We start from the raw sequence: 72,089 nt of genomic DNA, 5'->3' as shown, positions 1-72,089 counted from the left end.
GGCTAGCATGAGCAGTTTGACCTCTGACTGCCTTCCTACAGAAGAACACATTCAAAAGTCCCAAATAAGCCAGAGATCCCTGTGCCGATTCGGCATCAGGGATGCATAACAGCTCTGTCCATTCCAGAGCCACCAGGAGGGTTTGGGCCTGGTCGGCTCTGATTGTCTGCAAACTCTGGGCAGGAGAGGTATCAGCGGAAAAGCATACAGGAGTCCGGAGTTCTACTCGAGGCAGAAGGTGTCCAAGTGAGAGACACCATAGAAACTCCTATAGGAAGATGTGCTGATAGTGTGTTATGAGTGGTGGCAAATAGACCGACCAAAATGATTACTTACCAGTAGAAGTAGTTTTGCAGCTTGAAGGATGTTCTGAGAATGTTCTGTGCATTATTCTGCCATCTAGTGTTTGGGTCCAGAATAATCCTTTTTTTTCTTGTTTTTGGCACTATCGGCCACCATTTGGTGCCAGGTACGTCCTCTGTGTGACGTCAGATGGCATCTCAGTGATCGTTGTGCGTGGTAGCCATCTTCAGATTCTTTTTTCTGTTTGTGTTCTTAGTTTGTAGTCCTTTAGATAATTATTGTAACTTGCTCTCCCTCTTGTTTGTGTTCCTTGTAGGGGAGGCCGGGTGGGTCGCATGTGTATCTAGAAAATTCTTCAAGCTGCAAAACTACTCCTACCGGTAAGTAACCATTTCGTTTTGCAGCGTGAATCTTTTTCTGGATTTACATGCTGAGCATCAGATTACGTAGCGGTTTCTCCCATCTTGGGGAGGCTGTGGTGAGAGGTAGACTTTGCGAACAGGTGTTGAAGTACTTTCTGTCCTATTTGTGCTTCCTTAAACAGTTAGGTTTGGTAAATGTGTATGGTGATGCCAATGTGGCAGCTGCACATATAGTGTCAATGGGCACATTGGTCATAAAAGCCTGGATTGCTCCCTTCTTTCTAGTGGAGTGAGCTGTTGGCTGTGCCGTTAATTTCTTGTTACGGTGGAATAGCATAGCTGGATGGTTTGGACTATCCACTGTGAGATTGTTGCCTTTGTGACAGACGCTCCTGTGTTAGTATGTACGTAGGCAACAAACAACTGTTCGGATTTGCGTGTTTGTTTTGTTTTTGTAGGTAATACAGTAGTGCTCTCCTTACATCCAGGGTATGGAGGGTTTTTTCTCTTTTAGTCTTTGGATTTTTGAAGAATACCGGAAGGGTAATATTTTGATCCAAGTGTTAATTGGATACGAACTTTGGCAGGAGCAGTGGTTTTGTTTTCAGAATAACCTTGCCCATGTGGATTTGCATGTCTGGTTTCTGTATGGTTAATGCTTGTAGCTCACTAACTCTCCGTGAGTATGCAATGACAATGAGAAATGCTGTTTTTAAAGCAAAGTTTGCGTTCTGCTTTATGCATGAGCTCAAAAGGTTTTGCCATCAGTTGTGTGAGCACTGTGTTTAGACTCCACATGGGCACTGGAGCGGTTCTAGGGGGAGCAATTATTTTAGATCCTCCCAGGAATTGTTTTAGGACAGGCCTTGTGAAGAAGCTTTTGCATGTCTTACCCCTGGTGTGTGCTACGATGGCAGCGAGGTGCACCTTTATGCTTGAGTAATGATGTGGCTGTCCAGGAGACGAGTTAGATATATGATCACTGTTTCTTGTGTGTTGATTGAGTTAGTTTGATTGTTAGCTGTGCACCAGGTGGTGAATCGCTTCCATTTTGCAGCATTGCATTTTCTTGTGGTTTGTTTCCTTGCCTCCTTTAGAATCTCCAGTATTAGTTGATGTAGGTTGAGGTGACAACATTCTACATATTCAGTTGCAAAGCCACTAGATGTAGAGTCGTTGGTTCTGGATGAAAGATTTGGCCCTGTTGAATTGTCAAAAGGTCTTTGTTTTGATTTTGATTATTTGTCCCAGACAGTTCTAGCAGATTTGAGTACCATGTCAGTCTTGGCCACTGGGGAGCAATGAGACTTTGGCGTGTTCCTGCATGTCTTGCCTTTTCCAGTACTTTTTGTATTAGGGGTTTGCTGGAAAAGCGTACGCAAATGTCCCTGACCAGTTGAGTGACAGTGCATTCCCTTTTGTCAGGTGGTGAAGAAACAGAGGCAAAGAACTGGCATTTCTTGTCCTGTATTGTTGCAAAAAGGTCTATCACTGGTGTTCCCCAGAGATTGAAGCTGTATTGTACTGTTTTGTGTTTCAGCTCCCATTCATGGGAGCAGTTCTGTCTGCTAAGTTGATCTGCAGTTGTGTAGTCTATTCCCGGTAGATGTGCTGCTTGCAGATTGATTGAGATACTGCCCATTGCCAGATTTCCTGTGCTAGTTTGCTCAGTGCAAATGATTTTGTACCTGGAGGTAGAACATGGTGGTGGGTGTGTCCGTTTGAATCAAGACAGTTCTCCCTTGAATGCGTTTCTGAAACGCTTTCAGTGCTAGGAAAACAGTTTATTTCCAAGCAGTTGATGTGTTTTATGGAATTTTGTTCATTCTACTGACCATGTACCTTAAGTTGTTTGAAGTGCGCTCCCCATACTTTAAGGGATGCATCTGTAGTGCGTCACAGGAGGAGCTGGGTTCTGGAAAGGTCTGCCTTGTGGTAGGTTGTTGGATGCCCACCATTGTAGCTCTGTGCGCAGCTTGTGTGCAACAACCACTAGATCCTCCCAACTCCCTGTGGCTTATGTAGGCAGGGATGAGTGGGATGCATGATGCCATTATGCCCATACACTTCATGACTCTCCTCACTGTCATAGATGGACCCTTCTGGTAGCGAGAGGTGTCTTGTTTTATCGCTTTTATCCTCTTTTGGGTCAGGTATGGCCGTGCGTTCTTTGAGTTTAGTCTCGCCCCTAGAAGGTTTTTCCTTTTCTGGCTTTGAGGAGGATTTCTTGTGGTTTGAGAAACCTAGTTTTTGCAGCGTGTGGATAGCTGTCCGAATGTGGCAGAGGCATTTTTGCTTTAGGTTTGTCCTTATGAGCCAGTCATCCAGGTAGGTGTAGATGTGCATTCCCCCCTACCTCAGGTGTGCCGCAGCTGCGGCTAGGCACTTGGTGAAGACACGTGGTACTGACTATTCCGAAGTAGAATACTTTGAACTGCTAGTGTGTCCCCTTGTGTAGGAACCATAGGTACTTTGTGGTTTTCTTTCATAGGCATGTGTAAGGCGTGTTTGAGTTCTATTTTTGCCATGTAATCTCCTATTTGCATTTGAGTGATTATCTCTTGGAGTAGACATTTTGAAATGTTGCGTTAAAATGAACTTTTTATGAACCTTAGGTGCAGGATTGGCCTTAGTGATCGGTCCTGTTTGGGGACTAGGAAATATGGTGAGTAATTTCCTTTGAAAAACTCTTGTTTTTACCCAACCGATGAACCAAACTTATTATAAAAAGACATAAAAGCAGATTAGAGCGCAAAGGTCAGCTGTATCCCTCGTCTTGCTCAGACATAAGTAGCCATCCTTCCGAGACGTCTGAAAATCGCCCTCGCTGTTCAGCAACCTGAAATCTGAGTAAGTGGACGGCCCATGATCAGTTCAACACAACTGTCGGTCATTGGGGTTTAACCTCCTTGTCAATTTACCAGAAACGTTTACCCTGAAAAATCCTACCCTCTACAGCAGTAAACATTCTACCACTGATCAGCATAGGTTAGAATCTGCTGAGCTGCATTGCTCTCCATTTTCCTCTCAACAGGTTTCAAGGGGAAATAAACGTAAAGTTTTATGTCAGGAAGCAATCTGGCTACTTTACTAGCTTTTGAGATACTTTTCAAAGCCCACATTTCCTAGGCAAGCCACTGCTTCTATGTTTAGCTTCCTGGCTCCTGTTAATTACCTAATGAAGGTAATAACCTCCTCTGGTGAAAAACACTACATATGCTTTTCAGAGGGTTCCCCACTCTGGAGGTCAAGTATCTCTTATGTTTACGACAATGATCAAGTAGAGCTTACCATGCTGTGTGATATTTGCTTAGACTCCAGCCTGGGCTGATTATGCTCTAGGTTCATCCTCCAATGGGCAAACTTTGTATTGCATTGTAGCATTTATATAGCTCTTACTACCCCTATGTGGGGCGCTGAAGTGCTTGCCTGCTTGAGTAGCATGGTACACCATGTAGGGTGTAGCTGGAAGGATGTTCGTTTTGATCCTCCGTGTAAAGGATTGCCGTGTGATGTTCGAGGTTCGATCATATTGTAATGGGATGCAGCACGTAGCAGTGTCTTGGACGATGTGCAGTTTGATGGTTTCAGTTCGCGGTTCGCTTTGAACCGCTTCCTTCATGGTATTTGATAGGACAGTCTTAGCTGGTTACTGCAGTAGGCTGTTCAATCTGAGATCTTGTATAAAGTCGTCATGCTCTGACATAATTGCTAGAGCAAAGTGGCGCAATCTGTAGTGACCCGCCTGCTTATTGTCCCATATACGAGTGTCTACGTGACAGGTGAAGAAGTAGTCTGATAGTAGATATTTGGGTCTTGCAGTAAATGGACTATTGAAGCCCTCCAGATGTGTCACGTATGGAAAGCCCTCATAGTAGATCTGCATTATGTGAATTTAACAGGTGAAAATGTATTTGTTGCAGACAGCTGATCATGATGCTGTTAGGATTGTGGGCCATAGCAGTGATTATATGGAAGAACATCAATTATAATGCCACAGCAAACCATAGGTCAGCCTTTTTTGCTTCCCTTCAAAGGCTTCCAATGCTGGATGGGAGTTTGACTTTGGCAGCTTGTACTGAGAAAGCACTGCCTCCTATCTATTGATGTAATGCGGTGCAAGCTTGGAATGCAGTGTTGTGTTTGGATTGTTGGAATCCATCTTGCCCTCTCTCCTGCGTCTCTTGGCGTGAGTTCCGGTGTCCAATGAGCTGCAGGAGGGGGAGTTCATTCGATACTTGGAGCCGACAGCGCCAACGCAGGAGGCCAGAGTTTGCCGATTGGACCAGCCAGACTGGCAGCCGTAGTCCAGGCTAGAGCGGGTCCTGCTGCCAGTGAAGGTAAACGCGCGCTCACTCACACATCACACACCGCCGGCCGCTTTCGCGCCCTCTGAGGGGAGGTGCTGGGGAAGAAGCCCTGGAGCAGAGCTGCCCGGTGCCGAGCCGCGATTGAACTGGAGGCCGGTAACGCCAGACTGACAACCGGCCATGGGAGCGAGGGCTTGAGGCAAACGCACGCTCGCTCGCGCAGATTTTGTTCACCTCTGCTTGGAGTTCTCACTCCCGGTCCCTTTTGGCCGCAACAGCGATTATAGATCCTGTTGTAGCCGCATGCGATTGAGCCGAGTGCTGCTTTGCGGCTCCCACGGCCCTGGGACCATTTTTTACAGCACCCTTACAGGCGCCGAAGAGACAGGCCGTGAGGGGACGTGGCGCATCGAAGGGCGCGCGGCGGCTGTTGACAGAGGCTGAATGTATAATACATCACAGTACAACCTACCTGCATGTATGTATGGGCTACGAGCATGGGACCTTGAGCCACCTGGAACTTTCAGGTAAATATTGAAGCAAGCTGCATGGCTATCTGTTGAAGTGGCAATTGGTTTGGAGGGCACAGGCCTAAGTGAGCAGGTCTGTAAGAAAAGCATCCAGTACCAGAAGCAACTGATAGCAACAGCTAGAGACTAATAGTGAAGGGAGCTTCTAGGTCGCAGACCGCAGGAGAAAGAAACGAGAGAGCGGTCTCCTTTAAGGGCCCAGTGAGCGCCGGATGCAGCTCGCTAATCAACAGCAAACCCTGCAGTCCTCCTTATCCCTCCTGCACTCCAGCGAGCTTGGCTCACTCGAAATCTCAACGCTGCCTGCACGGTCATCTAGTAGGCCCAAGACTGGGCACCTTGGCTTTCTGCAATAAAACTGAACTGAGCAAAGGATGTGATCAGGGAAGCAAAGGAGTGTAGCCCCTCAAAATAAAAAGAAACAGAAAAGCTAGAGACATCAAATGCTGACATCGATCGGATACTTGACCTGTCGCCAAGTGCAATCGGAAGCACAACAGCTAGTGCCTCCCACTTACATTCACAGGAAGCTGGTTCCATTGGCTACAAATCATCTGGTTCTGAACCAAAAATAACGACAAAATGTGCCTTTCTGTAAGATGCAGGGTCAACTGTCTTCAAGAAAATCAGGGGTTTACCTATTCCTCTGAGCCCTATAGTGACCATCTGCAAGGAAAGCTGAGGCAAGAACATGGAGATAGGCAAGCCACAAATCTATCAAGCTACAGACACCTATAAGTTTGACGACGCAGAACCTTCACATAAGGGAGGAGACCCTCATAACCACACTAAGCAGTTTAGGGGTCCCACCTCCAGTCTTGGCTGCAGGGACCATCCAAACTAAAGCTGCATTAGCACACCTAGTGACAAGTGACTTCGTAGCCAAAAATACATCCTCTCCCCAGGTCAGTCTAGACCCCACGCCCAAGTACACAGCCACCAATGAAGCCCGGCACAAAGGGCAGTACAACCGACATGACGGAACAGGGAGCGGACACTTCCGCTATTAAGTTGTTCGCATCACAAGAGCATCCGCCACATTGGGAGGAGGGCGGAAGAGACCTAGCACAGCCCTCAAACCATGGGCAGAGCTGGTCTATGCCTTTACCAGGTGAGGAAGATGCCCACGCAGTGGAGAGAGATTTCTCCTTTTTAGAATCAAAATAATGGGAAAATATACTTGCATCATATGGTAAAGATGTTCCCGACCATCCCAGGCCATCACCGGTCCCAAATGAGAGAAGCCACAGCTTTGGACATCTTACAAAGGTCAGCAGAGGCCATGACCTACCAAGTCAACAAAATGGATATACAAATCAGCCTTTTGAACAGTGTAAGTCGCTAACAGACGACAAAATTACAAACCTAAATAACCTGATTAGACGGGCCCAAGCAGATGTTAACCCCCCCCCTCACAACAAGGAGGCAACTGCTCACCAATAATTGAGAAACCAAGTACACTTCCAGAAAGGATGGCAAAATTTATGGTGGACCTAAAAGAAATTACAAATGTAAAGCCTCTCCCCTCAAATAAAAGAGAAGACTTCATATGCCCCGCAAATGAAGCCAAGGTGGAGGCAATTTTAGGGGCAAGATGGATTGTAGTCAGGGCCACGTCACAATCTCTGGAAACTACAGCAACCGGCAGTACAACGATTGATCTACAAAAACCCTCAACCGCAGGCAAAGCAGAGCCCACCTTACCATCTCATTCACATCAAGATATGGAAGATCCCAACGGCAAAAGACAAAGGAAGCAAAAAGGCTGCAATAAGACTCGTCGGAAAAGGGAGATTGGAGTCTCTACCCACTGTTTAACACTTACAAACTAGCAGACTCAACCGGGCAAAACGACCCAATAAGAACAGACGAGGCAATCACGGAAACCGAGAACTCCACAATCTCACCAGACAGCGCTAAACACTAGATTGGCTCTTTATCACCTAAGGAAAAGGAAGCTGCAGGGGTAGACCAGGTGCACTTGAGAAAAGGGAGGAAAACTGAGCCAATTACAAACACCCAATTGGCACTCCCAGACCCCACATCCTTGCCAAGGTAAGAGCCAAAGGTGCACCAGGCTTATAGAGCTGCCTGGTAGCATCAAATCACTCAATCAGGCCTAGGCCAGTAGTCCGCATAATGATCATCAGGGTAATTTTACTACACCGGTGCAGGCCAAAGGAGGCAAAGCACTAAACAGCTGTGGTGCAACCCAAAAGAGCCATAGAGCATTGAACAGGTCGACTCACATCCATGCACAAAGCAATGTAGGAGGCAATCCTTGGACAGGAACGGTCTTAAATCACTGTGTGCTAAGACCAGAGTCATTATCCGGGGCTGATAAGGCCCCCTCTCAGTTACAACCTTCATGATTTTCTATCCAGTGTACAAGTCCACAGGCAGTTGTGACATTAAATCGCAGGAACATCATGAAATTGATAGAAGCCATTGGCCTGTCTAATGTTGTAACTTCACAAGACATCACCTCGATAGAATTTATAGCACCAGGCCAGGGTCAAACAAATGAAGCCACGAAGGTCACCTGCCACTCGAGCGAGGTAATGCACAAGATCTTAATTCACTCGAAAACCTTCAACCAGTGGGGCATTACAATTCTCCCAGCAGGGAACCAGGATACCCACATGTTCTGCAGAAAACCTGAGCCATGGAGCGCCCGCGAGCAGGACAGAGAATGGTCTATTCGGTTTGGAGGAGTGCCCGGGATAAAACTCCTACTCCCGACTCGGAAGAGTTAAAAGCAAGAGATGGCCAGCACACACTTAACAGGGGTCTGGAACAGGCTGCACATGGTCATGGCTGGCGGGTTCATTAAACTCAACCTGGTTGCTACTCTGACAAAACAGTCAAAAAGGTACATGAAGCCTGCCCACCAAGGATCTGTTCCTGGAAAATCAATGGGCTATTAAACTGGGAGATGAAGCCATGATCTTACTTACGGTCATTTGAGATCATATTGTTACAAGGACATGGCTCGTGGAGCCACAGCATTTGAAAGGGTTTAAAACTCACCACACTCCAGCAATCACAATTAAATCAGGACGAGGCAGCAGAGGCCTAGCGATCTACAGATGAACAAATAATGAAATTACCTCATGGGACATTGCAAGCCCATCCCATTCTCTCCAGTCTGTGGAAAACGGAGATGCGACTTCAGGATTGGGATGTGGAAATACACATCCTGCAAGTCGAGAGACACCATCCAGTCTTCTTCTAGCATCGCTTGAAGAACCTGAGCAAGGGTGAGCATCTTGAATTTCTCCTGTTTCAGATAGAGATTCAAGATCCTGAGATCCAGGATTGGACGAAGTCTGCCATCCTTCTTGGGAATCAGGAAATACCGGGAGTAGCATCCCTGACCCCTTTCCTGCTCTGGGACCACCTCTATCGCACCCTTTCGTAACAGAGTCAGTACCTCCTCCTGCAGAAGTAACACATGTTCCTTGGTGCAAAAGCCTTGGCAAGGAGGGAATTCCCGAAAGGGAAGGGCATACCCATTTTCTACAAGATTGAGAACCCAAAGATTTGATTTAACAGATTCCCAATCCTGTAGAAAATGGGTAAGCCGACCCCCCACCAGACCAACATGATCCTGAATAGCTGATCTAGGGCTGCTTTTCTGAGGCAGGGGGGGTTGGAAGAAGTGGAGGAGGAAGAGGCCTGACGTGCACGAGGACGCGCTCTTTGCTTTCCCCTGTACATGGAATTTTGCTGCTGCTGCCAAGCTAACCTTCTAGTGGCAACAGCAGTGCCCATGATGCGCCACAGAGTCCGCAGTGTCCAGACCACTTTGTATAACCTAGCGATCCGCTGCCTGTGTATCAGAGATCACTTCCTCAAAATCCTTCCTGCTGGCATCAGGAACCAGGACACGCAAAGAATCCATAAGGGCATGCACATATCTCCCCATCAGACAAGTGGCATTAGTCGACTTCAATGCCATGCTTGCAGATGAAAAGGTCTTTTCAGCAACCTGATCTTGTTTCTTTGCTTCCTTTTCACAAGGAACCTGAGGAAAGGCACTTGCATTCTTCTTAGAACAGGCTGCTTGAATGACCAGGCTCTCAGGTGAAGGATGAGTAGTCAAAAAAGCAGGGTCTTCAGGTGCAACCCTGTACCTTCTCGCCACACTCTTAGAAACCGCAGGAGCAGACAATGGTTTCTTCCACACCTCCAAAATGCGCTCCGTAAAGGCATCATTAAATGGAAGCAAAGGTTTCACCACGGAATTTGGAGAATGCAAGACTTCAGTGAGGATATTGGATTTAAATTCCACCGTTGGCAAAGTTAATTGAAGAAGTTCAGCAGTGTTAGACCTGCCAGCCCTTTGGGTGGTCCCTCTTATTTATTTTTTTGTCCCCTGTCTGCCCTTCAATCTTTTCATTTTGATGCCCACTAAACTTTTTGGTGTTGTTCTAGGGGGTCAGGTGCTCCTTGACCCTATATAGTCCACATATGCCTAGAAATCCCTCCTTTTCTGAGGGAGAAGTTAGTTTCACAAAATGGTGGCTTATAACTGCCATAACTGTTACCTCAAGGAATAGACCCATAGAACATAGGAGAACTCCAGAACCTTCCAGCTGGTTCTGGAAGCCTGAGGTTAGCCTATAAAAGGGTCAGTACTAGGGCGGCCATTTTAGAGTCAGTGTCGGAGTGAGAGTGCAGTGAGGAGTTTAGGCTACTGGGCAGGGAGGTTAGTGCATTGTGGGGGTGTTTGACTACCCCTTGGGGCTGCTGATCCCTCATGATGGACATTATCCCCTGTTTGTGGATCTAGCCCTACTGCCCTCGACTGGTAGTAAATCCCCTCTACCCTCCTTCAACGCCCCCTGAAAGGACATCTGGTGTTAGGAAGCCAGGGCATACCAGTCGACAGGAGGAGTGGTGAGAACTATTTTTCCCTGAAGGGAACTGAGTCTAATCTTCTATCACCCCCCCATTCACTTTGATGAACTGCCACCGGTGACGTCTGAAACCCAGACTCCTTTTATCCTATCATCGCTCCTCAGAACTCCCCCCCCCCCCCATTGCCAAAGCCCCCGGCTATCTTAGCATGTACCTGGTGGTGCTGCCGGGTGCCGGACCCGCTGAAGTCCTGTTGCTGGGTCTGGTGAGCGTGGGAGAAGGGGAGAGGGGGGCCGCTAACCACTGGAGCGTCTGTCTCACTGTGGTGGACCGGCACGGAGAGGGAAGGTGCCGCACTCTGTCAGGAGAACAGTGGCGTAAACTAGGGAAGTCCCGCCCAGCGCTGCCAGGAAAGAGCGCAGGGAGGCAGGACAAGCTTGTAGGAGGCCGACCCTGGGGAGGTTCCCTGCTCCTCGGCAAACGGAAGGGAGGGGACACCAGGAGACTGCTTCGCCAATCTTAGTCGGCGGAGATCCTCTTCCGTGTACCAGCCACAAAGGGCCCTCGCAGCTGAGGAAAACGACAGACGACGGAGCTGGGAGGCACCCCCTACGGCGCTCACCGGACCTTCATTGCCGCCACTAACATCAAGTAAGGTGGGGGATTGGGCTTGACAGAGGCCCGACAGTGCTTTGGGGTCTCCGGTTGAGCACAGTGGTAATTAGCCTGTTTTCTACCCCTCCTCCGGCTGAAATCGAAGAAACTTCCAGGAGAGCCGGAGGGGAGAATCCAACTGAACTGAGCGCCCAGGAGCCATACCGAGGGGTTCTGGGCTGTCCTGAGTCTGGTGCTCTGGGCGACCCTTGAGGGGAGTTGAGGCTTGCACTGAGAGAGACAAGAGGTCATTGCACACCGAGTGGACAAACTCCTCTTCCTGGTGATTGACTGTGTTGGGAGTTGGCTCTTTAAGGGGGTGAATCCCTCTAGAATTTCAAAGGCCTGAGTGATAGGGGAAACTGATCAATGACCTCAAGCAAAGGAATAGAGAATGTGCCGAGGAAATATAATTATGTTCTTTCTTGATCCACAGTTAGCAGGCTAGGCGGTTAACGGATAAAATCCTCTCTTTTCAGAGTATTACTGGCATTAAATAACCTCAGAATCTACCTTCTTTCCTATTAGGAAATGTAATGATTGTAGGAATATATCCAATGCACAACCTCATAATTTAAATACAAGGGAGGATTGTCTTTGAAACTTGTTCTATGCTTTCTCATATGTTCTCAGAAACAAGTGTAACTGGAAAGTAGACTAAGTGCTAGTGGAATTGAATACATGCCGCAGCTAAACTAATTTAAGGAAAGATAAAGCTTTTCCTACTTTTATAAATTACGGTGTAGTGTCATTATTTAAGGTGGATGGACGCTGAGTTATTGTGAGGGTGTGACGCAAGCTTAACATTTTGTCCTTTAGGTTAGACCTTACCCTCTATGCCAGGCTACTCTATGATCTGGAGGCCCCAGGTCCAACAAGCAGTCTTCCTCATAACCAAATGGTAAGGTTGGACATCCTTAGAGGGTGAACTAGAGCCTGAGGGCAACTCCCACTCTGGAGAGAAATCCAGGCTTCCTGCATCAGCCAACTCCTCAAAACAGCCCTCCTCCAATTCACCTTCCTCCATATCAGAATGTGAATCCAAGTACCTTCGCTCTTCCAAGAGGTGTTAAACCTCCCTTCTGGACCTCTCCTTCACACGCCTCTCAGCCGGATCCACCAGCGGCTCAGACGGATTCGGGATCAACGCCGGTATCGAATCAGATGGCACAGTGGGATGCCCTCTAGGACGATGTGGAGCGGGCGACGCCGGAAACGGCGTCGACTACTACTTCGGCAGAGCCGGAAACTGCCAAGGCGGCGTCCGAGCCGGCATATAAGGCATAAACGGAGCTGGATGATAGGAGCGAGGAACTCCCAAACTGAAAGCCAAAGGACCCCTGGGACCCAAAGGTGCACCAGAGGGGTACCACGCCCATGAGAAGACACCATACATAGCGTTCAGAAACGCTGAAGGGTCCTGGCCTGGGGTTGGAAAGGGCAGCTGAAAACCCTCAGGCTGGTCCTGAGGAGGGTTCGGATTCGGCTCTTCGACAGGCGCGGAATCCACATCCTCCTGGGCCTCTTCCTCTTCTCGGGCCAGGGACAGTGCCGCAGACACGAGTCGGAGACCGCCCATGCAACTGCGAAGGGGAGGCCTCACCTTCAGGCTCAGAAACATCCAGAGTAACCACCTTAGAACATACCTTCTTCGGTGACCGACCTAGAGTCAGACTCCTTACCGGAACGACTTCGTGACTCATGTCTCCTCTTCTTATGCTTCTTAGACTTTGAAGCATGATCCGAAGCCGACCTCGAAGACGAGATCCAGACCTAGACTTCGTCCTTCGAGAACGAGACAGACGATTTCTCTTTCCCAGCCTTCAGCTTCGCTACCAGGAGCTTGGTTTCTCTTTCTCTCAGGGCCTTCGGGTTCATCTTCCAACATGAAAAACAACCATCCACATCATGGTCGGAACTTAAGCACCAGATGCAGTCTTCGTGCGGGTCGGTAATAGATCATTTTACCGCACTCCCTGCAGGGCTTGAAGCCAGTCTTCTCAGATGACATCGTCGAAGAGACCGGATACAGAGAAGCAGAAAATGTCAACAAAAAGGCAACAAAGTATCAGTTGACTACAGAGATTCCCGATAACTGTTAGCGTCGACGACGCATAAAAAAGGGAACTGATGTCATCACACCGGCGTGGGCCTATTGTAGGCGTCTGTGACGTCAGCGGAGTCGCGTGCGATGCCGTGTCTATGACGTCCAAGTCCACGTCGGCGCGAGGCTACGAAAAGAATTTCAGAATGTTGCTGACGCAAGGGGATAGCGGAATCCACACGGCAGATGTATCTATCAGAAATAGGTTTACTAAGGCTTATGGACGCAGCTGCAGCACACTCAAATAAGAGTGAGCTCCAGATAAATAAGAAAACTAAAATCTTGGCGGTTTGTCCGGGAAGGCCCAAGAAGTTGGCATGGATCTTGAATTCGGAAAGCATCACAGAATCCAAATGCCACAAGTTCTTAGAAGTCTTCAACAAACGGAAGACAAAAGCCATTGGGGAGAGCAAAAAGAAAGGACCAGCGCTAGCATTTGCACTCAGTTCTATCCATAAGAAAGTACTTGGCCCAACATTCACTCCAACACTTCAGGTGGCCCAGGCAAAAGACATCCCAACCTGAACATACGGAGAGAGGTGCTAAAAAGGACTGGATAGTGACCAATTATACAAAATCATAACAAAAATCTTTAGAACAGTCTTCCAGCTACCATCTTTCATGTCACTGGCACAAATCAGGCTGGAACTGGGCATCTGTAAACAATCACTGATGAATTTTCTAATGTGCTGCCACAAGTTGAGGACATCAAAAGAGGGTAGCCTAGTGAAACACCTATGGTCCAATCTGATTACAAACTATGGCTAGCAGGGCACGGCTATTTGTCGAGTGGGCTAAAAACCCTAGGCCTGAGCGAAGTTTGGGACCTACACATCAGCTAAAACGAGTTCAAAAGGCTAGCAAAAATAAGTGCAAAAAAGCTCTCCTCTATGGAAGCCAAGGGAAGTCTTGCAAGAAGCCATGTTGGATGACCCTCATATCATACGATCAGCTGACACCTCAGTTACTTTACTTATCCTTTCAATGCACGCGCCAAACTCTACTTGCCCTGCCATCTTCCCAAATGGAAAAGAGAACAAGCCCCGGAACCATGTTGATTTTGTGGCAACCATAGGGAAGACAATTCACATTCTGTGCCTGTGCCCAAGCCTCCTGAAAGAAAGGACGACCCTCCAACAGAGGGCCTGGAACGACAAGGAAGTTAAATCATGCAGAGCATAAGTATTGGCCTGCTTTGACCCACGGAATACAAACAAACTGCACTGGTGAGGTTCATGGACTGTGCAGCAAAAATACTAGGGGACGGGAGATGTCGACCACTACCTTATCCAGAGGCGCAGACTCACGGACCTCTACAATAGCAGGACAACTTGCCTTGCGGGCACCCAAACATACAGAAAACTGTCGGAAACATCAAAGCAAAACCGCTACCAAAAAGGGACGAGCTTATATGCTGGACAATTTTGGGACTCAAAACACAGCCTTGGTCACGACCACAATTGCCTTGAAGGGATAGTCTTCGTAGGCATTCGCGGTGCATTGCACCTACAAGAGAGCTCCGACATGTGGGGTGCCGGGTGGTTTTCACTACTGGAACCGGGGTTCTATTTTATCAAACCTAATAAGTGTCATTTTTATCAATTTAATAAGTGTCATAATTTTATCTTTTGTACTTTGCAAAGGTTTCTTTTTAAATCTTGCAATAAAGTTTACTTACTATCAACTTGTAGCTATAGCAGACGTTTTCCTTGGAAGGCTCCATAGATGATGCAGAGTGCCTTGAACATGGTCCTTCTAGCTATAGGTAGCCAATGGAGCGACTGCAGGGATAGTGTCATGTGTTCTTGGTTTGGTCACACTTCTGACTACTCAAGTCAAACCGATGCAACACCCGGCGCCTCATGGGGTGTAGGGAGCAGCTGGCGTGGTTGCAGAAGTTCAGGCACTGCTAGGGAGATTCCTGCATCCATGGTGCTCTGGTATTCGTCCTGGTGTGAAGGAAAGGTCATTGCTTACAGCACGAGAAAGGGAGAACCTTGTAGAATGCTGGAGGTGTAAGCTTGTCTTAATCTACCAGGAACACATGCCCACAACTTGGCTAACAGACTGCCTCACTTCTATTGATTGGGAAAGAACATTCTGCAAACTCCTGAAAGGTTAGAGCTGGCCACACTGGTTAGACCCTCAAAACAGCAATGAGGTAAACCTTTTAATCGCTCAAGTCCCATATGCAAGCTTTTAGACCTAACACTTTAATGGAAAAGTGTCAGGAAAAGGCCAAACTTAAAGCTCATCCTATGAGCAACTAGCTACCCATGATGTGTTGTGACAAAATAATGTAAATCAATATGCAAACATCTTTATTAAAGTTAACTACAAATAAAATAACTGTACAATTCTTTGTTAGGCTTTCACAGTTAAGCATGTCCTTCTCATGATTGTTCAAAAGAGCGCTTCATGGGAAATTCTGCTAATGATTATAGCAGATGGGAGTTCACCGAATGCTTTGATGGATAATGCTGTTTTTGTTGCTGACAACTTTCTCTTTTTCCTTCTTTTTGACTGGATCCATTTCAAAACATCTCCAGAGTCTCAGGGTTTCATCAGCAGCAGCAGAGGCGACCGTGCATCCATCTGGACTCATGGCCAAGTTCAGAATTCGAGCAGTGTGACCTACAATGATACAATCAGTGAACAACAAGACTTGCAGCAAACAGATGTGAAACAAAATTTTCTTTTACTAGAACATACATATACACAACTTTTAGATAACGTTTTTCTGCTGTTGAAGTGTGGTGGTACACTAATGTTAAACAAGTCATATTCGGCCCTTAAACTTCATTCAGTATAGAGAGGACATAATGTTGGCCAAATAGAGCAGAACTCCTGTCTACTAAGCCTAGGCAGAGTTCTTTTCTGCGATACTTCGCAAAGTGACACAAAAACTCCACCACGCGAGCAGCTGAGTATGGCATGAAAAAGTGCTCGCATGGATTTTTAGCAGCCAGGAGTTTGTCCTGCACTATAAAATCAGCACAAACAGCACTACACGCAGCGCAAGAGGGCGCTGCTTCATTCTGCTGCTCGAGTAGATGTTCTACTCGATAAGACCTGCCGCGACCACCTGCATTGAGAAATCTCATCCGGAGGAGGTAAAGAGCATGATTCTTGCGAGCGCCAGCCAAATTAACGTTGAGCCGCCTGAGAGGAAAAAACTGCTACGTATCACTTCAAAGTTTTACAGAACTTTGCGCTCCATGCAGAACGTGCAAAACTCTGCAAATTCTGCCGGCTGAGCAAATTCTTCGTTCACCCATACTGTCTACGAGCGATAAGTGTAGAGTACAGCAACTGCAGAAGTGAGGAAGAACCATACCAATCACAGAGAGCAGACTAAAGTCTGACAGGAAAAATGAGGTGGGGTGAGGGGGCTAGAGAAATGGAGAGAGATTTGATATAGCATCCTGCCAGTGTAAGCAGAGTTCAGAGCTCAGCACCACAGGTGTACAGATGGCAATGCTTATACTGCACAGAAAAATACTGTATGTCTAACTGAATTGTGGTTAAACTAATAAAAGCCTAATTATCAAGGTATATTTGCACAAGATTTGATTTTGGGGAAGAGTGAATTTACACATTAGTAAGTTTACAACCTTTCCCTCCCACCCTGACTTATGGGGTTGAAAGACATGTGTAAATATACTACTAGTAGCTATTCAAAAAGAATGGGGAGGTCTGTCAATGGAGTGGTTTCCATATATGGTAAACTATAGGGAAAATAACATTTGTTATACTTTAAGAATGTATTTTAAAGAAACTCATTTGTATATATTTAATTTACACATTTTGAAAACAATTACAAAATCCAACCTAAAGCAATTTTGTATTTGCTATACATTACTAATTAACAGTTTTGTATAGAAGATTTTCAAAGTTTCATTTTATATTACGGCGATCCTTTAACACCAGACAAAATATTTGTAAGTGTAAATAGTTTTACTTAATAAATGCTCCCTCTATGGGATCATTAGGTCCCCGCTCCAATTATTTGTAATGGAGTGTTGCAATGCCCGAGTGGCAATGTGTGGTGCTGAACTTACTCCAAGGATGAGCTGGAATGCATTCACTAGTTTTGGGATCTTTTTGGTTCTAGGAACATTACAAGTATAGTTTGGGTGTAGCAACGGACTTATTTTTGTGAGTAGGTGTTTGTTTAGGAAGGGACATGCAAATAAAAAGTAGCATGTGCATGAAAGCATCACAATAAAATGCTGATAAAGACTGCAAATTAGACCGCGTACTCAAGAGTTCAAAAATATCAGTCCCTTCTGATTACCAAACATCACAAGTTGAGCTATTTGAGATCTGAAATCAAACCACACGTGTCAGGAGAAACATTTGAGCCTGCTGTGCTCCTGTGTGGCATTAGACAGTTAAACACTTCATGTGAGAGCTGAACGTTCAAGAAGCTCCTACTGTAGATGTTTTATACAGGAACACAAACATTCCAACCCCTGCATATAGTCAACATACAAAAAACCTCCCCACAGTCAGACATGGCAGTACCTTTAAGTTCTGATACTTTCACCAGAGATGGGTATTTCCAAATCACAAGCTGGTTCTGTGCAAAGCCGTGGCCAGAAATGAGTTCTTTGTAGTTGGTGGACCATAAGATGGAACAGACCTGTAGGAGGAAAAGAGCACAGGTCAGAAACCTCAAACCAGAGAACTGATGCCAGCAACATGTACCCGACCACTGAACCAAGCCATCCAAGTACAACATACATACACTGTATGCACCACCATCTGGCATGTGCCCGCTCATCCAGTGATCATGCACACTACTGAACATCCCATACTCCACCTTTGACCCCCCGATGACATGTACATAAGCCTTCTGCTTTTACTAGTGGTTAGCTCAAATAGCAATTTCTAGCACAACAACCAGACTAAAATGTAATGTGGTGCAATGTGACCCTACCTTCCACACATTACACTGGTTTGCTGACGCCTTATTCAAGTTGAAACGTAAAAGGCTACCTTAATTTAGCAGCAGTATGGCGCTTTTGAAAGTTCTAGGACAACAGAGCAGTCGGATTCTGGAGGCCCAAACAACTAGTTCATTGAAGACACCACGGTTGGCACTACAGCCCCTCCCCCGCCCCCTTCTGTCACAAAGTGCTTCAACCAAAAGTCACTTTGCTACCTGTCCCCTCTACTTGGGGGAAGGAGACCCACTGACTGCTCAGAATAAGACCTAGGACATCCTTGTAAAGAACACAAGATTAAGAACATTCAGGGATATCATTGGAAGCCTGTTTGTAGGTGTTAAACAAATAGTTGCAACTGTTGCCAAAGTAGTTTCCATAAACTCCATTTCCTGTCCGCTGACTACCACTCCTTTTAGGAGGCATTTCAGAGCAATCTGACGCAAATGCTCAGACAGAAGTCTTGAACAAGGCAAAGGGTTTGAGCTCTGCAATTTGGAGCTTTTAATAGTAATGACGGGCTGTTTAAGTGGCAAGTGCTGATTATAAATGCAAGGGTGCAGATAGTTTGCCCATTCATTGGGCTACGGCAGGCTAAAGTGCCTCAACTGACTTGGCTCTTGGGTGACCACCGCTTGATATCAGCTCATGTTGATCAACCCCCCCCCAATGACCAAAGCTACCAAGACATTCATTGATTAGAACTGCAGAACTTTAGCTATAAGCAACAGATTTTCAATGTAGCTTTAACGCGACTGGAATTTCAGTTCACTAGACAGCAAAGGCTGTTGGTCTCTGCCAAGAACTTTGAGATTTAGAGCCTGCTCAGTTTCCATTGCTTCGTCACGTGATTGGTTCTTATTTGATGGTGGTCTTTCCTCGAAGTGTGTCTGTCCACCCCCCAAGCTGCTACCATCTATTCGACTTGCTGACTTCTATACCTCCACGGCTCACTTTTCATCAAGCTCCCCACGGAGTGCATGGGCCTACCAGCACTCATGTCCTCATGTGCTACACACCCACCTCCATGTTGCTTCGTACCTAGTGTTCTGCTTGTGTGCTTCCTCTTACCATGTTATTTCAGTCCTTGTGTGCTTCTTCCTCCCAACACCCATGTTCCGCTCTGCCTCAGATTTTCTACTATGCTCCAATCTGCTTTATTTTTATTTTGTCCCCTGAACCACCTTCAGATTGCTGCAAGCCAATTAGTCTTAGTGCTTTTGTGCAAGTGAAATCTTAATTTCCCTGGTCAGTTTTGGATTGATAAGAAATCTGGCTCCAATGTCTTCTCGTACGTGCATGCATGGTGATGCATCAGCAGATGTGCGCCTAAAGGCACAGCCAGGTCATGCCTTTTCTTTTGACAGATGCTGAACAGATTCAAACACTGGAAAAGCAAATACACCCAAAAGGTGAGACCCATGCTTGTTTACATCATGTGCCCGCTTGAGTCAAAATGGTCACCTTTAACATTTCTCTTATTAATCAAGGTCGCGCCTCCATTTAAGTGGCTCTGTCCATGAAGAAGAGGCTGAAAGCAGACCTGCCCAATGCTGCAAAGTGAGATCCTGCTTTACGTTTGGAAACCACTCGATTACAGAGAAATTATACCTTCATGGTAAGCAGACATTCTGCCCGCAAGCATTACACCTCTTCAAAAGCATCGCCTTCTTGGAAAGGTATTTGTTTCATACATCACTGCCTTTAGCAGTGCAGACCAGTCTACGCGTATTCAGGGAATGTTGGATAATTAGAAATAGACAGTGCTGGTTGAGAGTCAACTTGTCTCAAGGAAAAAAATAACAGAAAAATGGGTAACTTCCATAAAACTCCTTCGGGATGAATTTATAAACCAGTTCTAGTCGTTGGAGGTGGCGTGGAGAAGAGGGGTGGGGTTGGGGGGAGGGGCGTTTAAGGCTCCTGCACCTATCAGTTGAGGGATTCTCAGGCAAGTCATCATGCGAAGGATAGCGCAACAAGGGATGCCTAGGGCCATATGTACAAAAAGCAGTTTCTAATTGCAATGCTTATTTAATCGTAATTAGAAAGTTTCAATTCCTAATGTAATGTGAGAAAACGTACCAATAGTGATTCCTAGTGGGTTGCAAAACACTCCATAAAAGAGATAGGTCGCAGTTTGAGACCCATTTGGAATGCTGGCTGTCACAGGCATAGTGACTTTTTATAACTTAGAAAATTGAAATGTACCATTTTTTTTTAAGGAGAAGGCAGTGGTCCGTAAAAATTAGTTTACTTTTTCAAAGAGGAAGGGGACCCATTAGTTGTGAACGGTTACAGCTACCGATTAGTGGTCAGTAAGGAGTAGTTTCTGTCCTGTAACTCCAGTTCTGTAGTAGGGGTATCTCTGTTCTAGTCATTATCTAGTGAATAGTCCCGCCCATGTGCGTGGACCCCGGAGCAATCAAAAATAATCTCTTACAGTGTCAAAAAATGCAGAAATGCATAGACACTTAAGAGAGAATTTAAAGACAGATAATGCAGCCTAAAAAGGCTACACTGTCCAGTACTTCAACTAGAAATTCCACCATAAAATCCACAAAAACAGCAAAGCCTGTACAGATTTCCCTTGCTTCACCAGCAAGATCCCTCAGGAATGATAGAGAGAAGGACCTGGACAGACAAGCCCCATAGGCTGCCATTATGTGGCTTAAACAGGATACTGTGCCTTTAAGGAAACCTTCCAGAAGCTTCTCCCAGTATCCCAGAATGCATAGCAGGTCCAACTTACTTTCAGTTCTTTTTGAAGGCGTACAAAACGCTGGATTTGTAGCATTACTTACATGAAGAATTCTCCACCGGGGAGGCGGGAGGGCGCTTACGACTATAACAGAGATACCCCTACTACAGAACTGGAGTTACAGGACAGAAACTACTCCTTCTGTAGTAGGGGATCTCTGTGTATAGTCATAATCTAGTGAATAGAATGGCAAGCCCATCCCCACACCAAAGCGGCGGTGGAGAAACAGAAACAACCACTATAGTGCGAATAAATTCCGCAGCGAAGCCTGCCCAACCTGAGCGTCTGCCCTGGCATCAGTGTCCAGGCAGTAATGCTTAGCAAAGGTATGAACCGACTTCCAAGTGGCCGCCTTGCAGATCTCTGCAATCGGAACATTACGGAGTAAAGCTGACGTGGCAGCTTTACCTCTGGTGGAATGAGCCTTAGGCTTACCCCCTAAGGTCTTATTAGCTTTTTGGTAACACAGCTGTATGCAGGACACAATCCACCTAGAGATGGACTGTTTAGGGGTAGCAAAACCCGTCCTGACAGATCCATAATTGACAAATAATTGGTCTGACCTACGAATATCCTTGGTTTTATCCAGATAAAATTTCAACACCCTCCTGACATCCAGGGAATGTAAATACCTTTCCGCTGGAGATGAAGGATCCTGAAAAAACGTAGGCAAAGTTATAGTCTGGTTGATATGAAAATCAGAAATAACCTTGGGAAGAAATTAAGGGTGAGTACGCATAACAACCGTAGCAGCATGAAATACAGTATAAGGTTCTTGACAACACAACGCCTGAATTTCACTCACCCTGCGGGCCGATGTAATGGCCGCGAGGAACGCCGCCTTCCAGGACAGGTGCTGCAACGAAGCCTTATGAATAGGCTCAAAAGGCTCCTTCATCAATCTGTACAGCACCACATTCAAATTCCATGAAGGCGAAGGAAGCCTGACAGGAGGGAACACTTTCTTCAAGCCTTCCAAGAAATCTTTGACCACAGGGATCTGGAAGAAGGAAGTCTGTGAAGGGCATTTCCTGTAGGCAGTCAAGGCAGCGAGATGAACCTTAATGGAATGAACGTTAAGGCCAGACCGCGCCAAATGTAGAAGATAAGGATGACGTCTTCCTTGCATGTCGTTGGGTCATAGTTCTTAGACTTGCACCAGATACAGAACCTCTTCCACTTGTAAGCATAGGAAGTCCTAGTGGAAGGTCGCTTAGCCTCCTTCAGTATGTCCATGCAATCGTCTGGGAGACTCAAATGGCCATATTGCACTCTCAGGAGCCATGCCGCCAAACTCAAAGAGGAGAGGTTCGGGTGCAACATCTGCCCCCCGAACTTCGTGAGAAGGTCCAGCCTGCACGGCAGCCGTATGTGCGGAAGGAGAGACCGGTGTAGAAGGTCCGTGAACCACCACTGCCTGGGCCATTCCGGGGCAATCAGGATCATCCGCGCCCTGGATTGGGACAGCTTGATCAGCACCGCTGGAATCAGGGGAATGGGTGGAAAAGCGTACACAAAGCTGTTCGACCAGTTGATCCAGAGTGCATTCCCCAGCGTCCCTTGCTGGTAGTACCTGGAGGCGAAGTCTCGGCATTTGCTGTTTTCGGCGGTGGCGAACAGATCTACGTCTGGAGTCCCCCACCTTCCGAAGACTTCTCCTAGCACGTCGTCGTTTATGACCCATTCATGGTTTTCCTGAATCAGTCTGCTCAGTGCGTCCGCCTGAACATTCTGCACACCTGACAGATGGGTGGCCGTTATCGTCAATCCTCTTGCCAGAAGCCAATGCCAGATCGTCTGCGCCTCCCGAGACAGGGTGCGCGACCTCGACCCCCCCCTGCTTGTTGAGGTACTACATCGTGGTAGTATTGTCCGTCTGTACAAGCAGAGAGTTGGTCCGGAAGGACGGATGAAAGGCCTTCAGCGTCTAGTGAACAGCTCTGAGTTCCAGGAAATTGATGTGATAAGTGGACTCCATCGGAGACCATGCACCTTGAATCTGTAAGTCTCCCGAATGCGCTCCCCAGCCGTGGAGAGAAGCATCCGTCACGATCGTCTGAGTAGGAATGTCCTTGTGGAAGGGAACCCCTCTGAGGAGATTCTTCGCTGAACACCACCTCTTCAGAGACTGAAGAGCATGCAGAGGCAGTCGTATCTTGTCGTCCCAAGATCCTTTCCTCTGGTCCCACTGGTCCTCCAAGCACTCCTGCAGAGGTCTCATGTGAAGTCTTGCATGGGGAGTGAGGAAGATACAAGAGGCCATCGACCCCAGTAGAGAAGACACCGTCCTCACTGTTGTAGATGGAGCGGTCATAAGAGCCTGAGCCATCCAAAGGATCGATCGCCGTCGCTCCTCGAAGGAGACACGCTTGCTGACAGCGTATCAATTGAGGCTCCCAAGTACTGTATGCACTGGACCGGAGTCGGGACAGACTTGGACATGTTGATGTGCAACCCCAGCTTGTTCAAGAGAACGCACGTCTTCTGGAAGTGCGCTTGAGCTTCCGAGAAGGAGGAGGCCTTGATCAACCAATCGTCCAGGTACGGGTAGACAAACACCTTGTTCTTCCGCAGGTGTGCGGCCACCACCGCCATACACTTCGAGAATGTTCTGGGTGCAGACTTCAGTCCGAACGGCAACACTGTGTATTGATAGTGATTGGCGCCGACTTGGAATCTCAGGAACTTCCGGTGTTTGTGTGCAATGGGCACATGGAAGTAAGCATCCTGTAGGTCTATGACACACAGCCAGTCTCCCCGTTGCAGCTGAGGATAAATCTGATGCAACGACAGCATGCAGAACTTTTCTCTGCGAATCCACTTGTTTGCCTGTAGCAAATCCAGAATGGGCCTGAACTTGTTCTTGTCCTTCTTGCGGACCAGAAAGAATCGGGAGTACAGACCTCTTCCTCTCTGAGACAGAGGTACGTCTTCTATCGCCCTTTTCCTTAACAGGATATCGGCCTCCGCCTGGAGCTCGCGCAGTTGATACTGCGAGCTGACCGTAGGGATCGCTGGAGGAGGGCTGATGAACCAAAGACTGTATCCATTGCAAACAATATTCAGCACCCACTTGTCCCGAGTAATTTTTCTCCACTCTGCCAGAAAAGATTGAATGCTTCTCCCCACTGGAGCGGGTAACGGACGAGGGGGAAGTAACAGCTCAGGGTCGAGACCCTGCTGCACCCTTGTTCGCGGTAGAGGGTTGTTGGCCTCCCCTACCCTTCTGGCGCTTTTGGAAGGGCCGGCGGTACTGCTGCTGTTGCTGACCCGCAGCCTGTCCTCGCCCTCGGCCCTGGGCCCGGAACCTCCTCTGGAACGGGCGGTAGCTCTTCTTGTCCTTGGGCTTCTCCAAGCCCACCGCCGTCAAGGTCTCCGCCTCCGCCTTCATGCGGGCCATTTCATCGTCCGCGTGCTTCCCGAAGAGGGTCTCCCCCGAGAAGGGCAGATTAGCAACTCTCTACTGTGCCTCCGGCTTGAGGGACATCAGTCTAACCAAGGCATGGCATCTGATTAATCCCATGACAATAACCATGGGCCGCCAGCAACGAGGCATCAGCAGCCGCGCTGATGACTTGATTGGAGACCAGCATCCCCTCCTTCAGGACTTCCAGGAAATCCTCCCTCCGATCCTTCGGAAGGAGATCCGCAAATTGTTGCAGGGACTCCCACAGCGCCCGATCATAACGTCCCAGCAGGGCCGTGTCGCTAGCGGCCTTCATGGACGTAGAGGCCGTCCCACAGGCCTTTCTCCCATTGGAGTCGATCCAACGACTTTCCTTATCCGGAGGAACAGTAGAAGACGGGGAGGTCGAGTGCTGCTTCCTGGCCGCCGTCACAATCACGGAGTCTGGCACCGGGTCAGTTCTCAGAAACACCGGGTCCGAGTCCGGAGCCCTGTACTTAAGAAGGCGGGACGGAGCAGCCTTCGTAGTTGCAGGCGTAAGGAACAATTCCTTTGCTGGTTCCTCCAAACCTGGCACGAGCGGCAGAAGAGGGCGGGACAGGTGCCTCTTGTGAAGTGTCTCAAAGATCACGGACGTCGTCGGTGTTGGAGCCGTCACCGTGATCCCGAGCTTCGCCGCCCCTCTCAAGAGTACGTCTTGAAAGGTACTGATATCGTCCACTGGGGACACCCTTGTCCCTGGCGAGTCAGACAACGTTGGGGAGAAAGACCTGGTCCCGGAGGAATCCGTGCGGGACCGCGACTCTCGCCTCCTGTGGCGCCTCCTCGATCTCGTAGAGGAACGGTGCCAACTGCGCTCTCTCCCTCTCCGCCCGGAGCGGGATCGCGACCTCCTGGGCTTAGGTCGCCCTGCCGGAGCTACCGGGGCAGGAGACTTGGGTCTGGGTGGCGCCCCTGGCCAAGGAGTCCCTGTAGGAGGAGTAGGGAACCTTGGCAACGAATAGGTCCTCGGAGGTACTGGAGGAGGCTTCTCCAACGGAGGATCCTGAGGAGGTGGAAGAGGTGGCAGTGGTGGTGGAGTAGGGGACCGAGGACGAGGCCCTCTTGGTAGGGGAGGAGGAGTAACCGACTTAGGCTTAGTCGGGGTGAACACAGCAGAGTGGCTGAACCCGGTGAATCTCCCCCCTCACTAGGATGGGACCTAGGAGAGTCATCCACAGCCTCCTGACGCTTGCCAGAGCGACTCCTGGAGTCAGCGCTCCTTCCGCGCCTGTTGGGAGTCGGAGAACGTCGACCCGACGGCGAGCGCCGTCCCCGAGGTCGAGTTGCGCTTCCTCGACGTCGAGCGAGACAACCTCAACCTAGACGTCGCACGTCTCCTTCGCCTCGACGTCGATCGTCCATGCCTCGACGTCTACCTCCTGCGCCGTCGATGCCTCGACGGCGACCTTCTGTGCCTCGACGCCGATCGCTTCCTCTTCGCTGCCGGTGGTGTAGTCTCGACGACGAGCGCCGACGCCGGGCCACACGACTGCGATCACTCGAAGTCGACGACGACGATGAAGCAGCCACTGGAGACTTCGACGGCGGCCTGTCCACATCCCTCGACGTAGACGGTTGACGTCGTCTCGACCCAGAGCCCTGGGGAGAAGGGGAACAGATAGCAGTCATTCCTCTAGACGTCGTGGTAGGAGCCACCGACCCAGACGGAGACAGATGACGTTTGCTGGACTTCCTGCCCCTGGGGAGCCCCCCAGAGGCCTCAGCATGGGCAGAAGAAGCCCCACCAGACCCACCTTGTGCCTTCATCCTTCTCTCATCGAGTCCCTGAAGTCTGATTTTCATCCTGTCCCTCAGGGTCCTGCCAGTGAACCCACGGCAGATCTCACTCCTCTGGTATGTGGGAAGAAGGAAGGCAGAGGATACAGACCTCATGGGGGTCTGACTTGGCCTTCTTCCTGGAGCACCTCTGACATTTGTCAAATAATGCAGGAATTATAGACAACTAAAGTGTGCAAAAGACCAAGAAGACACCAAAGTACTTTAAAAGTACACAACATCGAAATTAGTGTAAAAAACAACAAAAACCCTTAAACAGGGAGAGCTCAATGCTCCAGGGTCCTGCTTGCAGGAGCCGGAAAAAAGAATTGAAAGTAAGTTGGACCTGCTATGCATTCTGGGATACTGGGAGAAGCTTCTGGAAGGTTTCCTTAAAGGCACAGTATCCTGTTTAAGCCACATAATGGCAGCCTATGGGGCTTGTCTGTCCAGGTCCTTCTCTCTATCATTCCTGAGGGATCTTGCTGGTGAAGCAAGGGAAATCTGTACAGGCTTTGCTGTTTTTGTGGATTTTATGGTGGAATTTCTAGTTGAAGTACTGGACAGTGTAGCCTTTTTAGGCTGCATTATCTGTCTTTAAATTCTCTCTTAAGTGTCTATGCATTTCTGCATTTTTTGACACTAAGATATTATTTTTGATGGCTCCGGGGTCCACGCACATGGGCGGGACTATTCACTAGATTATGACTATACACAGAGATCCCCTACTACAGAAAACTATTAATGTTTTGTGACTTATTTGGTCGCAACACATTAATACCGAATTGCTAACACAAATTAAATTGCCACATCCCCAAATCTTCCTGCCCCCTGAGTAGCAGGAGTCATACAGCGCCAAGAAACCGCTAGGTGTACGAGAGCTTTACAAAACCCTTAAACTCAAACAAATTGTGATTCTTAGCAAGTTACTGAAGTGCTATGTAGCATTTGTAAATTAATAAAGCTTTTTGAGGTCGCACAAGGGCAGATTCTGTGAATTGGCTGGATTGAGACCACAAAATGGTTTGTACATATGGCCCATAGGGTGGATTTATTACAAGGAACAATTTTGCAGTTACTCAGAAACAAAGCCCTATCTTCATACAAACACAACACCTTCGAATAAAGCTTGACTGCATGCAAACATAGGCCAGTCACATGTCTAGACGCCAGACATGCCCATAACATTAAGTGTGTGAAATGCTCAAGTTATGAGGATAAGCCATATTAACCTCCCCATTTCATAAGTCTCACCTGGGACTGGGTATCCACCGAGGACAAACATGTGCCCGAGCTCACATTCCAGACACGGATATGCCGGTCACTCGTACCCCCTCCAGATGCCAACACATTAGACTGCCAAGGACACCAAGACACTGCCTAGAAAAGGAACAGACAGTCAGTGGGACATGCAAGGGCAAACTAACATGAAAATAACTCCATTGGGTATCCACCCAAAAGGAATATTAACCCCACTCTCCCACCCACAAATGTAGCAGCAAAAACTCATACTAAGGAAGTTCAAGATGCAAGGAGCACAACAATGAAAGAACAGTATAAAAACTCACTTTAACAGCTCCTTGGTGCTGCGTGAAGGAATGCAGTGGAGCAAACTCTCCTCCATCCCCCTGGACACAAGGCCAAACATTCACCACATTGTCGTTCGCACCGCTGGCTAGGTAGCGCCCATCAGGAGACCATTTCAGCCCACACACCTCCTGGGAGTGACCGGCGAGGGTGGCCACATGATGCTGAGGGACTCTTACATCGTGGTGATGGATATGTCCTGTCCGTGAGCCACTGAAAAGGGAGCAAGAGTGAGCAGAGATTTACTACAATGAGTAGAAGCAAAATATTTATCACACGCCCTTACAACAGGCCTCTTCAACCTTTCCAGTAATAAAAGCTACTTATGTTCATTAAAAATCATTCAGGGTGACTATTACAGTGCCTTACACACCAGACAGATTATATTAGTAGCCACCTATGCAGGATTACCAGCTGTTATTACTTAGAGCAGGTTTGCCAGGAGTAATGTAAAAAGGCTTTGTCAACTTTGAATGCCTTTACAAAGGTAATACATAACAGCCACATCTGCAATGCCCTTGGTACCAAGGTAATAAATCTCCCAATGCTTCTGGATTATTTCAGTTTTATATATTTATAGTAATTTTATGGGCTCTGAAAATACACATTTTCATCTTGAATACTCAGGTTTCAGTTTTGGTAGATGTATATTAATTCAACCAAGCAAAAGTTTCTAATAAGGGCTTCACACGAGAGCTACTTTTAGGTAGGTGTAGAGCTACCAGTAGCTCATGAGCTACTTTGAGAAGCCTGGTCTAGGATTTTGGCATGAATTAGCCTGAGATATCAAGAAGCTGCTATGCAGGGTACTGAGTCAGTACCACCCTCACAACAAAAACGTAATCATAAAAGTTCCTTTATGTTCCACAGAAGAAATCACTTCACATAGCCCCATGGTGGAGATAGCACTGTTCTGGCATCCCTACTGGACCGCGGATCTCCGACCTCCAGTTACACTGCAGCGTTAAACTATAGGCTCCTTGGCATTACTAGTTTGTGCCACAGCTGGGGTGGTAACACTGCAGGTCAAATAATCAGAGGCAGATCATATGAAAGGCTAAAGTGAACCCTCTTCAGCAGCTGGAATTTGATACTCACCTGGATAAGATGTGATTGTTCCAGCTCAGCGCTGCCACCCGTGCAGAGTGGCTGGTCATGTTGCGCAAGCGCTTCTGTTGCGTCACATCCCAGAGCTAGAAGAAAGTAAAAGCATGAAACAAGCAGCAAGTGTAAGACTTCCAGACAACATCGCTTCGAGTGCATGCACATTTTAGAAAGGGGTCTACTTATCAACTCGTGCACAGGCAGCATTGGCATGACCATCTCACTGGAGCCACTAGCTCTACAAGAATGCAGTACAAGGAACAAAAAGTAAGAAGTTACTTAGTTGTGACCCTGGTTCACAGAGTGCAAATACACTTTAGAAAGACCAATAACCACCAACTCATGACATAAACTTTGGCCAATCGGAAGGAAGTTAATCTAAGCCATATTCTTTGTTGAGCCTGGGCACCTAGAGTGTTAGCCTGTCAATGTTGCCAGTGGTAATATTGCATGAAACCTTTTTATCGTTTAACAGTCATGAAGAGAACATCCTCAAGTCAGAGACTGAATTTTCTCTGAAACACCGCAGGACCTTGCAGTGTTCACATCCATTTAGATTGGTTGAGGCACGTCATTTCCTTGTCAAAGACCGTTGCCATCAAATGTCATGTCTGGCACGTTTCTGCACTTCGGCCTGAATGAAGCACTTTTCAATCACCCCCTCAGCATCTCCCAGCAATCGCCTTGGCCCCCTTTTTAAAGCCACTTTTAGTTTAATCTATTGCAGCATTAAGGAGGGCTGAAAAAGCATTCTATTAGTATACATTCTCGGGGCAACAGTCTCGCTGTGACAATTCTCAATTAGCAGTAATATGGCATGCCATAGTCTGTAATCCTAGCAGGACAACTGCTGACGTATCAGCCCTTTTGATGACCTGGCAGTCAGCAAATACTCTTCTGCTCAAGAAAGCCTATGTTCTGCTGCCTTTGGTGCAGTTTGACTCCTTAACGTCCTTTGTCCAGCTGGTTCAAGCAGCATGCTGGTGAATAGAATTTATTTATAATTATCAGTTTTTGAAAGGCTTGCTGAAACTCACTTTTTAAATGGCCGAGATGCACTTCTCCCATTCGTAACTTAAGGTGTTCATCTAGTAGAACTTTTACTAACAAGGCTTTTCTCTGAAAATAAACGGCAGATGCTTGCAAAAATAGCTTGCTAAACACCATTTTGAGGAGTATTGAAATTGCTGATATCATTGGGGAGAGAATCTTGGCTCAGATACAGGACATGCCCAATTTACAAAATCATCTCACTTTGGATCCTTTGAACACCCAGGGTGGACAGTCACCCTTGCCCCCTCCTTAACTACAGCCATCCATATCTGCACTGGCATCCTCATCACATCTCCGGTCTACTGAACTGATGCAAAGTATCTGCCTTCATCATCTTCATCCCCACCCTTGTCCTGAGGCAGTCTTGCATCATCAGGCTACCCAAGGTACAGATCCCAGTGGAGTGACGGATACGCAGCAGGTACAGAAGGCGACAAGAGGAACACAATCATTATGTGGAACCTTCATGGGAAGGACTGGAAATCGAAGATGGTAACAAGTAAACCTGCAGGGAGCACAGAGTTGGAAGAGAGTGAATCGGAGGGACTGGGATGGATGCAGCCCATCGCCTCCTAGGCAACAAAGGTGGCTAATGTGTGCAACAGCTGTAGGCCTACTCAACATAATCAGGACTCCAAAGTGACATTAATTAAGTCTCTGGATTTGAAGTTTTGCTCCCTAGAGCTGGTTCTTTTGTCCTTTTTGAAGAAAACCTATGTGTCCGAATTAGGCTGCACTTTTTGGGATCTTCAGACTTGTCCTTCATCCAACGAGGACGAATATTGTGAAATCCTCTGAAAGATGCGATGATACAAGACATACTAGTAATGAATGGAGAGGACAGTCAAGGCTGCTGGACAAGTGGAGTGCTGACATGACAAACCACTGATGGAAGATGGACTGTACTAAGGTAGACAAGGCTGTTTAAGCAACTGATAGACCTGGCAGTGAAGAAACAGCCAGACTAGTCAATGAGGCAACTGACCAGTTTGTTGGTCTAGATGCAGGCATCCTCAAAACCAGATCTGTTTTAACTTGAACATTGATATAATATCGGACTTTGGTTGAATCTCACAACAGCAATGTTAAAGCCCCCTGGCCTCTGAACTGATGGGGATGTACTCAGTGATGCAGTTGCTAGAATGGCATTAAGAAGTTTGATTTAGTTAAACAAAAAGTCACTTTTGAAAACACAGCTGTTTTGAATTAATTTCAGATTGCATCGAGCAATGTTCACTTGCTCGAGAAAGGGGGAAAAAAAAGTATTAAGGAAGAATGCCTGAATGTCTCATGAAGAAAGTGGAGCAGAGCTCCTGAGAGTTCCAGACTAGTCCGAGTACAGGTCATATGAGGTAGGTATATTGCCGTTGGCCCGATTTCCTTTCCAGTTTCACACGAAGCATCAAATACTCTAGTTTCCAATGAGGCAGGTCTATCGACCGCCTGATAAAAGAAGAAATACAGGGAGGAAGACAGCAAGTGAACAGGCATACTAGGAAAAAAAGCAGGAGTTGGATGAAAGTGGAAATACAGGGCTAAACATTCTAGGACACCTTTGCCTCCACAGATTATTTTGCCTGGCTATGAAGAGTCCAATACAGAGAGGTCTACCAATGGGTTAACTGCTTCAGTTTTTAGGTTTTGGCTGCTTAAATGCAGCCTCCAAGATGAGGATGGTCGTTGAGACAGATGTACCTGCTGGAAGTTTGTTACATTGCAGAACGTACATGTGCCACCCAGCAAAGTTGGGGGATGCATTAGGTGAAGAAGCCTCAGCCGCTCATCACAATCCAGGATAGAGCCTGAAACACATGGGTCATTGCCTGACTGGGACTCACTGCTGCAGAGCCATGCATTAGACTGTCTGCGATTACCCCGATGAATTGAAGACTCTGCAAAGGTATCAGGTGTGACTTCAGCTACTTTATATTGGACTATGAGGTCAAACGTTCCGCTGTGGTCTGGAGAGGATTGGTTGAGTAAGGCTGCTCAGTGCCCTTGGTACCTAGAGAACCTTTCACAAGGGCCTACAGTGGCCAGAGTTGCCAATTGGGTTTTACAGTTTAGGAAAAGAACAAAGGCTCTGGGTGCCTGGTTGGCAGGAACCCCGGGCCCACTCAGTCAAATAGCATTCACATTCGGCAAAAAGTGGAGGGCAACCAAGCACAAAGAGGCACTTTCCTACATGAACCCAATGATCTTTTGTTAGTATCACTTTTTATGGTTCTGTGGAGCCAGGGAGCTGAAGTGCAGTGAAAATGTGTATCATGGCCACTTTGAAGGCTTTGGTTTGCTACAGGTTTGAGAACAACCCAGAACCTTGGGGGCACGTAGGGGCCGAAAGCTGAATTGGTTCTGTAGCCAGAGACCTTGGAGTGAGACTTGAAATGTGACCCCCCTCATGCATTCTCCTTGGAGTTAGAGAGGAGATGGGTTAGAATCCGGCTTTGCTTTTATGCTGGAGTTGACGCTTTCACTTGCCAAGGGCTCAGTGTGAAGTTAGTCGAGGAGCAGCTGCAGGATAAAGTCTGGGCCCATGAAGGAGCAGACCCAATGTGGCAAAAAATGCTTGCTTCCTAATCTCAGAATACCGTCAGGTGAACTTAGGACTTCGAACAGTGTCCAAGCTCATACACCAAAGTCACCTCATGCAAGTCTGTGACCAACATCTGCTTATTGCAGTAGCAGAACAACATTAAACCAGTTTTCTTTTACCTTTCATATCCCACACTGCAGAGCCATTTTGAAAGTCAGAAAAACAATCAAAAGCGGAGCTCCAGGTTACAAGGAACTGAAAGACAGGAATTTCTGTAGGTGTGGCACTTATACACAGCTTCCAGTGCGGTTTAGAGACAACAAGAAGTCAACTTGAGGCCAACAGGAGCACTGCTTTGTATAGATCTTATTCCAGACTGGCTACTGAAGAATATCCCAAGGGGAGCAGTCTGCAGCTTGTAGCATCTACCAGAATAAAGTAATTGGACGGCGTTTTGAAGACACAATGTAAATGTAGTCAGGGAAGTGTGCGCTCTTTAGAGGCAAAGGAAACTGGCCTTCAAAGCATATTCCGAAAAGGTACTACGTGTAGGTAGGCTGTTACCAAATGATCTGTAAGCTCATGTCAAGCATGTACAACTTAAAGAGTCCTTACTTAAACACAGCCCAAAATCTGTATGCTGAAACAAAGGACACCAATGCAGAACCAAGACACCGGACACCTCACCTGAACCTCAGCGTTGCTTGTGCCGACAGCGAGGTAGTTGCCCTCCTTGATCCAGGACACGGAGGAGATATACTCATCTGGTCTTTCCATTTGCATGAGCAGGATGATATCCCCAGACGTGTAATTCCAGAGATAAACAGAGTCGTCAAGTGCCACAGCCAGACAGTTCAGTGCACTCCAGTCAATCAGGTTCAGATCTAGATGACAGAAGGACACCGACACACCAAGTCAGATACATGCCCTGCACAAGGATGTCCGACTGCACACCGGACTTTAGACCAGACTGCCAGCAGTCAAAGTTGATGGGCTAGCAGTACACAGAGGATGCAGAATTATACTGGTTTACAGCAGAGAGGGTAAAGCTAGAATGATCTCGCAGAACAGATTGCAATGTGTGCACAGAATGGCAGATTCATTAAAATAGGTTAACAGAACCAAGTTCGGTGAGAAAAGGATTACACATTAAGGGACGAGCATCTGTCGGAGTTTATAGCAGAGCACAAGCAGAAGCAGACTTACATTAGAGGACAAAGAAACATTAGGATGGTCTGAGAAGATTAGATTGCACTTCCAGTACAGCAAAGAACAGACACACAAGTAGGCTTACAATAGTCATTCCGGATTTCTGGAGCATCAAGTATCCGATCTGGCATGGAAGGGATGTACCGGCCAGGCTTCCTGCTGGATCCAGGAGTAGAGTTTTGCGAGTAAAGTACTTTCAAGTTGTTCTGATAGCCTGCAAGTGTAAAAAGATGTATTGTTCATTTGCACCAATCCATAGATTCTCAAAGCACTGGCCATGTTTCTAAGCCAGTCTTCCCACTCTGGCCTAGAAGTCAGTCAAAAGCCATCTAGACCAGCCACTAGCTTACCTCTCCAACACTATGCTTTCTATGAATTGTTGTACACTGGAGGTACTTCCAGGGCCAGCCTAATTTAATCGGTGTTCTGATGCTTGAACCAAGAGCAAAACTAGATGTAGTGAGGGAACTTTTGTCTTTCATGGTAATGACCAATGTTGGTCTGAGGACAGCTGGAAATCTCCATGTCAGCAGAGAAGGATGCTGAAGCCATTGCCCTGGAGGTACCTTTTAAGGAACCTCTTGTGCAACCTGTGATTGTAGCCATTCTCCTATTGGACATGTTGCAATCAGATTTAGGCCAGCATTAGAACCTTATCCCAAATATCAGATCCCGTAAAGACAGAAAAGCGATGTGCAGGTAGTGTTTAATATTGCACCAATTAAGTTTAACTGCTGAGCAGGGACAAGATGGGACTTCTGCTGGTTCCTGAAGAAGCTCAAGTGATAAAGCAGGGCCAGAGTGACTTCACTCACTAGTTCAAGTAATTGTTTATTAATGTGCAGTTTGGCCATCTACTAGGAGATTAAATGCACCGGAGGAGGCACATGTTCATGCTGCCTACAGCCAAAGAGTTTGAGTTGAAGATTGGACTTCTGACCATCTAGCCGTTTAACAACGAGCGACAAACATCAAGTCTTGAAGTCAGTTTAAAGTGCAATACTTTCTAAGGCATCTATTTTATTCAGTGCTCCAGATGTCAAATCCAACATTCCAAACCAGGTTGGTGAGAAAAACATGGGGTTTTATAAGCTCCCGACTAAACACCAGCACAACAATTGACTGTCCAGCCCAGTGCTCTCCTTTCAATAAAGTACTGTAATGCACACTAGAACTAAATGCACCTCTACCTGCTACTTTTCCTTAGTTCCCCTCCCATTCTGGTCCAGGAAGTTCCCACTTACAAACCTAGTGTGATAAGGCTGCTCTGTTCATAGGGCCCTGAACAGTTATGTAGCTGCCAGACTTGGTCTCCATATGGCCTCTCCCCCTTCTGCGAGGGTGTTTGAACTAGCAACATACTAGTACCCTGAGAATCACTGCTTTCATGGTCCGAGAACTCTGAATTTGAACAAGTGGGTTCCACTTGTATACACTTAGACAGGAAATGATTCACTGTCGGAAGAGCCTAAATAGGTTCTAAATGGAATTTGCAGGCTGTGCTGCCCCTCACAGCAGGGTGGACCTCAGCCTGGACCACAAAAAGTCAAACGTGTGAGCTTTCTGCACTTGGCTGTCAGCCACACTGAAGTGTGCTCAGGCGAGACATGGCTGACCTCACCAGAGGGGTTCCTTTCATCTTCAACAGAATGCAGTCTAACTCACCATCCACCAGTTTCTGCACTACTGCAGCCCTTCCCAGCAAAAAGTCTGAAATACATTTCAGAACTTTCTCCCCATTTCAATGTCCGATGGGAGGTCGAAATAACTCACCTTGCGGGGCATTCTGGGGTTGACCACTAAGACGAAGAATCTTTGCTTCCTCCACATCAAATCCATTTAGGTTAAGAGCCCAGGCTTTCTGCTGGTCCTGAAGCAAACAAAAAATACGGTTTAAGATTCACTGTTCAACAAATCACCACCTAAAGAGTATAGTACAGAGGAAAAGACATAAAACCAAATACAAAGTGGCACCCTCAGAAGGTCTGCACACACTCAAACCATGCAGATTGTAAAAAAGACAGTATTTGTCCAGTATCACAGCAGAGGAAACTGGAACAACCTCATTCATGGTCATTCGGGTAACCAAACTGCCCTTCAGTGACATTCGATGCTGTACAGCAAACTGAAACACTACTTGGTTGGATAGTGTAAGGATAGAGCATGGCTTGGGACACCAAGGACTAGAGACGCAGATTGTGCCGGACTGCTCTGGTGAAGCACTTGCCTTCTGAGTAGGTGTGTTGTCAAGTGGTTCATTCTCTTTGGTCAAAAGGAAGCTTGCAACATCCATCTGCATGGTACTGCGGTTGGGAATATACCGATCACCCCCTGCCTTGGAAGGTGTGTTCTGGACTTTGCCACCAGATTTGCCTTAAAAAAAAAAAACAGAACATTAACTATTCAGGTAAAAAGACATTCACTAAGCCACATCCTCAAGACAGTCACCATGCAGGGTGTAAAAAAAAATGTAAAGTTGAGGTCAGTCAAAATGCCCGCGTTTATTGTGCAGTTACTTGCTTTGAGCTTGGACATGATGCAAAGTCAAACTAATCACTACACCAGTCTGTTAATGAGAAACATGAAACCACTGCAGTACCAAAAAGCATTGCAAAGGAACACCCAAACAATAGGTAGAGAGGATGGAGTGTTTGAGTTTAGGACTGGAATTTAAGCTAGAGCAGCCTGCAAAGGTAAAAGTATTTACTGAATGCACAAATGGGCAGAACTATTGAGCAGGACAGCAGGCAAGGAACCAATAGGCCAGTATATCTGTAGAGAAATGTTATACATACAAATTTGGCAATAGCAGCTCTGAAGGTTCAAGTTATGTACCACTTTCCATAAAAAAAAAAAGTTAAGGATTTATTAGTAACTTGACCAAAGATGGGAAATCTGCAAAAAACAGTGCAGATGGCGCTGTGCTGCACCATTAGGTCAACAAGACACTGCTGCCTTAATGTCTGTTTACTTCGTGCTTCAGAAAAACACCAACAAAATGGAATGGGGTGGGTAAAGAGTTATCTAGGTCAACCACAAGCATATACATTTAACATAATGTAGGTTTTAAGGGGCAATATAAGGTAAGACTCAAAGAAACAAGTGTAAAGCATTTAGAAGTACCAAAACGGTCAAGAAAGAAACACAAAGAGACCAATTTATAACAATAGGTTGTATTTTTATCTTTGAAGGGCAAAAATCTATTGAATGAATCCAAAGATTTGATTTTTGAAAGGTAAGTAAATGACTGTAGATCACTTGAAAAAGAATGCAATACATGGTTTTAAATGGCCTACGATTTCTGAGCTAACAACTAGAACTTACTAATCTTCACCTGGACAGGCCACTAAAGGTTGTGCAGTCTCAGGGCCCTCTGTATTGCTATCCCTTGCTGTACTACAGTAAAGACATGATCTGGGCGCTGGGGATACAGGATTCTGAAGAGCTGCAGCGAGTGTTCCTGGGGCCACCATTGGGGTCATCAGACTTGATCTCCCATGATGCACCAGTGGTGTCTAGTTGCAGCGGTCAACTGGTCGTCCAGGAACAGCAGATCCTTTAAAATAAAAAATAAAAAAAGTCTTTTTTGGGGGACCAGAGCCTACTCTGACTTTGATATTGGGCCCAACAGACTGGAGGGCACCCAGTGAGGGTTGAGATGGTCTCCCAGCAGGCACTGCAGCAGTCAGGCATTCCTGGACAGCTGGGCTTAAACTTAGCTTTTGTTATCCTGAAGCTTAATAGGAGGTTAACTAACCAGTCCTTGGAGTCACTTCATGTCCTGGCACAAGCAGAGCTCGTCATGAGTGGGCACAGCGGGTACAGGCCACTTTGTGGGTCATTTGGGTCCAGCAGGTGCAGTCCAGTCTTAGGTACAGCTGCTTCGCTGGGTCTAGGGAGCAGCAGGGCAGTCTGGTCTTTTCGAAACTAGTAGTGATCCGAGTATGGAGTGCTAGGGGTACCACATTTATGAAATTCAGGTTTATGAATAGTGAAGACTCACTAGCCAATGTGGAAACCTTTCCCACCTAACTCCCTTGTGTTTTGGCCAAAATCAGCATACCCTTCTCTACATGGAATGTGCTGATGCTCTGCATTGTAGTAAGAAAGTGATTGTGGTGTGGTTGAAGTCACAATCTTTATTAGGTCCAGTTAGGGTTCTTTAATAAACCAATAGCCTGTGCCATGTAGCTGCAGTACAGAGCAGTCCAGCTTATCAAATAAAGTTTAAAGCATTTAGAAGTAACAAAACGGTCAAGAAAGAAACACAAAAATACCAATTTATAAAAATAGGTTGTATTTTTATCTTTGAAGGACAAAAATATATTTAATGAATCCAGAGATTTGATTTTTCAAAGGTAAGTAGATAACTGTAGTGACTCAACGGTTAGAGGCGGCAGACCCGGAGGCAGAGGTCAGCCTGGGACCAGGGTTCAATTCCAGACGCAGCCGGGTGCAGGACCAGTGACAGCGGGCCTGAAATCTCGCCTCGGTGCCACTCTAACCATGGGGTCCCACGCTGCAACTCTAAGAAAGCTATTGCCCAGTCTCCACTCCGGCCCCATCACCGCCGGGGATGCCTGGCTGCACCTTGGGGATGCCCAGTAAAGGGACCATCTCACAGGGAAAGCCAGGGCGGGTTCCCCAGTGGTACAGCGCTGGGACGCTCCAGGGTAACCACGCGCTCTATAAATCCAACTTGTCTCAGTTATGGGACTCGGTATGTCTGGGACACTTGAGGACCTCCAAAGGTTTTGAGAGATGGGATCTCATTGGCATATCTAGTATAGGAGACCTTTGGGCCACAGGAGAGGTGGTGGAGTTTCAGAATCTACAACAATACGAATTAGCAGATCCAGAAGCCTTCTGCTATTTACAGACCCGTCATGCCCTATATAAGGCTATACCGAAGGGCATGTTGCTCCCAGAATCCTCCTCACTAGAGGATAGGCTCCTCGATGGTTACTTGTCGCAAAAAGTGATCACTTACTTACAAGAAGCTGATCAATAATACCCCAGACCCCCTTGGGAGCATTAAAGATTATTGGATAAGATGGCCTTGAGATTGATGACAAGTGGCGGGAGGCAGTGGCCTCACCCGGAGAAGTGAGCATCTCTGCCAGATTGAGACTTGTCCAACTCAAGAACCTTCATAGGATTTATGTCACAGGGCCTCAATTGTTAAGCATGGGGGGAGGGGGTTAATGTCTCAGATGTGGACAAGTAGGCACATACATGCACATCATAAGGGAATGTGAACACTGCCAACAGTTCTGGCAAGGGATACATAGAACGTTCAGGGAAGTCCTAAATAAAGACCTTCTTGGAGGCTAAACTGGTTCTACTTAACATATGGGAACCCACAGATCTCAACATCGCGGAGAAAACCTGGGTGACACTGGGCCTCACGGCCACAAAACTAGATATTGCACAAAAATGGGCCACGGATGTCGCACCTACATTGTTAACATGGAAAAAGAACCCAGACTGATGCATGTTTAGAGAGAAACCAGTATATATTGCACGGGGATGGCCAAAGAAGTGGTCCTCAATCTGGGGCAAATGGAATGCATATAGGAGGGGTGGGGGGATATTTGTTTGGCTCAGTTGATACAGACAGAAGATCAGACACTATCCCCTGGAGGCCGAACCAAAGCTGTCTTGTTCTTATAGGCCCACTTTCAATATTTTTTTATCCCTTGTGTGATGACAGCTTTCTAATTCGCTAATGCAATGCCAATGTTTTGTTATTCTTTCAATAAAAAGTTTTAAAAAAAATACAAATAAAAAAAAGACACTGAATGCGAAAGGCATTAAGTTCAGCAGCTTGGTCAAGGTTGAGAAAATGACAAGTCAAGCAAGCTTTATTCGACAATGGTCATAAAAGCGTACAGTACTATATATATATATATATATATATATATATAATGAATAAATATTCTTAAAATTGCATAGTCAAAATTCATAAAACCATTACTAGTATACGCTCATGGGTACTATTACATTTAGGCAGGGACATTTTATCAACCATGGCATAAAAATTAATCTGTTAACAGTCTACTTCTAATAATCCATGCCCACCCCAGGAATTTTGCCACAGCTACATACAGTCATATTTGTACAGGTACAAATTATTCTGACTGCAGCCAATCCACTGCTGGTGCCCAATAGCCTACACATTGGGCATAGCCAATACGGCGGGGGGTCTCATACACAGGGTATTCAAACAATAGGTGGCCAATGGATTCCGAATGGGATGGGCAGGCTGGACAAATGGCTTTGGCCCCCCTAGACCATCTATTAGTAAATGCCCTTACAGGTAAACTCCCAATTCGCAGTTTGAAGTACACCTCGGATGTGCGCTAGCCACTTGATTTTATGAGAAGTGTTGTTTCTAATTATGCCCAGCAATCCCCTGGTGTAGGTTTCCAATTCGGGCCTAGTCCAGATCCGCCTCCAGTATAAAACTGGGCGAGGTATGCAATAAGAGCTATTGGGGACAATCCCAAATCAAGAAAAAGGGGATTCAGGGGAGTGCTCTGGGGTAATTTTATTAAATTCCTTAAAAATGAATTTTCTAAAACCGACATCCCCTGAGGTTCTCAGATCACCAAATTTCCACTCCATAAAGGGTGGAACAAACCGTTAGTACGGGGGCTATCTGCTTGGTAAGGGACCTGGAGTGTTCCAGACTGAGCTGCCGGTGTTTCAGAGTAGTCAGCTCGATTAGCTGGTTCCAGCATAGATCGTGGTGGATACAGAACCCCAAATAACTAAAAGCCTGGACCCTCTCCAGGGGACGCTTATTCATGGTAACAGTACCCTTAAAAGATTTTGAAGCATTAAAATACATAAACTTTGATTTAAGTACATTAACTTCTAAACCACGAGCGGAGCACAAAAAGCAGCAAAGCCTTCTGCAACCAGCTTGGGGTTTTCGCTACTATAAGACAATCGTCGGCAAACATTAAAATGGGGACTTTGGCTCCTGCAAGGCTAGATGCGTCAACATTGGAGTCAATTAATATTCTGGCCACATCATTAATATATAAAGAAAATAAAGTTGGCGCCAGAACACAGCCCGGTCGCACTCAGATTTCAACTGGAAACTGGGTAGTGACATTACCAGGGCTTCCCCACCTAATCTGAGCACAAGTCTGCTCATGAAGTTTTTTAACTAACGAGAGGGGCCCAGGCAGAACCATATCTTTGAGGACATTCCCCAGGCTAGAGCGAGGGACCAGATCAAACGCCGCTCTTAAAATCGATAAACGCAGCATATAAGCTGCCACGTCCTATTACCAGAGTCTTCCAGTACAGCATAGTAAAATGCAATACCTGGTTGACTGTGCAAATGGGACAAGATGTTGTAGTCCCGTTCCCACACCAGTACTCAATGGATCAGCCTGCCAAAAATGTTTGGGGAGGTGTCGATCAGGCTGATCGGACGATAGTTTCCGGGCTGGGATTGGTCTCCTTTTTTTTTAAAATACAGGTATGATTTCAGCCCTATTCCATGAATGGGGTATAGGGGCTCCACTAGCAACCATGTTTGATAGAGGAGTATGTAGGGGCCCCAAGAATCTCCATCCTGCAAAAATAAATCTGTGGGTATGCCATCAATAACTGGCGCTCTACCAGGGACCACTAGGTCTTAAACACAATTCACATCTTTCAGTGTAAATGCATCTTCCTCGAAAGGTGTGAATGGTACCTCTATGGATAGGTTTGTGACATCACCCTTCGCGTATTGTGGCTTGAAATAGGATACCCATTTTTCCTGGGGAACCCAATTCTGCGGCTTGTCTGGATTGCCATCCACACCCCACTTGTAGACATTCCAGAACCTACGTGAATCTTTATGGGATGGTGCCTCCTTTAGATCATTCCACCTATGCTCGTCCCAATCGCTTTTGAGACGGTATTTTATACGTCACCCTAGTCAGCCGAATGTTCTGGCTTGACCAGTTTTGAATTGCTCTGCGAGAACAGTTTGGCTTACAAGGCCTGACAAACAAACTTTTCAAATTACCAAAAAAGGCCTCATGGATCCTTGTTCCCTCTATTGATGAGTGCAATATATCCTCTTTAAGTAATACCTCTAACTCACGTGTTGCTTGGGCAAGCTTGCTAGATATAAAAATCAACCTTCTTTTGGTTTATCAAAACTTTGGACCAGCGGATGTGTCGCAGGTAGTTGATAATGCAGTATCAATGGAAGGAGTGCCACCCACCTCCTCTCCTAGGTGGTCTGGAGATTTCCAGTAGGTGAGAGTCATACACAGGGGGTTGGATCGCTCTCTACCCTTTCAGTAATTAACATATCCTGGAGATGTCTCTATAGACCCAGGCTCACCAAGATGTAATCTATTCTACTCTCACTGGGACCATTCTTAAATGTATTTGCCCCAGACTTGTCGCCAACAGTCTGGCCATTGGTCGATCTTACACCTTTGTTAAGACAAATTTAATTAATTTGAATCGCTAATTCTGAACATCTTTTGATTGGTTTGAGATCATGTTTGGACACACCCCACTACCTGTCTTCTTCGTCCGATATGTTCCAATTATCATTTACAAGAGGTTCGAAAGTTACATTAAAATCTCCCCCTACAATTGAGTTTGAATGGACAGTGACATTCAAGCAAATCTTCCAGGAGTGACAAGACTTCAGATTTCTTCCCCACCGGGCTTCAAGCATACATTTTAAATGTGGATGGGCTTTTGATTTAGAATCTCAAGTCTTAAAACCTACAAATCCCTATGATTAGTAGGTATGGCTTTGATTATCAAAGCTAGGTGCTGTCTGACCCATATCGACAGACCACCAGATGGGCGGCCTCTCCCTCCCTTCTCTGCTGGAACACTAATTCAAATACCCAGGAAAGTGGAGTGGATGTAATAACCAGGTTTCCTGGAATAAACATATTTCGTACTGACTGATAAATGATGCCCACTCCGGTGATTCTATTTTGGATTTCAAACCAGCTCTGCAACAATGTCTGGGGTAATAGACATAACGTATAGACCAACAGAGGTCACTTATTAAGAGAGTTGTCCAGGACACCAATTAGACCCTGCCCAGTGTTTGCGCCATTAGTGAGGGAGAAGAGCCGGCACTCCCTTTGTACAATAGATATGCACCACTCCACTGGGGTAGGCACCTCAGTGAAGTAGATGGACTCTGGTCAAGATAATGCCTTGATTGTGGTCTCGCCAAACCCTAAATCACAGGTGGAGGAGCAGGCAAGAGAGGTGACCTCGCATACACATCCATTTGCCTCCAGTAAAATAGGGAAGCTCAGAATGGAGGCACTACAAGGTACCGATAGATCAATTAATTACAGGCCCTTGCCCTGATGCAGACACATTAGGGAGTACTGTTGAATTAGTATCCTGGAATGTAGCAGGTCTGTCAGTTAAATTTCAGATTCAGGAGTGGCTGGAATACATTAATAAATTCAAAAGAATCTGTGTCCAGGAAACCTGGGAGGGAGACCCCTCTAATTTTCAATTAGTCGGGTACAAATAGTTTGGGATTCCGGCAAGCAAGTCCGTGGCCGGTAGAGTGAGGGGAGGCCTCCTATATTTGTAGATGTGTGCCTGGAAGGGGGCTGGGTTGATCTAAAATGGAGCTCAGAACACCCGATAGGCCTCGGGTTTAAAAACAGGGGTCTTAATATAACCCTGGTGAAATTTTTTTAACTCTGGAGGTTCCGGAGTGAGAGAGCTCGATGAAAGACTAAGTCCCCTGATGGAGCAGAAGCAGGGTACAATGGCACCCATGCTTTTAGTTGTGGGGACTTCAACTGCCATTTGTGCCCAAACTTGCTACCAATTAAAAAAGACTGGACCTCCTGTAGTTCAGAGGAGGGACCACACATCGAGCACACACTGGAGGGTAGGGAGTTGTGCAGGTTGATGAGTAACCATATGCTTCAACACACAAAGGACCTACTGGTCGTTGACTAACAAGATGGTCACCCCCACTTTCAAAGGAAGGCATAGTAGCTCCTTCGTTGATTTTATCCTAGTGTCTCAATTGTTAAAGTGGGTACGGGGATTTCCAATAGAATTGAGTGGTTTTAGCGATCATTACCCCCTAGTATTGTCTCTATTAGCACCAGGGTCATTATGAGTAGGGCTGGGCCAAATTGAAAAGATCACTGATGAGGGCAGACGTTTGAAATGGTCGAGAATGAATGAGGATAGCTCAAAAGAGGGCGGACCGCTTTTAGAAAAATGCTTATACTGATCAGTGGAAGGGTCATATTTAGTGGATTTATTTGAAGAAATGGGCCGCCTAATAGACTGCCTTTTAAGAACGACGGGACAGGCTAAGCCCAAAAAGGACCCTTGGTGGTTCGATAGCGCATGTTCTCTTGCACAGAGAAAGTTAAGAGCTGCACTAAGACTTAAACCAAGGGACAAACAAAGGGTGACGCAATGCAGGCTAAACTATTAGCAGACACTAAATAGACGGAAGAGGGCCCTCCAAATTCAAACTTGGGAGGACCAGAGAGGAGCTGCCGAAAGGAAAGACAACCACCTTTTGGAAGATAATCTATAATCCCTGCTTCCAAGGTGTAAATAGTCCACAGATAGGATCTAACGTTCTCCCGGAACAGTGGGTGGAGCACTTCAGAGGGCTTCATAACCGGAGGAACAGCGAGCCACCGTATAATGGGGAGGAGACTGGGAGATGGATTGTAACCTAGAGGAGATCATTGCAGGTATCCTGGGTCTTACCAGAAATAAGGCGCCAGGACCGGATGGGATCCCGCCGGACCTCTTCCTAAGCAAGGTGATCTGTGGGCACAAGTTCTAACAAGAATACTAAATGCGGCTATATCCACAGGGCTTCCTCGCTCTTTGTCATCTGCCACAATAGTGCCCATTTTCAAAAAGGGGACTAGAGATAACCCCCAGTGTTACCGACCAAACTCCCTAATAGAGGTTACTGCCAAAGTCCTGGGACGTGTGCTCTTAAAATCGCCTGATGAACTGGGCCGAGGACCAACATATTACTACCGACGTCCAGTATTCGTTTTAGGGCCAAAAGATAAACAGAACAATGCCTAAACTTATATCTACTGGTGGCTAAATACACCATTGCCAGTAACGAAGCGGTTTATTTAGCCTTTATGGATCTTACCGCAGCATTTGACTGTCAAAAGGGAGAAGCTTTGGGACCAAATAAACAATTTAGGGGCAGAGGAGGACCTTCTAAAAATCTTAACAGCACTACATTGGAACAGTTCGGCTAACGTAAGGTATAACTTAGAGGGGGGATGCACTGAGCCTTTTATTTGCACTAGTGGTGTGCGACGGGTGTATTTTGGCTCCATTCCTGTTTTCCCTGTACATAAATGGCCTTGAACAAGCCTTATTAAGCCTAAATGTGGACTCACCTGGAGTAAGAAGGCCAATCCCTGTCCTGCTCTATGCGGACGACGCAGTACTGTTGGCACGCACTCCACGTCTACAGATACTGATAGACTGTTTTGTGGATTTTAGGAAAATTTTTATCTGTCTGCCAACCTGACCAAGTCGTATGTAATGGAAACCGGGATAAAATCAAGGAAATGTTTTAATTATAGAATAGGCGAACACAATAGAGAAGGTGCAGTCCTTCTCGTACCTGGGCATTTCATTTGATGGGCATCTTAATTTTAAAGCACTACTCGAGGACCGTTGTAACAGGTTAGCGTCTAGCACAGGGGCAATTATAATCTTTGGGCACAGACTTGGACGCAGGTCCCTAGAGCAAATAATGGTTTTATACAATTCTATCTGCTATTCTAAAGTGACGTACAGTGCAGAACTCTGGGGGTTTGCCAATTCGAATAAACTACAGGTAGAGAACATATATTGTTCACAAAGAACTGGGTGGGGCTTTTATTGAGGATAGGATCCAGGTCAGACCCCTGCTAGCATGGCTAAAGATCTGGTATAACCCAGAGGCAATATTGACCAGGCAAATAATTACGGATTGCCTTGGTAGGGACAGGGGACTGGACATCCCATGGCTGAAGTCTCTTATGGTTGTTTTTGAAAAGATTGGCGGTAAAGATCTCTTCTCAAACCCGACCGGAAGTGCAGGTCGGGACAAAGATAGTGTTAAGAAGAGGTTTATCACTCACAAAACTGCTTCCAGAGAAGAGAAGGATTGAGGTAAACAGTCAGAGCTTACGGCCTAGAGGTCGATTGAAGGAATGGAGCCGTACCTAGCCCTTTTACACAACGCCCAGATTTTTAATTACACGTTTTAGGCTCAACCTTTTACATTTATTAGCGGATCCGGCAGGTTTTACCGATTTTGTTGAGCCAAAGGCTCCCTGCGGCTGCGATAAACGATCTCCGCAGGATGCCCTTCATTTTGTATTATTATGCCAGTTTTATTCACTGCCCAGGCGCCTTTATTTAATTAGTCCGCTGAAGAAAATTAAATTTAGGCATGCTAAGGTTGCCTTCCTGTACTTACAAATGGCCCAAGACCCCCTGACCCTGCTCTCTATAACGAGTTTAAAGCTAGCACTTAAACTATGAGAGACAAGAGGACCTGCTGAAATTAGTGGAGGTCAGATGGGGGACTAATTGTAATGAATACTTTTGTATTTTCATTTGTACTTTTCTGGTGTTTTGTATAATACCTAATAAAGAAATTTGAAATGAAAAAGTCCTCTGTAAGTAAATAAAATGTATTGCAAGCAACAGCACATGAGATGTAGAAGGCAAGACCTAAAAAAAAAAAGAGGAACCTTCTTAATACAGAAGGACCGGCTCGCCACATTTGCAAGTGCAGCCCACACAGTTCAGAAGAACAATGCATAGTAGGCTAGACTCAAACTAGAAATGAAATGAGTGACACAGCTGGGTTCATTTGGAGCATGATATTCTTCACATTTAGCAGTACTTTTACAATAACAGTTACCTCCACACCCCCAACACATTTTAGAAGACTCACATGTTGATTCTCCCAGGGTAGCAGCAAGTAGCTTTAACCCCATGGCTGCTAGGCGTTTTCCCGTCCTGCGCTGGGTTTTATTGTTTTATATTGTTTTATGACGAGCTGGCCTTGTCATCCGCGCACGGCAGGTAAGCGCCATGACGAGGCCAGCTCGTCATTAGCCTCGAAGGGGTTAAGAGGCTGTGTCCACGATCACATGCAAAATACTGCACAACTCTAATAGTTTAAGTACCTTGGAGCTTTTGCATTATACTATAGTACATTAACAAAAGCACGGCACATATGAGGCCTTAAGTGTCTTACCTGGAGTCTTGGAAGGAGTTTTACTGGAGCTCTGCGACCGGTTGACTGTTTTCATGGGTGAAATTGTGCTTGTGTTCATTGAGGTGGAGGCAAGGCTGGTAGAACAACTGCTACTGCTGCCCTCCTTGGCCTTGCGCTGCCATCGGGCAACAGCAGTGCCGGTGACTATGGGGGTGTCCAGCTTCAAGATACTATTGAGGTCATTTTCAAACACAAACTGCGCCATGATTCAAGTGTGTGGAGACTGAAAGAAAAGGAAAATAGTTAAGTCCAAGTGCTGATAAGGCCTAAACACAAATAAGATTGATGAGGGAAAGACAGTGACTGGGCCTAGAAGCAATTTAAAGTATTGCAAGTCCTAAACCTCCTAACAATACAGAGGAAGGTTAAATATATTTTTTTAACAAAAAAATTAAAATGAAACAAACCATAGTCTAACCAGCCAAAATGTGCTTTTATGTAATCCATAACCCAGATTACGTTTTCTTGGAGCCAATCTACAGATGCTACTACAACAATTGCAACAGATCCCTTACACCCATTTTGCCAGTTTTAGTACAGCCATCACCACAATATATCAGGTCAGCTTCTTTTAAAGATTTACATCTCTGGTACAGATGAAAGTTGTGTGCAACAGAAGATCTTCACTACCACTCACCAGGACTCTTCAGTGCATGCCATGCATGACACCTCAAACAACTGTGCTTCACAATCTATTGTGTGAATTTATACCCAACAATTCTCCAAGTGCCAAAACTAGATGCTGATCTGTAACCACTCACAGGCCCTCCCTCTGCAAGATACGGATTAGATATTAAATTGCACCAACCCACCATCTATCCTCCTAGATGGCCTCTTAAAAATGAGTTACTTTTTGGCTGGGGTTAATGCCCTGGTCAAGCAATAACCACATTCCTAGTCAAGGTAAGGCAACCCCTAAATTATCCTGTGCTCACGGTCTGGTAGCTTGGCACAGAGCATTCAGGCTTAACTACGAGACAACGTGTAAAGTATTTGTGCAACACTTCAACCAGGGAATCAGTGAAAACCCCTCACAAAATGTTCCAATCCTGGTTAGAAAAATAGAACTTAATTAGATAAAACAAGACCAAAAGGACAATTATTCCAATACGTTGAAGGTATTTTTTAAAGAATAAAAGAAATAAATAAAAACTGTAAAATATAGTTAAGAAACATAAGCACCCACTGGGAATATCAGGTCACGCCAGACTGGGACAGTCAAGTTTTCAGGGTGACTGATGGCGCATGGGGCTGGCTACAGGGACCCAGTTAGGCCCTCTAACCCAAAGTACCTTAACTCCTGGTTGTGTGGATCTGTGTCAGTTGCATAGCAGAGGCGATGCCGTCTGATGCAATGAGGTCACAGTGCAAGGTCTAGATGCATAGATGAAACTGTTGATAGCACTTGAAATGCAAAGGCCTGTGTCAAGGATGCAGCACAGCAGAGACTGTGTTTCTTTTGTGTGAGCACTGAAGCTGCAATGTGGAGGTTCGGTGTCACCAGCAAGGCTACCATCAACGAGGATGTGACTAGCTTGTGCCGGGAAAAGGAGGAGTACAGTGGCAGTTACAAACGGTCTGTCTTCAAATGCAGGGGCAAGGAAAGTCTTTTGTGATGGGTCCAATCCATGCAACAATGAATCCATGCAACAATGGTGATTTTCAGTTCTGCTCGGCCGAGTAGAAGAGTTTGTTCTACTGAGGGATGTGTTTCTCAGCTGAGGATTCATTGGTTATGCTAGAGAAACACTTAGGCCCACTTGCAAGGGTGCAGGACTGGGGTGGCAACACTTGGCAGGGTAGACTCAGATGGCAGTCTAGGTGCAGAACCACGTTGGTTGAAGTCTTACCTCCTTGAGACTTCAAAAATCTGGAGGACGGCCAGCCAGCTAGCCGTTTGAGTCAGTTCAAGTGATGCATTCTAGTCCCCTCACCCAGGCAAGAGGGCAGCAGGTCAACATAGCAAGGTCAGCAAACCGTAGAGTGGCAGTCCTTTGCACAGCACTCCTTCCTGGTAGTACTCTTCACAGTACTAGAAGTGTACTGAGGTGGTGGTGTCGGGTAGTACTTACCCAGTCATGCGTTTAAAGAGGGGGAGACTTTAAAGACATGCCTTTGATGTGCACAGAGGTCCTACCTTATTGTCCTGGCTCTATACTCACTATGGGGAGCAAGGGGTGGTTTAATGAAGTCCTTATTGTGGAGATCGGACACAGCCTATTCAGGCGCATGTGAGGCTGGGTCCAGCGCCGCCGCCCCCCCCCCCCCCCCCCCCCCCCCCCCCCCATTGTGCCATGATGGTCCATCAAGTCACATCTAAGCTCACATTGTGTGTGGCTGTCTAGGGTGAATATACAAAGCCCAACTGTCACCCACCTCAGACATATGATCAGAGACAGGTAGCAGATACTAAATGGCTCAATTGAGAAAATGCCAACTTTCTTAAAGTGGCCTTTTCAGAATTGCAATTTAAAATTCTATTTCACCATCAGGTTGGATTTTAAATTGGGATTCCAGAGACACCAAACGTGAATAAATTATATATTCCTACTCAAAAATATAAGGTAATACCAATGTTATCCTAACAGATCTAGGCCATGCTATAGTGAAAAACTACAGGATAGGTCACAACCAGGACATGTGAAACTAATAAGTACACATCCTATCTTTTAAGTACAGTGCGTCCTACTCTGTGTTGCCCAGGGCCTAACTTATGGGTAGCTTCTGTGTATCAAAAGGGAAGTTTGGGCCTGGCAAAAAGGTTTAGTTTGCTAGGTCAACTTAGCAATTTTAAAACTGCACTCAATCTGCAGGTCTAAGACATTCTTGAAGTGCATGTTAAGTGGGTGACAATCAGTGCTGCAGGCCCACTAGAAACATTTAATTTACAGGCCCTGGGTACAGGCAGTACCACTTTCAAAGGGACTTAAGTAAATTAAATACGCAAACTAGGGAAGAACAAATATTACCATGTTCAGGGGCGGGAGCACAAGTACTTTATCACTGGTAAAGCGTGCAGAATCCTAATACAAGCACAAACAAGGTCAGGAAAATGGAGAGGAAGGGCAAAATGTTTAGGGGAGACGCTGAAAAGGGCCATGCTTCTACAACAGAACCACAGTCTTACTTAAAACTACAGAAGAAACTATAAACTGCTATGAGGCACCCAGCAGCTTGATATCCAGGGAAAACAGGGTAAAAGATGCCTCTGACCTAATTTGCAAACCTATTCCACAATTAGTGCAAATCGCTAAATACAGAGACCACCGATGACAAAATGAGATGCCAACCATGAAACAATAAGATCAGCAGCATAACTCTAGAAAATGCACTAAGAAAGACCCATGGCTATGAAGGGTCTGGGCATTGTCAAAATGGAACTACAGGCCCAGAAAAATTATGAAAATGTTACTAAACCTGCACTTGAATAATCTACTTGATCTAATAATGTACTCCACACGTAAACTGGTCTCACATTGTGTGATCCAAGGCAAATATTTAATTTTACAGTCTTTCTTCCTTATCATATTTGAGAGCATGTACCACTATGCGAGTCCAGCATTCCTGCTGTTTTGATTAAATAGATGTAAACCCACTTCTGGCCTGTGCTTATACACAGAGAATGTGACCAGATGAAAACAAGATTCAAAGGCATCATTATAGCCCCTTCATTTTGAGTGAACAGAACACCTGCTCTTTGTCAACTTAACAGAACGGCGAGCAGGCCCTAAATATAGCTCGCCCTGATAAAATCAGACTAGTCTTAGCAAGTGGGCACGTAGATTTCTAAGGCCTGCACTAGGCTTCACTAGTTAGACACATGTGCTCACTTTAGTGCCCTCAATTCTTTCCTAGCAGGTTACAGGCAGGAGTCTGCTACAGAAGACTCAATTCGCCTAGGCTTCGACAAAGGAAATTCCCTGTGCTGACCTACACCAACACTAGGCTAGACACACTCTGCAGTATCATCAACCAGCCCTCAACTACACGCTACCTTCACTAAAGCCCTGATCAGAGTAGAAGATTGTTCAGTGCACCAGCCCTAGACCATGCCATCCTTAAGAAACATGGCTCATCTCCATAAAGATTCAAGTAATTAACAAGTGTCTTTGTAACATAAAAACCAATTTCCATGTCAGACAGATTAACTCTTCCCTATTTATGACAATCTCAAAGTCAGAGAGGAATTGGCTGGGGTCTTTGCCCTGCATCTTTACACAATACCAAAAGTGCTACACACAATAGCAAAAGTGTTACGCAAATCACATGACACTGACAGGAGCATACAGGATTCGTTAGAGCAACTGCCCGGGTAAACGAAGGCATGGCATGTGCCATGGCAGCCATGCTCAGTTCACCATGGAGTGAGCAGTTCAGCACCAGAGAGTATTCCTCCTTGAATCTCAAACTCTGAACACCTCGGAAGATACTGCACCCATGAGCTACTAGATCTCCACCAACCTTCCTTGAAACTTGTCAGGCCTACAGATAGATAAAGCCTACCTTGTCTAGATGCTCTTCCCTTCACTGCTTTGAACTTGTAAACGCCTAATATCTGCTTTACTAGTTGCCTTTTCATACGAGTCTATAAACACAAGAGTATCCTTTAAAAAAACGATACCAGTCCGTTCTGCTTCCAGTTAACCTTTCAATAACGCTCATTTTCTGAAAATGCAGCAATGAACTGCACACAGTTACCCTCCTAATCTACTCAAAAATCAAATGCAGCACCCGCAATATAGAGCATCTTTCCCTAGCTCACAATGGAACCTCACACTACGTTTACATGTCTTGAATAAGTATGCTACCCTATTCTCATTAGCCAACCACACCTTTCACTGTAGAAACCCAGCCGGAGTGACTGTACATCTTCCTAGCACACCCCGAATGGCAAAAGGCCCAGTCTAGACCATTCCTCAAAGGAACAGGACATTGCTTTTTCCCTATTCAACCCATGCATGCTCATCTTAGCAAGTGTACTGCTCCAATTCGTCAAATTGAGTGGTTTACCCTAAAGCCACACTTTATTTGCTACACCTACAACAGCCCAGCAACGCTGCTTCCAAATTGTCAGACATTCCCTTCCATTAGTGCACCCCAAGTGACTCCCATTCAATGTGTGTCCACACTGGAGGATTTGGACCCCACCCCCACTGTAGAATACAGTTTGTCTAGTCCCTACATTTTGGAATTGGTGTCCTGATTGCGGGCAGTGGAATGATGTAATAGAATGTTGGTGTGTGGTGGAAGAGTAAGCTGGGGACAGCTGGAGGGAGGATGGAGCCCCGAGGGACCTACTTCATGTTGCTGTAATCTAAGGTCCTAATGTGAAATAAAGAAATTACTTCAATGGTTCTATAACCCCGACGACATTGTTGCCTTCAGCTCACCCAGATACAACAAATTAACACAGAAGACCACTGAATGATGCACCACAAGACTTAGGAGTAAGTTGTAAGTGTACACCTCATTTAATCTGCATCTTTTACCCAAGACCATATCCAAATCAACTGTTTACCCTACGCCATTTAAAACTACACCAGGACCCTTGGAACATAACTACAAAACCGTCCCCAACTATCACCAAACCCTGAAAGAAAATAACTCTACCTGAGCTCAGACAGTTGACAGTGGCAACTTTGGATAGTGATGTTAAGCTCTCATTGCAACATACTATGATGGAATTTTGCAAATAAGTTCTCTTGATCTGTGACACATTCCCACAGGAGTCGTTTCATATTGTCAGTACTATAAATTGTACAACTTACAAAACATTCCTCCCTTGGACATCATTCAAGTCTGTTGGAGGGTGAAGAGGAGCCCAAAGGCCAGACACTAATATGAGGAGACAAGAAGGATACTCAACTTTCTTGTTTGCAGGAAGCTTAGCATGTGTGGAGAAACTGCACATAAGTAAACACATCAGGCACATGCCAAGAGAACACTTATGTGCAGGGTAAGTGCAGATATGGGTTACCTAGGACATTTTTGGAGTTGGGTTTTAGTCTAAACCCACCACACTCAACTAAAGGAGGTCAAGTTTAAAGATAACTCAGTCAGATATTGACCAGACCAAGCATTAGTATTTAAAGTATTTGCATAACTCATTACAAACTCCTAGAGTAAGCCTAGATTTCTACCAGAATATACAAGTCAGCTATCAAAAAAAAGCAGAGAAAAAAGGTACTATTCAGACAGAATTCAAAAAGCTAAATATGCAAATAAAGAATTCAATAAAACACTCATTGTATTTCGTAAACCAAATTGCCTAGAAGGAACTCATCCCATTACTCAAGATTTCACAGACCAACTAGCAAATTACACAGACAAAGCAGACACATTGGACTCATACTTAAAAACAGAGACAAAGCACCAGCATTAACCCTTATACAAAACAATCCAAGAATACTCTAACCCATCCTCTCCATTCCTTCGGACACAGTTCACACAATTTATGGACATGGTCAAAGCAAGCATGCCTGCTGGCAGCGCTTCTGACCCATGTCCACCGCAAACTTTCAAGACAATTCGTCTAACAACCTCTGCTGCCACTCCAGTAAGCAGAATAGTCAACAATCCCTTAACTACCAGAATATTTCCAGAAGATCTCAAAAAGTCACACAATACGCCCTTTTACTGAAGAAAAACTTTGACTCGCTGAACCCTGACAACTACCAACCCATTACAAATGGACCTTTCCTGCGTAAACTGATAATGAGCCGCATTCGCCCAGATGCTAATTCATGGAAGAGAATGCCATACTTCACACTTCCAGCCGGATTCTGACCAGGAAGTGGCACAGAATTTGCCCTCATTGCCATCTGGGATGACCCGAAGAACACAGTTGACCGAAACAGTTTTGCTGCGCTACTCCTCTTGGACCTCTCGGCTGCCTTTGACACGGTTGACCATGACACTCTGATACAAAGAATCTACGAAGCTGGCATAGAGGGCAACACTAGACTTTCAGACCCTACCTTCAAAAACAGAACCAATGTCATCAAAACCCCCCTTTCTCGTCCAAACAGTACTCCACAAAAGCAGGGGTCCCTCAAGGCTATCATCTCACCCATGCTTTTCAACATGTACATGAAGTCTTTACCAATATGGATTAATCAATTTCACCTCACGTGCTATAACTATGCAGATGACACGCAAATAATCATTAAACTGGAATGTCCCAAAGAAATTGGAAACTCTCCAATGTTCAGTTGTCTCAGAAGTGTGGCTCAATGGTTAGAGCGGCAGACCCTGATGCAGCGGTCGGGCCCGGGTTAAATTCCAGCCTCGGTGGGTCTTGGGCTCAATTTCCTCAGACCTGATAATTCTCGCCTCGGTGCCTATTCTAATCATGGGTGCAACTCTGGGCAATAGCTTGCTTAACCTAACTGGGATGCCTGGCTTCACCTTGGTGGTGCCCAGGAGAGGACATTTCACAGGGAAAAGCGAGGAAGGCTTCCACAGCGGTATGCGTTACAGCACCAGGACACCCCAGGTGGGGTATTATGCGCTTTACAAGTACAAATTACATTGCAGCTGTGGATCAATGGATGACTTTGAGCCATCTCAAAATGAATGCTTCCAAAACAGAAATGCTTACATGCTCTGATTGGAAACATTATGACCAGCTTGCCGCCTGGCCTGATTAACTGGGATCACTGCCTAAAGTATCCAAGGAAGTAAGAAACATCCGCATGACCATGGACTCCACGCTATTGATGAATGCCAAAGTGGAAAAACTAGGAAGATCAAGCTATGTTACTATAAACTCTGTGGAATTCCCAAATGTGGAAAGATTAGTCGCAGAGTCCAAGCTACCATCTCCCTGGTTCTGTCCAAACTCAATTAAGCCAATTGGCTCTACCATGGAGCACCTTTAACAACTATGAAAAGACTACAACTGACTCAGCTGCCAGACTACTCTTGCATGTCAAACCGCAAGACCACATCTCCCCCGCCTTGAAAGCCCTGCATTGGTCACTGGTTGCCAGAAAACCCACGTTCAAGCAGCTTTGTATCACCCACAAAATGATACATGTAATTCTGTATATCAGCATTTATTTGTATTATAGATACGTAGCTATATGTGTATTGCTTTATATAAAGATGTAAAATTAGGTTTTTCTTCAAATTAATACATTTTTAAGTACACCACTTGAAAACCAGAATTTATCTAAGGGATCTTTAATCTACATATACTTACCTAATTTATGCATCTAAATATCTTACATAAACTTGGATCTATATATTTATTGCTTTTTTTGCTAAAAATAGGGTACAATGCAATACACTATTTCTGACCCAATACCTCAATATATTCTCTACCCCAACTCTGACTCATCTCAAACCGCTACTACTCCTTCCAATGCACTACCCTATTTCTCACACTATACCTCAATCACTATCTTTAATCGGCATATACTTACTTTATGCAGCTACATACTTTCCATGTACGTAAGGATTTATATATTTATTACTTTCTTCTAATTCAGCATATCAGATGCACCATATTCTCACCCTATACCTCTTCCTACTATCTTCTAAATCAACTCTGACTCATCTAAAATCTTTCTACTACTCTTTACAATGCACTACCCTATCTCACCCTATAACTCTATCAATATATCCTCTACATCCACTCATTCATCCCAAACCCCATACTGCTACGATACCTAAAATAACACTTTCTAGACTGTCCCCTACTCCACCCCTCCTTGCATCATCTGACACAATTTCTATTATGCCAATCCCCGATATAAGGCTTACTAAACACTTCCCTCCACATCCCTTTTTACTCATCCCAAGCCTCCTTCTACTGGGAAGATCTCCAAAACCAACAAAAAAAATCTCTTCACTATCCTTTCAATGAAAATAAGAGACTAATTCGTCCATTTCTCAAATTACACTATAATAATTCACCACCAATACTCCATGGGTCCCAGAGTAGCGTGCTATTGGACAAAAACGCACTTCAACACCCCATCGGGGATAACAAGCGCTATATAAATGCAAACTTTTCTCCTCTTCTATCCGTCCCCTATCCTTCTCAATCCATTTGACTAACCAACCTATCCACCACTCAAATTACTTTCATATTTCACTATACCAATTCAACACTAATCCTTTATGGTTTTCAGAGTAACGTGCTACTTGCCAAAAAAGCACGTTGATGCCTCATCAGAGGTAGTAAGCGCTATATAAATGCAATTATAATACAAAACCTATTGCAAGGTTTGAGGGACGTTTATAAAATGAATACATTTGATGACTAAATGGTCCAGCGGGTACGTTTTAGCAGTACATTTTAGCTGTCAAGTATCCACTTGACAGCTAATCTGAGTTTTACCACTTCCTCTAAACAAACTGAAAAATATGTTAATCTAAACTGGGCAGGAGCCAAAAGTGACATGTATGGTAAGATTATTACCTCAGGCTCGCCAACTCAGTGGAGGTCTATTGGACAGGTTGGAAATATAGAAATAATCAAGAGATGCTGGTTTGTAATCCCAGTTTCTCATTTGGCCAAATGGCATGCTCGCGGCAATCACTTTTTGAACTCATTCATGCTCGGTTTTGCCGCGATTGGGAGTATTTGGAATAATTGTAAAAGCTGGTAGCACACGTATAATTAAAAAAAAAATGTACTAGATGACAATCGGGGACGGGACCAGTACCCCGGCTCATGATATATCTAATAAATGCAGTTAAACATATACCCTCGGCAGCAGGTCGCAGTATGCTGCATTCTCTGGGCTACTTACCTGCTCGATCCTGGGACAGGGGGCTGAAAGAGTTAAAGTGGAGAGGCTGGGAGACATTAAAGGGGATAGGAACCAAACGCTTCCAACGAGCGGCCTGCGGGGCCTTTGTGCGGGCCGAGGGTCAGGAGACCGCACCGCAGGACCAATCCGCAGAATGAGGGACGGTTGAACCCCTGGCAGAATGGCATGGGCCCCTCAGCCAGTGAGGCCAGGCCGACACCCCAGCGGAGCCCAGAGCCTGCACGGAGGGGCTCGGCCACACGACCAACGCTCCCACAGAAGACAATGGAAGGGGTCAGAGGCTGGCTGGAGGTCAGCAGCCCAACGCGGGCTCCTTGCATTGGCCCCCTCCCTGTTGATGCCCCCGGGGGGGGGGGGGGGGCACTGTCCACCCCCCGCGCGCGCCCTGCTCCTCACCTCCCGGTTCCACTCAGACCAACCCTCACTCGCGGTCGGTTTTCAAACGGGACTCCTCGCGCATGCGCAAACTTTAAAAGCCAGCCTCCGACCGCTCCCATTGGTGCACTTGAAAAGAAACCGAGGCGCACCCGTTGCCATGGTGAGAGGGGGACGCCGGCGGGGAGCGTGACATGGAAGAAGGACTATGGTACGCTGACTTCCGCACGTGCACGTCCGGGGTGATGGAGAGAAAAGAAACACTCACAGGTACAACAACTTTATTTATTTTATTAAATGCGATTTTCTATAGCGCAAACTTTACCCAAAGGTGTCAGAGCGCTTTACAAAACGACAGATATATTACATAATGACTTCTGAGTACATGAGTAGTATATTCAAAGCTTTATTTCGATATGATGATATCTTAAAAGCACATGACAGTTAAAATACAATTCATGTTATTAAAAAACACTCAATAAATAGTTAAAAAGACAGTTTAAAAACGTATTAAACAATTTACAGCTTTGAGATTAAAAGAAATAAGGGACCAAGGATTGCCTGGAAGGGGGTTCGTCACATAGCTTTGCATCTGATCACCCACGCCCAACCAAGGAATTTGGCTACCCCACACGCCAGTACTGTGTTAGGATCAGATTGCAGAATTCTTAGTGCTGGGGCATAGCCTCTGGTCTCAAGGAGGAGACAGACAGGTTTTAACCATTTGAAACTTGGCTTATTATAGGCACTGCAGACAAAGAGAACATGTGGGATTGTTTCCAGTTCAGTGCTGCATTGCGGACAGGCATAGCTGCCAAGGTTTCAGATTGCTATGTGTGACATTTTCATAATTTCAGAGTAATTATGAGTGACATTTCACCGACTATGAGTGACACTTTCTCACAAAAAAAAAATCAAGCAGATAAACTGAGGGAAACAACTATATCTGAAATTACACTCATTTGAACAACCTGACTGCGTCAGCAAAAATACATTTTCACAGCATAGCAGTCAGTGTAACAGTAGATGTTGATTTACACACTCTTCCTGCACGAAGCAACGTAGGTCTGACACTGGCCTGATTAATCATAGCACAGTAACTGTATGCGTTATAATCTGACACTGTACAACCAGCACCAGCTGCCTGCCAAAATTTGCTAATTAACACACACGCACCCCCCATACACCCCCCCCCCCAACACCACGCGGTGAGGCTGAATAAACTGAAGCACTATATTTAGGGCTTAACAATAAATGTTTGAATATCTCTACCAGGAAACTCCGTGTAACCCCCTGCTCGAGTCACTTTCATTAACGGCGTAATAATGTATTCCAGGAGCTATGTATAGTACAGACAGGTCCGATTTGGCTGGTCCGACTGAACAAAGCAACAGTGCTGATTTTTAAAAGAAAAATCCAGGGCAGGCACATGTGTGAGAGAGAGGGAGGGCAGAGAAGGCAGCTGGTCGGGTGCAACTGCAGCATAAGGGAGTCTGGAGGAGGCCCACAGGCGCTTTCCAAATTATTAATGTAATTTGAGCAACCTGCTGAACTCAAGAGCCATAGTTTGCTGGGAACTGTATACTAGGGTGTTTGGACCGTTCGTTCCGCACTTCGCTCCCCTCCCCCACAGCAACTTTACTTAGTTGATCCAGTTCCAACAGCAAAAAAATAAACATTTTACAGAAACAGCAACCCTCAGATAGAGCAGTGCAACATCAGTGTCTGTTAAAGACACCTTGCAAAACGTAGGTACAGAGATATTCGCAGCAAGCGGCCTCGAAGATAATTAACACTTCCTTATTTCGGAAGTTAGTAATCACACAGCGTTTCAGTAGGTTGATGAATTAGAAACACGCACTGCAAGCAGCACTTACTTCTTAACACGCCTTCTGGTAGCTTGTGCCCACAACTCGGACTCTCCCAGGTGGCCCCGCCGACGACAACACGGCTTCAGTGCATGATTTAAAGCTATGGGCTGCTGGTGTGAACTGTAGAGGCCAGGCTGCAGCTGAGGAACCACTCCAGGGTCAGGTTCACCCTACTGCCTGTGTGGGTTAGACTACGTAATTTCTACATTTCCCACAACGGTGCGAGCCAAAGCTTTTCTCGGGAACTGTGCTTGACTGAGCCTCGGCCGGGCGGCAGGAGGGAGCACCCGACCCGCCTTAAATAAAGTTGTATGCGAAATCCCGAGGTGGGTGCGTGCAGTGCGCCGTGCCCGTGTTTTGTTACATTGTAACGGCAGCTGAGCCTGGCGCCAAGCCTGCCAGAGCACTCCTCGGCTGTGCGCACAGTTACTGCGTGCCTCCACACTAGTTTAAGGTGTATTAGAAGCACTCCCGCTTTGACAGCGGAGGAGAGGCTATAATGCGTGACTTTCCATTTCAGTGCGGTGATGCGGACCACCACACTGAAATGAGATAGTGTCACGCCTGATGCGTGACACTTGGCAGGACTGGACAGGTGGCAGGCGTCTGGTAGGGGGGTTTCCATTTAGAAGTGCATTCGCGGACTGGTAAAGTTCCTAATCGAAACTGTACATATAAGGCCCTATCTTTGGGTTTTCTAATAAAGTCCATGTAGGGTTCAAGTAGGGGGACAGTTTTATGCAGGGGAAACTCGTCGGTGAGCCTGCCCAAGTTATCCGCTCTAGATTCCTGGGCATCGACCCACCGCCAGTAAGCCCGCTTGACTTCTAGTTTGGACAATGTAGCCCCGGACTCCCATGCCACCCAAAGGCCAGTGGCCAACAACAGTTCCTTTATTTTGGAAAGCCAAGCTATTTTGTATCACCCCTGCAAGCTCATGATTTCTTTGAGGCCGTCTGCGTAGCTCTCTAGCTCTGGTGTACGCCACAGGCGAGCCCAATAAAGAACGGATGCAGAATTATAAGGTCTTTGATAGATCTGCGTCTGAGGTCGTATTGAATGGGCTTGCTAGGGGAACTCCTGGGGATGGACAACAAGTCCTTATAGAATTGGTTTTCAGCCATTGCTAGCAAGTCAACATTGCTAAAACCCCAGAGCTCTGCCCGTACAGTGCGCTGCCTACTGCTTTTGCTGAGTATATCTCTAGGGCAGGGGCTATGGGTCTAGAGGCTGAGGATCTATGCTACCTGCTTATGGAACCCACAACCCGCTTGTGGTTTAGGGCCATTTTTTCAATGTGGGGTTTCCACTTGAGTTGGTCAGAAATCCTAATCCCAAGATAGTCAAACGTTTTGACCCTCTCTAGCAGCTCTTCGTTAAGGGTAAGCGTGCGATTTGCTTTTCTACTGGGATTGAAGTAGAGGAGCTTTGTTTTGGATGTATTGTTGACCAAGCCCCTTAAGTTGCAGAAGACACAAAACCGATCCAGTAGTTTTTGGAGCCCCATAGGCGTTTATGGAAACTAGTAATGTGTCGTCGGCAAAAAGCATGGTGGGGACCTTCACGCCAGCCAGACTAGGGGCGTCAGCATCAATGTCAGTTAGAAAAGAAACCACCCCATTGACAAATAGGGAAAAGAGGGTCGGCGCCAGAACACATCCTTGGCGGACAACTCTGTTCACAGGAATTTTTTCTGTTAACTGCTCCTTCGTGCCCCACCGAATGCGTGCGTATGTTCCGTCATGCATGCGGGCCAGCAGGTGCAGGATGGGCGGAGGGAACCCCATCTCATGAAGAACCGCCCACAACCGCCCTCGGGCGACCAGATCGAACGCGGTCTTCAAATCGATGAAGGCCAGGTACAGACCACCCTTGCTAATCAAGACTGTCTTCCAATGCAGTAATAACAGCCTGAAAACCTCGTCTACGGTACGTGTACAGGCCCTAAACCCCGCCTGGAAGGGGGATATAATGTTATTCTCCTCTGCCCAGGAAAGGATCCTTTCAAGGAGGACTCTGCCAACCACCTTCTGACCAGCATCGATCAGGCTGATCGGACGATAGTTGGCAGGGACACCCCTTGACCCCTTCTTATATATAGGGATCACTTCTGCTCCCTTCCAGGAGTTTGGGACTGGAGACCCTAAGAGGAGAGCATTGGCCAAAATGGAGAAGAATTTGGACCATTGCTTAGGGCTGGCACGGAACAGATCGGCCAGCCCTAAGCTGCCATCCTGGCCCAGTGCCTTGCCTTGGACAATTTTACTGATTGCGGATTCTACCTCCCTCTGCCCTATACGATCCATGAATGGGGGTATATCATGGTGGAGTACTGTGCATTCAGATGTTGCTTCGGGGTTCTCTGGAGCCCCCACCCCTGCATACAGTTTCCTGAAGTGGTCAAACCATTCCCCATCCGTAATGTGGTTGGGTGGTTGATCTGTTCCATCATCATTTTTGTTTCTCACTAGGGCCCAGAATCGTTCCTATTCTGGCTGGCCAATTTTAACTCTTCCCAGTGGGAATCATCCCAGGCCCTCTTTGCCACTAATAGTGCACGCCTGTACATGGCACGGGCTAGGCGGAGCTCAGTTGGATCTCGGGTTTTGATAGCACAGATCAGATTAGACTTAGCCTCCCTGCAATCGTGGGTATACCACCTGGCTGCAGGCTTCCTACATTTCGGCCGGCTTGTCCCACCTCCATCTTGGAAGAGGGCAGCCATCCTATCTATTGTCTCCTCGTATACCATATTGGCCTGGTCGGAGCCGGGGTCATCGGCACAGAGTGTAGAAAGCTTCTCCGTCTGATCTTGGACGATTTCCCCCAGGGCGTTGATCTTGTGCTCGTTAATGGCAAATTTGTGCCATTTGATGAACCTTTTGCAGTTCGAAGGTACTATTTCTCTTGTCGCCATTGTTAGTCTGTTGCTGGGCAGGGGTTTCCCCTCATTTATCAGATTGCACAGGCTAAGAAATAGGGGGTTGTGGTCACTATGGATAGAAGGGATAACAACCATATCCAACACATGTTTCTACAGTCTCCTATCTACCAGAATGTAGTCAATTCTACTGGGGCAACTGACTCTATTGTAGGTACATGCTCCGGAGAAGTCAGACGGAGTGCGTCCGTTCACTGCTACCAAAGCGTGTTCCAGCACCAAGGCATTTATTTGGATAGTTGTAGATGTCCACTTTTTGATCGGCGCTATCGACAATTGTGGGATTCCCCATCTCGCATCTTCCTCCAGTAGACCTGCCGGGCCATCGACAGCCAACGGATCAAATGTGCAGTGAAGTCGCCTGCTATTAGCGGCAGTGTACCCAGGGAACAGTTACAAAGTGATTCTGCAAGTAAGTTTATAGTTGGAGATTTGGCCCCCCCCCCACCCTCCTCCCCCCCGGTATGCCTCTAGCATATAGGTTGAAGACTTGAAGAGTCTCAGGGGCTTGGGGAATCCGAATTGTTAGCCTCATCATGTCATGGGAGATGTTAGGAGAGACCGAGATCTTACAGTTTAGTGAGATTTTAACCCAGACAAGCAGACCTCTAGAGGGGCGACCCCTTCTAGAGGGAGTTGAAGGGACATGGAAGGTTGAATAGCCGGGCTTATATACTGGTTCCAAGCACCATGTCTCTTGGAAAATACACAGGTCATGCCTTTCTGTCAGTTCGTTCCAATCGGGGAGGGCTGTTTTATTCCTGAGACCTGCGACGTTCCAAGAAAGAATGCTCAAGTCTCTGCTTTTTTCATTGGTGAATGTTGTGACAGGTTCCGTCCCAAGTCCAACGGCAGAGATTGGAGTGTTGGGACTGGCGGGAGCTATGGCTCCTCGATCCCAGCATTGTCAGTGTCCAGCGATGTAATACAATCTACCTCAATGCTTCTCTCGCATGTGGAACTATCGTTGCCCTGTACTTTGTGGTTGTCATCCCCGGTTACCAAAAAGGTGGGCATTGGGTTACCACTGTCTAGATTTAAACTCTGTAAGTTACTAGTTTGGTTATCTGCAGATTCAATTGAGGCAATAAGTGGGCAAGGAGTTCCCGGGGGTTCCATAAGTCAATCAACAGCCTCCAGTGCACTGTACCTGTTGTAACAGGGGATGGGCGGTTGGATAAACTGGGGGCCATACCATTCCTCGCTACGCAAACTACCTCCATGGGTCGGCCACCCACCTCTGCGCTGTGACAAATTCCATCCTTCATCTACCACACCACCTGGGATGAACCTGTTCCAGTCCCTACGCTCCTCATGTCTCCTCCCTCCCAGGGTGTAATTGTTATCCCTCAGCCAGCTCCAGTCGTTGTCCAACTGCTCCCCGGGCATATAAAAATAGGACAGCGGTCTAGCCACGATCGCAGTGCCGTGGATTCCGGGTTTCCCCTTGCATATGTGCTCGACAGTGCGGGGGTCCTCGAAAGTCACATCAACTCAATCACCCTGGAGTGCTTTACTATTGGGACCCACCCAAGGTGCTCTCTCGACCATCAAGATGTTGCTGTGGGTATTGGGTGGTAGTGGGTGGGTATTTGCTAACCAGTGGCATACCTTGTTTTTAAGCGCCTAAAAAGGCTCTGAAAATGCCGGGGCCAATTCCGGTACACCTGTCAAAACGATTACAAAACGACAGGCTTCAGGAGGTAAGTTGATGTTTCGGCGTTTCTGGCTCTTAGCGGGATAAGAGGAATCTGATTTTGTGGTGGGGGCATGGTGATTGTTTGTTTTTGTTTGGATAGTGTGCTCAGCTAATGAATGGGACCTGGCACCCCCTTTAATGGGTTCGGGGTTAGAAGTGGTCGGCCCTGGAGTCTTGGGTGTATTATTTTTTTACTACCACTGGGCGTTTATTGGCTGGTTGCGGGTTGCTTACTGGCTTATTGGCTTTGGTTACCCTATTACCACGGAGTGGGGCCTGATATCTTGGGTCCTTTTGTAGATCTAGTAACAATTTTTCAATACCTAGGAGCCTAGCCTCTAGGGGAGCAAGTAAGGTTTTAATGACATTGGTCAGGGCGTGGATTACAGGCTCATCCCCACCTGCTAAGCCTCCTGGTCTGTCAGCTCCAGGCTCATCAGCAATAGAGCTGTCTTCAAGGATGACAGCCAAGGTGTTGTCTAAAATGGTGTCATCTATTATACTAGTTGGTAAGCATGGAGCCTCGTTTCGTGGCTCTACAATCCCCGTATGGTTCCCGCTGGATACTCCAACTGCTTCTCTCTCCTCTTCTGTTCTGTCTCTCTCGTTGTTAGAGAGGTCAGCACTTCTGGTTTTTGTTCCACTGACTTTCATGGTGTTGGGGATGTTGGGCTTGGCCTTGGGTTGCCTACATTTCGGGAAAGCCCCCTCCCACTTCCCCCTCTTGCGAGTGGATGAATTATCGTGTTTGGGGTCAGCCGAACTGGCTGGTGAACTAAAGTCTGGTTGAGTTTGGGACGGGGACAGGGACAGGGACTGTGCATCTGGGGGTGTGATGTCTGGTGCCGCTGACTGACTATTGGTATCTTTATGAATCTCAGCGTGGATCAATAAAGGGTTACTAGTGCTTCTAGAGGTGTTGGGAGTACGCACGGAGCCAATATGGCCCAGAGATGACCTTTTGGCCGCTATAAGTTCTTGGGAAACTCTTCTTTCCATCAATACGATTCCTTGATCTATTAAGAAGTTAGTGCGGACGATAAAATCGTCAAGAGTCCCAGTCAGTTTTTTCCTTGCGCCTGCCGCAGCCATACTTCTAGTTTCCTGGCTTTCCATAAGCTATGACGAGTTCTGGCGGTGTTATAACTGTAAATAGATATATAACGGCAAAGGGGGTCCCGCTTTCTAGTCCCAATCAGGTGTATGCTTGTCCCCGATCATGCACTAGCAGAGGATACCATCAGAGGCTAGGTATAACAAACAGGGGCTTACAGTTCTGTTGGATGTGGGTCTCTCTTCGGCCAGGGGATCTGGCCCAGTCCAGTCTCTTCAGGCCTCTGAGGGCCACAGAGGGCCCGCCCTTTGCCCGGGCTTCGCCCGGCGCTCCCGCGACGCGGGGGGTGACGTTGATTTTATGGCGCCTCTTGGCGCGTAATCCCCCGCGAGGGAGCTTGGGAGATGTAGTTCCCAGCTCCCCTCTGTCCTCCAGACACAGCAGCCGCGCACGAGTGAAGGGGCTGCGGCGGCGTGGAGAGACCGGTGGCGGTGTTAGTGGCCTCTGGCAGCGTTGTGGCCAGTGAGTCTCCCGCTTCTTTAATCCCAACAAGGTCGGCAGCAAGGTAAAGTTTTTTCAATTCCCCCGCTCCACCGGGGGTGACGTTGATTTTATGGTGCCTCCTGGCGCGTAATCCCCCTTAGCAGGGCCACGAGGGAGCTTGGGAGATGTAGTTCCCAGCTCCCCTCGGTCCTCCAGACACAGCGGCCGCACACGAGTGAAGGGGCTGCGGCGGCGTGGAGAGACCGGTGGCGGTGTTAGTGGCCTCTAGCAGCGTTGTGGGCAGTGAGTCTCCCGCTTCTTCAATCCCAACAAGGTCGGCAGCAAGGTAAAGTTTTTTCAATTCCCCCGCTCCACCGGGGGTGACGTTGATTTTATGGCGCCTCCTGGCGCGTTATCCCACTTAGCAGGGCCGCGAGGGAGCTTGGGAGATTTAGTTCCCAGCTCCCATCGGTCCTCCAGACACAGCGGCTGCGCACGAGTGAAGGGGCTGCGGCGGCGTGGAGAGACCGGTGGCGGTGTTAGTGGCTTCTGGCACCGTTGTGGGCAGTGAGTCTCCCGCTTCTTCAATCCCAACAAGGTCGACAGCAAGGTAACGTTTTTTCAATTCCCCCGCTCCACCGGGGGTGACGTTGATTTTATGGCACCTCCTGGCACGTAATCCCCCTTAGCAGGGCCGCGAGGGAGCTTGGGAGATGTAGTCCCCAGCTCCCCTCGGTCCTCCAGACACAGCGGCCGCGCACAAGTGAAGGGGCTGCGGCGGCGTGGAGAGACCGGTGGCGGTGATAGTGGCCTCTGGCAGCGTTGTGGGCAGTGAGTCTCCCGCTTCTTCAATCCCAACAAGGTCGGCAGCAAGGTAAAGTTTTTTCAATTCCCCCCATGAGTTACATAAAATATACAAACAGAAAAACTCTAAATTCACAAAAAAATGGTAGGAGTACATAAGTCTACTACAGATACTAGTGGTTAGAGTATATTTACAAGTTGCAAATCACTCAATTCAAAACTTTATTCGGTTATTAAGACAAAATAACCATAAAAGTACATTTAAAAATCACAGTTAAAAAAGTTCTTACAATACACCCAAAGTAATTCCACATAATTCAGATTACAATTGATTTTCGCGATTTAAAAATATTTTTAAGAAATGAAGAAATAAATACTACAGTTAAAATACTATCGAGCTTCTGTACAGCTAAAAAAGCAGGGCCACAGCGATTGATTCCCATGGTCTTCAGTAATGGAACAACCCACCTACGTCTATGTACAGTATAAAATTTACATAAGAAAAGTAGGTGTATATCGGATTAAATTGACAATTCATCACAAGGACATTTAATCAAAATTTTCGACCAATCATTCATAACTGGAAAACTGAGTAACTGAGACAACAGATTCAATCTAAAACGAATTAATAAAAACCTTTCATGGTCAGTCATTGGTAGGTTCAAGTATGGCTGTGTGTTCCTAGAAAACACAATTTGCTCGTGGGCTACTACCGTTATTTTCTTCATTTTGGTCATAGTTCTATTTTCATGCAGGAAGGCCATACATTTTTCTTTTAAAAGCTTTCTAGAGATATTACATAGAGAAGATGGATCTGAGAAATAATTCCCCATGCCCAATGCCATCACAAATTTCCTCACATAACACAGCCATCTTATTTTACCACATTTCTCTAGCCCAACCGCATTATTCATAATCAAGCGGTTCAATCCGCATTCGTCAACTGTCCATATTCTATGCCATAGTAGGACTGGGGAAGGAACAACACAAATACCAATACTGGAATTACCTTACAAAATTTTTTTGATGACCCCTATATGAATGAAACATAAAGAGTCCGTTTTTTTCTAACGTCACTAGTTTATTTATGTATTTAGTTCACTAGTCACTCTAAGCTTTTTATTTTTTAAGAGAACTTTTTTTTAAAGGTGCATGTATAACAATATACAGAAGAACAATCAATTTATGAAAACATATATTTACTGTACATATTTACAACACATCCACTCCACACTTTTGACTAGTCACAATCACTCCACATTCACACATGCATAAATATAAACAAAAAACATACAAAATGGCCCTTTGCCAAGAAAAAGTGTTTCAACGTACAATTTATGTACCCTACTTAGTATTCTACTATGACTCTGTTATAAGAAATACAGTTGAAAATCAATTATTGTTATCCTAACACAGTCCCACTATCCATATTATTGACACAGGGCCACTCAAGGTCGACGCGTTTCGTGCCCCCTGATTGTGGGGCTCTCCTCAGGACAATAAAGTTCTTAGGTCTACGGAAATTGAAGTCCCTTGAGAAGTAGTGTAGTGTTGTCAAAAAGTGCTAGACTAATTCAACTTCCGGATTCATTTGGAGGAAAACTTGGGCTCTAAACAACCGCGCAGTCATTCGAGCATCGGCAAGAATTAGTTAACCCGGCGGGGTGCAGTGCGAAAAAAGACCGGGCACTACGAGCCTTGGCAATATATGAATAAGAATCTTCGCCAACCTACAAGTTGAATTAGTCTAGCACTTTGTGACAACACTACACTACTTCTTTAAAAACAACTTCTCTTCAAAAATAAAAAGATAAGAGTGACTAGTGAACTAAATACATAAACAAACTAGTGACGTTAGAAAAAAACGGACTCTTTATGTTTCATTCATATAGGGGTCATCAAAAAAAGTTTGTAAGGTAATTCCAGTATTGGTATTTGTGTTGTTCCTTCCATATCTGACTTAGCCTTTCTGGGTGATGAGTCAAGACCCTGTGTTGTTTATACAATAGTAGGACTGGGGCAGTCCTTATGGTGTCTTCCAGATAAGGCACCCCAAGTTCCACATGACAGACATATGTAGAAACGCTCTGCGGGACGGCTAGTAAATATTTCATGAAAAGATTTTCAACCACCTGCAGAGAGCTCATATTGGCGTGACCCCACAGACCTGCGCCATATGTTACAATCGCTACACAAGTAGCTTTATATACAGTTAACATTTCCTTGATTGGTTTCCTCCCTATTTTATGGCTAAAATTATTTAAGGCCTGTTGGACCTGCGATGGGCAAGCCCAGCACAAAGGGGGTAGCTTGGCTCAAGTGTCAAGGCAAGTGAAGGCTATCGTGTTAAGCCGGCTTTGACCCAATATTATCTCCTTGTACAACCACCAAAAAGAAGGACACCACACCACTGTTGTAGAAAAATACGATTCCTTTATGTAAAAATTCTCTGTTGTGAATGGGGATCAATTAGGAAAGCACATACACATTTCTTTTGGCCACAATTTGCTGGGTTTCGATTTTGGAATAAATACAATAAATAAGCTCAGGAATAAATATCATCAATAAATAGAATAAATATCGGGAATAAATATTATCAATAAATAGAATAAATATCACTTTCCGTTCAGCAGAATAAATACTGGTTCATTTAAATAAACAACCACATGTTCATTCTGGTATCACTGCCACCAATTAATTACTTCAGGAACATTACACTTGCAATACACTTTAAGTTGGAAAGATAACTCTTACAGTTTATGATGGATTCACTGATAATGCATACAGGCTTCTCTGGGCACAAAAGAGTGTTGGGACTCTTTAAGAATCACACGGGGGTTATGCGCGTGTATCTAAAAGGCAAGGAAAGACAGTGAACACTTCATTTACACTCGGCTGCCACCGGGTTGAGATCTCTATTTGCCGGTGGGGTCTAAGCGCGACTATGGGCTTTACCACTGCTTGCACTCAGGCGACACCAGTTCAAAGTCTTTAGACTGATGAACGGGGCTGCCGAAGAGGTCACACAATCTTCGAGCTCAGTCAGTTAAATGCCGGTTCACAGTTCCTTTATAACGCCGCTTCCCACCTAAAGAAACGGGCCCACCGCACATCGGCTGCAATCGGGAAGCGATTCAGTCAGGGCTCAGCACTTCTCACGCCAGCGACGGGTTCTCAGGGCTCCACGGACCTCCCTCCGACTTCCTCATACAGGGATGGTTCCCGCCCACAGCGACAGCTGCCGATTCACTGGGGAGGGCAGAGACAGTAGTCCCGCCCAACGAAGGCCGGCCTTTCCCCGCCCCGGCGCTCCACCTCACATCAGTCTGCGCAGGAAGCACTCTACGCCGGTGGGGCTCGGAGACGTCCGAGCTCCTTGCTGGAGGCGCCTGTCACAAAGGGGGCACAGTAGACGCTCGCGGTCGCGGCGAACTTGCTCTCGCCTCGCGACCCGAGTCTGTCGTAATTCACCACCGGGTGGCGGGGAGGCACACGAACACGGCCACAGTCTCTTGGGGGTAACAAGGCACTTGCTGGGCAGGCGCTGTAGGCGCGAGGTCACAGCACACACAGCTGACTGGATCGCCAGTCAGGATCCACGCCAGTGACCCTTGCTTGCTCTACTGCCCGCACTACCAGCCGCCTCAAAGGTCAACAGGGCAGGTGTCAATCTGGTGTCAAGTCTGGATTCTCGTTCTTCACCTAGATCTGGAACATCATTATCCTATCTAGTCTTCTGGTCATCTAAAATGGCCGCCAGGGACTGAACCTTATATAGCCAGTGCCCTGAGGTGCTGGCTCGTGCCAGTAGGTTCTAGAACCTTCTTTGGGCTAGGCCAATGACATGGCACTTCTGAGAGGTATTTGGGACCCTAACAGCCACCATACTGGGGTTCTAGAGCAGCCATTTTGTGTACCTGAGGAAAATAAAGAAATTCCTGTCAGGAATGCGCGCCAAGTAAAAGGGCGCAAAAACGTTGAAAGGTCAAGGTTCATGGAGGCTCCAACGGGAGTCACTCACATGAGGAAAAGGGATGGCCACCATTTTGAGGCCATTCACACAGGTTGCAATCCCAGTCCACAATGTCACAGGTTTCTCCAGGTGCCTTGTACATAGGTGCCATAAACCTTGTGAACAATTGGGTGTCAAGGAACATCCAGCCCCATGAAACAGCACACAAAAGGTCCTGGTAGACAAAGAAAAGCGACAAATTTTGGGAGGTTCAGGGGAACAAAAGAAATCATAGTGGTGAGGGGACTCTCAGAAGCAGACGGGTCTAACACGCGTCCCCCCCAGCTGAAAGTGGGGAGAGCTACCCAACCCCTTGGGAGTTCTCAACACTAAGGTAAAAATACCTGGAGAGACCGTCTGCATTGGCGTGGTCAACTCCGGGTCGGTGTTCCACCCGAAAGTCCATTCCCTGTAGGGAGATAGACCACCTCAACAGTTTGGGGTTTTCCCCCTTCATCTGGATAAGCCAGCGAAGGGGTCGGTGGTCTGTCTGAACAAGGAAGTGTGAACCAAACAAGTATGGTCGCAGCTTCTTCAGTGCCCAGACCACCGCAAAGGCTTCCCGTTCAATGGTACTCCACCTCTGTTCCTGTGGAAGCAGTCTCCGTGACAGAAAGACCACGGGTGGATCCAGACCCTCTTCATTGAGTTGCGATAACACCGCCCCAATGCCAATGTCGGATGCATCTGTCTGGACAATGAATTCCTTCGTGAAGTCTGGAGCCTTCAAGACGGGAGCGTTACACAATGCTTGTTTCAGAGTGTCGAAGGCTCACTGACAAGCCTCCGTCCAGATGACTATCCTGGGTTGCTTCTTGGCCGTGAGTTCAGTAAGGGGTGCCACGATAGTGCCATACCCCTTCACAAACCGTCTGTAGTAACCTGTGAGGCCCAGGAAGGCTCGGACCTCAGTCTGGGTCTTGGGGGGTTTCCAGGCCATGATTGCCTCAATCTTCGCCTGAAGGGGCTGCACCTTTCCCCTGCCCACCAAGTGACCTAAGTACACTACTGACCCCTGTCCAATATGACATTTGCTGGCCTTGATCGTCAAGCCAGCACTTTTCAGGGCTTGGAGAACGGCTTGCAAGTGCTGCAAGTGATCCTCCCTCCCAACTGCTACTGAAGACAGCTATGTCATCCAAGTAGGCAGCAGAGAAGGACTCCATCCCGGTGAGGATCGTGTTCACCAACTGCTGAAAAGTGGCAGGAGCGTTCTTGAGCCCGAAGGGCATGACGCAGAACTGGTAGTGTCCATCAGGTGTGGAGAAGGCTGACCTTTCCTTGGCTCCATCAGTCAAGGAAATCTGCCAGTACCCTGCAGTGAGGTCAATGGTACTGAGATATTGGGCAGCTCCCAACCGGTCAATCAATTCATCCGCCCGAGGGATCGGATCCGCATCTGTTTTGGTTACCAAATTTAGTCCTCGGTAATCCACACAGAATCATAATTCTGGTGTGGCACCAGGTGGAGCAGCTTTGGGCACCAAAACCACCGGGCTAGACCAAGGGCTACTTGAAGGTTCGATGACTCCTAGCTCCAGCATCATAGCTACTTCACTTCGAATGCTGGCCTTCACCTTGTCAGACAGCCGGTAAGACTTGGGCTTCACAGGTGGGCTGTCTCCTGTGTCCACATCATGGGTACACAGGTGGGTCTTACCCGGGACAAGGGAGAACAGAGGAGTGAATGACCCCAAGACCTGGCGACATTCCTCCTGCTGCTCAGGAGTCAGGGATGGCGAGAGTTTCACTCCCTCCACCGACCCATCCTTTTCTTGAGACGCAAAAAGGTCAGGGAGAGGATCTGTGTCCTCCACCTCTGATCCGTCAGTCACCATAACCAACATGACTTCGGGCCTCTCGTAGTGGGGCTTGAGGCGGTTGGCATGTAACACCCGATGTAGGTGCCGAGGGGTCTTCACGTCCACCAAGTAGGTAGCCCTGCCCATCTTCTCCAACACCTCATAGTGGGCACTCAGCTCTCCAGGCTCCATTACCCACACCTTCTGACCAGGCTCCAGCTCCACCGGGTGAGCATTGTGGTCGTACCACGCTTTCATCACAGACTGGCTGGCTTCCAAGTTGTCAGAAGCTTGCCTCCACAACTTAGCCATTTGGCTCCGGAAGGCCAGCATGTAACTCACCACGTCCCGGGGAACATTCCGGGGAGACTTTTCCCAGGAGTCCCTCACCAGGCTGAGAGGTCCACGTACAGGGTGCCCGTACAA

General features: G+C 46.6%; 1 protein-coding gene across 1 annotated transcript; it reads right to left on the bottom strand.

The window, feature by feature from the left end:
- Positions 1 to 15,424: 15,424 nt before the first annotated feature.
- On the bottom strand, positions 15,425 to 57,137 carry CDC20 (cell division cycle 20). Its single transcript, XM_086952188.1, has 11 exons — positions 57,019 to 57,137; positions 46,820 to 47,063; positions 35,774 to 35,919; positions 35,320 to 35,416; positions 33,632 to 33,760; positions 33,025 to 33,221; positions 28,743 to 28,837; positions 27,626 to 27,857; positions 27,312 to 27,437; positions 17,654 to 17,771; positions 15,425 to 15,760 (listed from the first exon to the last, which is right to left on the bottom strand). The coding sequence occupies exons 2-11, from the start codon at positions 47,043 to 47,045 to the stop codon at positions 15,582 to 15,584; spliced, it is 1,545 nt and encodes a 514-aa protein (XP_086808314.1). The 5' UTR covers positions 47,046 to 47,063; positions 57,019 to 57,137; the 3' UTR covers positions 15,425 to 15,581.
- Positions 57,138 to 72,089: the final 14,952 nt, after the last annotated feature.

This window comes from Lissotriton vulgaris, chromosome 1_1, assembly GCF_964263255.1.
Source record: "Lissotriton vulgaris chromosome 1_1, aLisVul1.2, whole genome shotgun sequence".
Taxonomy (NCBI): Eukaryota; Metazoa; Chordata; class Amphibia; order Caudata; family Salamandridae; genus Lissotriton; species Lissotriton vulgaris.
This window is presented reverse-complemented; position numbering and strand designations above follow the sequence as displayed.

What these genes read in the sequence shown, in the direction of transcription:
- CDC20 (XM_086952188.1), bottom strand. Translation starts at nt 47,045, where the DNA reads ATGGCGCAGTTTGTGTTTGAAAATGACCTCAATAGTATCTTGAAGCTG. An exon ending in AGCACCAAGGAGCTGTTAAA is followed by an intron (nt 27,438 to 27,625) that starts GTGAGTTTTTAT and finishes TTCCTTTTCTAG; the next exon opens with GCAGTGTCTTGGTGTCCTTG. An exon ending in CGGTGGATACCCAGTCCCAG is followed by an intron (nt 17,772 to 27,311) that starts GTGAGACTTATG and finishes TTCCTCCTACAG; the next exon opens with GTCTGTTCCATCTTATGGTC.